This window comes from Vipera berus, assembly GCF_964194415.1.
Source record: "Vipera berus genome assembly, chromosome: 3".
In the NCBI taxonomy this organism is placed as follows: domain Eukaryota; kingdom Metazoa; phylum Chordata; class Lepidosauria; order Squamata; family Viperidae; genus Vipera; species Vipera berus.
This window is the reverse complement of record NC_138204.1, coordinates 43,348,316-43,420,404: the sequence shown is the minus strand read 5'-3', so window position 1 is coordinate 43,420,404 and position 72,089 is coordinate 43,348,316. Positions and strand designations below refer to the sequence as shown.

The following is a 72,089-nucleotide window of genomic DNA, read 5'->3' as shown; positions in this document are numbered from 1 at the left end:
TGCAGAGTCATTCCATGTTTCCAATAAACATTAATATCAAGGCTGAATGCTTTGGGCATGTAGAACTTTTTAAAGTGCAATATTCAATCTAATTCTGTAATTAATAAAACTCAGATCCTTCTTAACACCAGGACAGAGTATTCTAATATGGTAGGGCTACCTTGGTACTCATAATCTGCAATTGGTGAAGAATGCAACTTTTTGTGTGCTAGTAGGTGACACTCATTACAGCTATCTGTATGAAGCACCTATATTATAGGTGGTACCTTGATTCTCAGTAGGTTTCTAGGTAAAATTCAAAGTATTGGTTTTAGTAGCTAAAGCTGAACTCATAGCTGCTAAATACTTGAGGAAGTATGGAGATGCTGATGTCTCCCAGAAATGAGATTGGTGGGAACCCAAAGATGGCTTTCTTTGTGATAGTCCTATCCTTAATAGAATAATCTCTATCCAGAGTTTAGATTGTAATCCTTTTGTCAAGCTGGGAAAGAGAATAGTAAGATTTGGTTTGAGAAATTAATTTCAAGAGGAATAGGTAATGACTCCATGGACACACCTATAGAGTTTCCTTGCAATAATATGGAAGTGGCTTTCTTTATTTTCTTTTTTTTTTAAAAAAAATCTGGTTTACTTTTAATAGCTTTGGTATTTTTTGTTGGTCTCATCCAAATATTAACCAAATCTAACCTGCTTATATTTTTAAGTTCAGCCTAATTAGACAGCAAAATAAGAAGGGCTACTTCAGAATGATAGAGGCAGGGATTAAAGATGTGAGGAGGCAGAAACTAATGATGTCAGAGAAGAAACAAGGAAGAGAAACTTGCACAGAGAGATTTGATATAATTTCACCCCTGTAACAAGCTGTGGCTCTAGTTTCAGAATCAAGAGGTGATTCGAAGCCTAATTCTAAGCTTAATGACTAGAAGCCTTCTAAGAAGGAATCTTATAACAACCATTCAAAGGCAATGCACAACCTGGGTGACTTCTTGGATTCATAACTCCTGCTTGAAGAGAAGGTGGCAACTGTGACCAGGAAAGCCTTTGTACTACTTCATCTAGGATGCCACATGTCCTTTCCTAGATTGGAGGTTCAGACTGGTCACATTGCAGCTTGACTACTGCAACACATTGTACAGTGAAATGCCCTTAAAGACCATCCAGAAACTTTAACTGCTCCAGTACACAGCAGTGTATGTAATGTAATAGCTTTGCTTCACAAGCTGAACAGGTTGTCCGTTTGATTCTGGGTACAATTCAATGTGTCGGTCATTACTGTACCTATAAAACCTTACATGGCAAAGGGCCTGGTTAATTGAAGTACTGCTTAACTTGCACAGTATTTACCTCCCCTTTTGATCTGGCAGAGTTGGCATGCCCCAGACACCTTCAGTTAAACAATCAGGATCCAGAAATGTATCTTCTCTGTGGAAATGCTTTTATGTATTACTTTAAAAATGATTTAGATTGCTCAGATGCTTGATTAGAAAAAAAAAGAGAAAACCTCAGTTTTCTCTACCACTAATTTAGGAATAAACCTCATATTCAATGGATTTGTTTCTTAAGAACTACTGTATATGAAGACTTATATTAGCCAGACACCATTTGTGGCTCATATGAAGTTTAAACCTTTACAAAACACTCACACTTAGATTATGATTATGTATGTATGTCATGACAAACTTGCCTGTCTTTTTGCCTGTGCCATTGTCAAAAAACTCTTGATACCACAATGGTGATGCAAACAAGGACAAACCTATTCCTATTATAAAGAAGCATGTGAAGGAAGGAAAATGTAAAAAAACCCAACAACAATATTTCTTTCCTTCTCCATCTCTGTCAGTAACTTGGGCTGCTAGAAAAGATTACCTAACATGCCAGCAGCAAAATGTTTCTTCGGTTTGCATCACTATTTTTGAAATGACATGCCCCTGCTAGAAAGATGTCTAATTCAAAACGGAAGAATCATCTAGTAGTATAAACTCTTACCGGGAAAAATCAGTGCTTCTCACTAAGCAAGCTTGTATTTCCCATAGGACGTGTTTCCTGCTCCTCCTTCTAAACATCACTACCCGGATGTGAGGTTGTGAAAATAGTATGACAGCAAGAAAGGAAATCAAGACATATGTGAGGGCTTGTCAATGCCAATCTGCAAAGACTATGCTCACTCCTGTACTGGAAAATACTAAGCTGGCAATTCTACTTGGGGTGGGGACTCCTTGTTGTTGTTGTTGTTATTAGTTGCGAAGTCGTGTCTGACCCATTGCGACCCTATGGACAATGTTCCTCCAGGCCTTCCTGTCCTCTACCATCTTCTGGAGTCCATCTAGGCTCACGCCTACTGCTTCAGTGACTCCATCCAGCCACCTCATTCTCTGTCGTCCCCTTCTTCTATTGCCCTCAATCTTTCCCAGCATTAGGCTCTTCTCCAGTGAGTCCTTCCTTCTCATTAGGTGGCCAAAGTATTTGAGTTTTAGCTTCAGGATCTGGCCTTCTAAAGAGCACTCAGGGTTGATCTCCTCTAGGACTGACCGGTTTGATCGCCTTGCAGTCCAAGGGACTTGCAGGAGTCTTCTCCTACAACTCCTAATAAAGGAGACACTTTGACTGAAGGGCAGATCCAGATCTGAATTGGTTTTGCTAGGCTTCCCCTCCATAAGTCTTATCAGTGAAGGGTGGCAACCACAATACTTCAGTGGCTATTGAAAAAGAGTCTTGATACACATTATTCTCAGTCCTCCCAATGTTACAAGACTCTTAAGCTACCACTATTGCACTACTCACACGGATACTATAATAATGGGAGGAGACATAGGGATGTCTAGAAATTTCAACCTAAGCACCAAAAGGCAAGACAAGAAACAAGGGATGGAAACCAATCAACGAAAGAAGCAGCTTGGAATCAAGGAGAAACTTCCTAACAGTGAGGACAATTAACCAGTGGAACAGCTTGCCTTCAGAAGTTGTGGGTGCTTCATCACTGAAGGTTTTAAGAAAGAACTGGACAGCCACCTATCTGAAACAGTATAGGGTCTCCTGCTTGGGCAGGGGGTTGGACTAGAAGAACTCCAAGGTCCCTTCCAGCTCGATTCTGATTGAATTGAATCCTGGCATTTCCTATAGTTCTCCAGAGCAATGTCTTGTTGAGAAAATAAAATGGTGGCTTGATGACAGGCAACAGCAGAAGGCCTTGTCAGGTCACTTGCTGAAATGAGTCTTCTTTTGACACGGTCAGAGGTTTCAATGGTGGGAGGCACTTAAATGGCAAAATGATGAAAGCAGTATCACGCTCATATGACATAAACTCTGGCCCTTTTGAAAAAGTGGCATGAGACTGCTTGCATGTATGAAAGGGATATTGCTTGTTTCCTGAGTAGTTAACTTCAAGATCAATCAGGTGGGGGAAAATTAAAAAAAAACATTTGTTTGTTTGTTTGTTTCCTGCCTTTATTATTTTTACAAATAACTCCAGGTGTCAAAACATATTCATCACCTCCCTCCTCCTCCTATTTTCCCCACAACACAAACCCTGTGAAGTGAGTTGGGCTGAGACAGAGTGACTGGCCCAAGGTCAGTCTTGGCTTTCAAGACTAAGGCAGGACTTGAACTCACAGTCTCTTGCTTTCTAGCCTGGCGCCTCAATCACTAGACCAGGAATTCCTCAGGAATTCTGGTAGTTGAAGTCCACAAGTCATAAAAGAGCCAAGGTTCCCCACCCCTGCACTAGACCCAAGTACTGTATATAGAGACTGGGAGCACTTTTTCCAACTAACAGATTTTACTGAGAGGCATATGCTTTTATGAGCTCCTGCTCATGTCTCATTGGATGCGCAGAGTGGCCAGAGTGACATAGGCTTTATACTGGGGTGAAACCAGGAGGAAGGGAAGGAAGGACAGGTTGATGATGTAGACCAGAGGTCTTCAAACTTGGCCCTTTTATGACTTGTGGACTTCAACTCCCAGAATTCCTCAGCCAAGCAAGCATCTAATGACATGAGCTGCTACTCAGATTTGTTAGATGGGAAAGGTGCTATCTGACTCCTGATATCTTTTTTTAATCAACAAAGATTAACACAGCTATTATTTTTCATTTTTTAAAACAGAAATTAAACTAAACCTTTTGCAAAGCAACTGATTTTGAATGCCAAGGTTCGCCACTTATATTTAACATTTATTAAAAAGGGAAAGATATTCCAGTACTGTACATTTATTGTTTCTGGACATAAATAGGTGGCATTTACAGCCAAACTTGTCCTTTCTTTTGCAATAAAGTTGCCAATTTTCAGCCGGACTTGGAAGACTTTGTGTAGTGAGATTCTTTGCTGTTCTGGGATTTCAAAAAAAATGTTAATCTTTTTTTTAATTAATAAGCCATTTATGTGAGTGGTGTTAAAAGCTGACACTAGCTTGGAATAGAACAGAACAGAATAGACCTGGAAGGGACCCTGGGGGCCTTCTAGTCCAGCCCCCCACTTAAGCAGGAGAACCTACACTATCTTGGACAGGAGATTGTCTAGCCTTTTCTTTAAAATCTCCAGTGATGGAGTGCCCACGATTTCTGGAGGTAAGCTGTACCACTGGTTAATTGTCCTCACTGTCAGGAAGTTTCTCCTTAATTCCAGGTTGCTTCTCTCCTTGATCAGTTTCCAACCATTGTTTCTCATCCTTTCATCTGGTGCTTTGGTAGACAACCTGCCCCCTCTGCCTTGTGGAAGCCCCTCAGTTACTGGAATACTGCTATCATATCTTCCCTATTTCTTCTTTTCTTTAGACTAGCCAAACTCAAGTCCCGCAGCCGCTCTTTGTATGTTTTACCCTCCAGGCTAAAGAACATCTTAGTTGCTCCTCTTTGAATTTTTTCCAAACTCTTAATTGAATTCTGGGGAAAGAGAAAACATTTCAGAGATGGTGCTGGGTAAGAAAGTTGCCTCTAGACAAGATGGGACGGAATGGGACAACTTTCCATGGCCAACTTCCTGTGGCCAACTCATGGCTGCCAATTCTCCATGGCCAATTCGCTGTGAGAAACTCACCAAAGGACAATTCAACAATCTTATTTAATTATTTAAAATAATGTTAAAAATATTTTAATGTTTGACATTCATGTTTCATTTTGTTCCTCCTTTGGCATCTTTTCTTTAATGATTCCATTTCACAATTTCTTCAGCATTATGTAACTTTTATCCCATGGAAAATTGTCCTGTGGTGAGTTGGCATAAGTAAGTAAGTAAGTAAGAAAGTAAGTAAACAATCAACAAACAAACAACTAAATAAGTAAATAAAGTAAATAAGTATGTTGCCAAATTGCATAAGAGACAATGTGTAGTTTGGCACTGTGATTAACCAGAATGAAGAATTTCCTACCATTTAATAATAATATATTTTGTAATTATAATCTCATACTTGTACCACAACTATGGTTTTGGTTTCTTCAATCCAAAGATTGTAGTTTTAATGTGATTTGATAAGTTCAATAAACTTCATAGCAGAGACAATTTTTAAAATCTAGGTTTCCAATTTAAAATGTGAGTGATACTAGTTATAACGATTACAGTCATTGTTACATAATAATCTAATTTAAACACTAATTTATCTTTGCAGTGAAAGCAGCTTTTAAATTGGTTAAAGATATTCCAATGTGCAGGTTTATTTTAATGTTTTTGATTTTTTTTAAAGCTATCTTTAAAATAAAGTTGTCATTCTCATTTCAATCTATTTCCTTTATTTTCTAGGTGGTTTTTTTCTTGTACTTGTAATACATGTACAAACATGCACATGCATACATGTGTGCGTGCACACACACACACAGAAACAAAGTGTCTATACTGCTTGTGAATAACATATGTTATAGAATTATTTACTTATTTATCCATTTATTTACCAAATGTGTATGATTTACCCATCTTGCCAAAGGAGACTGTGACACATAATGTATTCTACAATATACTTATTAAGAGTAAAATAAAATAAAAATCTTTGTGTCTATTGTGTCTCACACAGAAGTGGAGCTGGATAAAAAGAAAAAAATATCACTTGTATGGCATGTTGCACATACATAAAAAACAAAGAGATCCACACAATATACAGACAATAGAAGTGTTTAATAATGTATTTAATGTGTATATTTATGTTCCCGAAAATAATTTAGAACTACAGGGTGGAAAATATTGTGGGCAGCAAAGTGTTTTTCGAATCTCTTTGTTGCTATTCACTGGTTCTCAGGTTTTTGCACCCCAAATCTAGAATAGAATAGAATAGAATAGAATAGAATAGAATAGAATAGAATAGAATAGAATAGAATAGAATAGAATAGAATAGAATAGAATAGAATAGAATCTGGAAGGGACCTTGGAGGTCTTCTAGTGCAGCCCCTTGCACAAGCAGGAGAACCTATACCATTTCAGACAAGTAACTGTCTTCTCTCTCTCTCTCTCTCTCTCTCTCTCTCTCTCTCTCTCTCTCTCTCTCTCTCTCTCTCTCTCTCTCTCTCTCTCTCTCTCTCTCTCTGTGTGTGTGTATATATATATATATATACACACACACACACATGCATATATATAATTCATATGTGTATATATAATATATAATGCATAAGTGTATGTGTATATGTGTGTGTGTGTGAGTATACACACACACACATACATACCCACACACAGGGCTTTTTTTCTCATAGAACGCTCAGAACGGAGTTCCGGCACCTTTTTTGGATGGAACCTTGTAGGGTAGGCAAGGCGGGTTGTATAACATGTGTGAGTTCCGGCACCTTTTTCTTTTACAAAAAAAGCACTGCCCACACACATATGCATTACATTCTTATATGCATATATCTAATATGCGTATAGGTGAGCTTTAACAGAAATGTACATGGATTGGATTAATGCACTGTCATAAATCATTGTTTAACCATGATTGCTTAGATTCATATAGCACAAGAATGCATAGTTTGGAAACTCAAAGGTTGGTTTCACAGAATGTATTAAGTTAAACCAAGAAATCATATTATGCTTTAGCACAGTGATGGCAAACCTTTTAGAGACCAAGGTCCCAAACTGCAACCCCAAACCCACTTATGTAACATCAGGTGTCAGATGGGCATGGCCCTTTGGGTGGGTGTGGCCCATTGGGTGGGCATGGCCCATTGGGTGGCCATGGCTGCAGTGGTAACGGCAGACTGGGTGGGACTAAAAAGTTCAATCAATTCCAACTTTGCGAGAACTTTTTTTCCCGTGAGAAGTTGAAATTGATTGATTGATTGAACCTTTTTTTTTTGCACATGGTGGCGGAGGCCTAAAGCTGAAGGCCTAGGACTGGGGCAACAGCGCGCATGCCAACACAGAGGGCTCTGCATGCCACCTGTGGCACCCGTGCCATAGGTTCGCCACCACGGCTTTAGCATGTGGAATGAACCTAGTCATATAAGTGCATTATTAATAATCCAAAGAGACCCATGTTCATATTCAAAGTTTGAGACAGAATGTTAATGTTAAAGAAAACAACCCAAAACCTAATTATAGTGAATATGCAAAAAGTAACTTTCCATCCAATTGGGTAAATATGAATATTCATGTTACTCCTGGCTTGTGTTTTTATGTGTCATTTCCTAACTACAGCCAAATCCCTGATATTAATATTTGAATTAAGATTTGTTTCTCTGCAGAAACAGATTTTATTGTAACTGGTCAACGGGTGAAATATGATTTTCCTTTGCAATTCAGGGGACATTGGTCCCAATGCAAACAGCAAAGTTATTGTTGATGTACAAAAAAAGGCACTGAAAAATAAGAATTAGTCAATGATGGTTTTTTTGCTGAAAAAAATCATCTGACTTTGCTAGTATTTGGAATTTGCTAGTGTTAGGAATCAATGACTTTAGCTCAGAAGCTGCTTACTGCTCAGCCCCGTGATTACTAGAGGAAAAGGAACTATTTGTGAGTTCCCAAGCTCTCTGGATGCCGGGGAAAAAAGATGCTAAATTAGTTGGAGTTTACATCTGATTCAGCAGAACTCTAGTCATGTTCTTCACTTCCTGTGAGTCTAGAAATCACCTCTCATGCAGGAGTTAGATATGATTGCACAACCATAAACTTTTGTTCACTGTTGGGGTGTGCGTGTGTGTCAAGCAAGTTGCATTCTGTCATAATTGGCTTTTGCCTTAAGGTTGCTACATTTGGTGCAGAAGGATTGATGTCTTCTTTTCAAAACATGTGTGGATGACCTTTGCTCCAGAAAGACTGAAGACTGTCATCATCACTACTAGCCTCCTTCTTTCAAAATAGTAGCAGAACTTTCTGCTACAGCTGCACCTGTACCATTTCTACCAACTGAAGTAGGGTTGCAGAAGGGGAGCTTTATTTCATTTTAGAGTAGAATAGAGCTGGAAGGGATCTTGGAGGTCTTCTAGTCCAGCCCCTGCTCGAGCAGGAGAACCTATACCATCTCAGACAAGTGGTTGTCCAGTCTGTTCTTAAAATCTCTAGTGATGGAGCACCGATTTCTGAAGGCAAGCTGTTCCACTGGTTAACTGTCTTTTGCATATTTGCTTCCCCATCTTTCATGAGTTGATATCATACCATAGCACCAATTACATATTTCTTAACTAGTGCAATTTTTGCCTTCATTTTGCTACTCTGTTGTTTCATACATTGGTTGCACTAATACATAAACCTGAGATGTTGTAGGAAATATAACACTATAACATTGTTCTATGATTTCCATACTCAATGCACCTTCAGTTATCTAAGAATTTTTGTGTTTGTAAATAGAAAAAAATGTTTCTTCTTTTAAGTTTATGTCTGTGCATAACATCTCAAGTTTTCTCTAATTGTGATAGACTTACATCAATGATGTAATTACTTATTAAGAATGCAAATATATAACCTATACAAAAGAATTCTTAGTAACCACAGGAAATAATGTTTCCTCTCTACAATCCAAGGGCATCTGACTCTTCCTGGTCTTTCAGACTTGTTTGGGAAATCCCAGCCTTGAAAAACCTCCAGACGGTGAACATGTCAGGTGGAAATTAAAACTTGCTAGGTGTTTTACATGATCACAAAACTGGCAAAAATTCAGAGGAGAAAGGGGATAAGACTGCAAATATTTGAAACAAAGCTTTAGTAGATTCAGTACGTTGTATTGAATTCTATTCTTGTGAATCAGTTTGGAATTCAATAGATTTCTGCACATAACTCTCATAACTATAGGGGGCTGCCCTTTAAAAGCATTCAGAAGCTTCAACTGGTGCAGAATGTGGCTGCTTGGGTAGTAAATTGTTTCAGATAGTTGACATCACTGCTATGTGAACTGGTTGCAGTTCAGATGCTGGTTGTTATTTTTAAAGCCTTTCATAGCTTAGGACCAGCCTACCTAAGGGATCCACTTTTCTGTTGTTTCTTACCCATCAAATTTGGTCTGGCAGGCTGGATATGTTACAAGTCCCATCAGCGAAAGAATATCAACTGGCAGGAACAAGGAGACATGCTTTCTCTTGCTGTAACCCTTGCCCTCTGGAACATTTTCTCTTGAGAGATTGAGATGACCCTCAATCCTATTAGCCTTTTATAAAACTGTGAAGACCTGTTTATGTGCCCAGGCTTGGGGTCCGGACTGTCAAGCATGTCTCCTTGTCCCTGCCAGTTGACATTCTTTGGCTGCTGGGATTCATAACATGCCCAACCTGCCAGATCAAATTGGAGATGTGTTAATTTCTTGGCTATCCCAACATCTACGGCAATAGTTTTATTTGGCAACGTGCACGTAAAAATGCAAGTAGAAAAATAGGGATCACTACGGTGGGAAGGTAACAGCATTCCATGCGCCTTAGGCGTCTAGTCATGCTGGCCACATGACCACGGAGACATCCTCAGACAAACGCTGGCTCTTTGGCTTTGAAACGGAGATGAGCACCGGCCCCTAGAGTCGGAAACGACTAGCACGCATGTGCGGGGGAACCTTTACCTTTACCTTATATTTACATTGTATTTTTAAAATTGTTTTCAACTGTTTTGTTTTTATGATGTACATAACTGAGTGTCACTTGTTGAGATGGGCAGCTGTAGAAATCAAATAAGCAAAAAATAATATTTTTATTAAATTTGACCAATTATTTGAATTGACTCAATTCAAAGCAAGGAGCCTCAGAAAAATACAGGATCTCATCTCATTTCTGCTCATCTGCCAGCAATTAAAGAAGTAACTGGGATACACAGAGTAGTCCAAAATTGGAGATTTGGGGGATAAACTAGATTATTTTATAAAGACTGCTGAGTTCTCAAAAGACAAGGAAGATGGGATGAATATCCATTTATGCTTGTATTGTCATCTAAAGTAGAAATTAAATATGCTAGAATCAAATATAGTTTTAATCCTCAAAATTTGCCTGAAAAATTATTTAGTGATCACTTTTATGCTTTAAAAATAAAATAGAATATTTATATTTATAACAATTTCAGTCAGTGGACAATGAGGATGAAAGATAGTGTGTCAACTTTGAAAATGAGCATGGCTGCAGCCATTTTCCCTACTCATTATCGGTTGACACATAGCACAGAGGGAGGAGGGTTTACCAGGTGCTTCGCTACACTAAACATTAAACCCTCAACCCAGGAGTATGCCAGTTGCTGCCACAAAACCATGAAGAGCTCCCAGAGGGGGAAGAAAAACACACAACTGGGTGCGTCAAGGCCAGGGCATTGAAGCCTCCCCTCCCACCAAGCTTGAAGCCAAGCCCCAAGCAGAAGTGCAGCAAATGCCGGCACCATATGACAGTGATGAGGAAGGCAAGGAGGACCCCATGGTGAGTCGGTTCATTCTCCCTTTTGCCATTCCTGCCAAACTGAGTGCCCAAAACAGGCTCACATGAATCTGTGCGTCCTAATTGACTTGGGGTGCTCTTGGTGCATAATTAATTTACCCACTGTACTGAAACTGGGCATCTGAGCCAAGCTATTGCCTCATCCCATGGGGTTTGAGCAGGCTCAAACAGATGTGCCCCTGCCATGCACCAAACCGTACCTATATGTTTAGAAATGGGTCGGCATTGGGAAATCATCCATTTTGTGGTGGTTCTGAAGGTGACTGAAGCAGTAAGCTTGGGGCTAGTGTGGTTTGACAAATGGCATTCTCACATCTGGTAGGTGGAGGTAGTGTGCAAATTAAGATTGGGAACAGTATCCCTGCCTGATACTGATGATAAAACAAAGACACTGGCCATTTGTGAAACTCATGGGAAGTCCCATGAAATCCTAAAAACTGTAGCCGAAATGCTGCTGGGGATTCAACTTGTCCCTGTTGAGTACAGAGATTTGGCAGAAGACTTTAGTGAGAAGGAATGTGACATCCTCCCCCCACACCAAGTTACAGACTGTGCTATTGAATTTCTGCCCAGTGCCAAGGTCCCCAAACCTAGGATGTGCTCTATGACATCCAAAGAGTGAAAGAACTAAGAGAGTACATTGATAAAAACTTAGCTAGAGGATTTATTTAGCCAGCCAAATCATCCATCACCGCTCCCGTACTTTTCAAGGAAAAGAAAGATGGCTCTCTTAGATTATGCATTAATTTCAGGTCTCTCAATGCTGTCAGTATGGAAAATACATACCCTCTTCCCCTGATGAAGGATGAAGGGAACCAAGGTCATTGGCTGCTCCCAGGACTGCAGACTGAGCATTTCATGAAAAGCCTGCCAAGAAGATGTATTGGGGAATGTGGTAACCTGCATAGCTTTATGGGTGAAATTTCTTAACTTTGTATTGGGGATTGTTACATACAGTATCTATTCAGACTTTGTATCAATAAACATGTTCTTTGAGGAACTTGCAAGCCTCGGAGTTCTGTTTTGTCTCTGTCTGTTGGAACCATGACACAGTGGTTGGATGATTTTGGGCTAATCATTGTCTCTCTGCCAAACCTGCTTCATAGGCTGGTTGTTGCAGAGAAAGTAGGAGACAGGAACACTATGCATGTTGCTTTGAGTTCCACAGAATCAATAGCATTAATCAAATAGTGATACAACCACCAGTGCTGAAGAGGATGAAATTGACCGGTTCTATGAAGCCCTACAGCACCTTATAGAACTAACACCCAAAAATGATGTCCTTATCATCATGGGGGATTGGAATGCTAAAGTAGGAAGCCAAAAGATAACGGGAATAACAGGCAAGTTTGGCCTTGGAGTACAAAATGAAGCAGGGCACAGGCTGATAGAATTTTGTCAAGAGAATACGATGGTCATAGCAAACACTCTTTTCCAACAACCCAAGAGACGGCTCTACACATGGACATCACCAGACGGTCAACACAGAAATCAGATTGACTATATGCTCTGCAGCCAAAGATGGAGAAGCTCTATACAGTCAGTAAAAACAAGACCAGGAGCTGACTGTGGCTCAGACCATGAGCTTCTTGTTGCAAAGTTTAGGCTTAAATTAAAGAAAGTAGGGAAAAGCGCTAGGCCAGTCAGGTATGAATTAAATCATATCCCTGTTGAATATACAGTAGAGGTGACAAATAGATTTAAGGAATTAGATCTGATAGACAGAGTGCCTGAAGAACTATGGACAGAGGTTCGCAACATTGTACAACAGGTAGCAACCAAAACCATCCCAAAGAAAAAGAAATGCAAGAAAGCAAAATGGCTGTCTGAGGAAGCTTTGCAAATAGCTGAGGAAAGGAGGGAAGCGAAAGGCAAGGGAGAAAAAGAAAGTTATGCCCAATTAAATGCAGAATTCCAAAGAATAGCTAGAAGAGATAAGAATGCCTTCTTAAATGAACAATGCAAAGAAATAGAAGAAAACAATAGAATAGGGAGGACCAGAGATCTTTTCAAGAAAATTGGAGAGATGAAAGGAATGTTTCATGCAAAAATGGGCATGATAAAGGACCAAAATGGCAGGGACCTAACAGAGGCAGAAGAGATTAAGAAGAGGTGGCAAAATTACACAGAAGAACTATACAAGAATGAGCTTAACGTCCCTGATAATCACAATGAGGTGGTCACTGACCTCGAGCCAGACATCCTAGAATGTGAAGTGAAGTGGGCCTTAGAAAAGCTGAGCAACAACAAAGCTAGTGGAGGTGACAGTATTCCAGCTGAGCTATTCAAAATCTTAAAAGACGATGCAGTAAAAGTGCTACACTCAATTTGCCAGCAAATTTGGAAAACTCAACAGTGGCCACAGGATTGGAAAAGATCAGTTTACATTCCAATTCCAAAGAAAGGCAGTGCCAAAGAATGTTCAAACTATCGCACCATTGCACTCATTTCTCATGCTAGTAAAGTTATGCTTAAAATTCTACAAGCTAGACTCCAGCAGTATGTGGATCGAGAACTACCAGAAGTACAGGCAGGATTTCGAAGAGGCAGAGGAACTAGAGATCAAATTGCTAACATACGCTGGATCATGGAGAAAGCTAGAGAGTTCCAGAAAAACATCTACTTCTGCTTCATTGACTATGCTAAAGCCTTTGATTGTGTGGATCATAACAAACTCTGGCAAGTCCTTAAAGAGATGGGCATACCAGACCATCTTATTTGTCTCTTGAGAAATCTATATGCGGGCCAAGAAGCAACAGTGAGAACTGGACACGGAACCACTGATTGGTTCAAAATTGGGAAAGGAGTCCGGCAAGGCTGTATACTGTCGCCTTGCCTATTTAACTTATATGCAGAGCACATCATGAGAAAGGCAGGGCTAGATGAATCAAAAGTTGGAATTAAGATTGCCGGAAGAAACATCAACAACCTAAGATATGCAGATGATACCACTCTAATGGCAGAAAGTGAAGAAGAACTAAAGAGCCTCTTGTTGCAGGTGAAGAAGGAGAGTGCAAAACTTGGGTTGAAACTAAACATTAAGAAAACCAAGATCATGGCATCCGGCCCTCTCAACTCCTGGCAAATAGATGGGGAAGAAATGGAGGTAGTGACAGATTTTATTTTCCTGGGCTCCAAGATCACTGCAGATGGGGACTGTAGCCAAGAAATTAAAAGACGCTTGCTCCTCGGGAGGAAAGCCATGGCAAATCTAGACAGCACACTAAAAAGCAGAGACATCACCCTGCCAACAAAAGTGCGTATAGTCAAGGCTATGGTCTTCCCAGTTGCAATGTATGGCAGTGAAAGTTGGACCATCAGAAAGGCTGAGCGCCAAAGAATTGAGGCCTTTGAACTATGGTGCTGGAGAAGACTCCTGCGAGTCCCTTGGACTGCAAGGCGATCAAACCGGTCAGTCCTAGAGGAGATCAACCCTGAGTGCTCTTTAGAAGGCCAGATCCTGAAGCTAAAACTCAAATACTTTGGCCACCTAATGAGAAGGAAGGACTCACTGGAGAAGAGCCTAATGCTGGGAAAGATTGAGGGCAATAGAAGAAGGGGACGACAGAGAATGAGGTGGCTGGATGGAGTCACTGAAGCAGTAGGTGTGAGCCTAGATGGACTCCAGAAGATGGTAGAGGACAGGAAGGCCTGGAGGAACATTGTCCATAGGGTCGCGATGGGTCGGACACGACTTCGCAACTAACAACAAAAGATTGCCAATGACACCAAGATTTTTATGACTTCTTCTCTTGTTTATCAAATGAACAATATAGTATTCTGACACATCTTATTGGATAGAGGCATTCAAAGTCCACAAGATCAAAACAGGTCATTAACACAATAACACAAATAGTAAGCCAGTCAAATATAATTCATTAGATATGTATGGTGGCTTATTTTTGCTGCCTGTCTTTATTGAAACTTTAAATGAAGCAATACTGGAGAGGAACAGAGAGATCTCCACACCTGTTGGGAAACTTTCCATCCAAGACGATGGATCTGTTCTTCTCAGGCCTCTGGCAGATCAGGTAGTAGAGAATAACACTAATTACCTTTGACAGATGTATTTAAGTGAATGAAAAGGCTAAAGATTAGGGAAGGTAGAAAGTCCTTAAAGTACTTCTAATTATAAACCTTCTACACAGTTCACCCACGCAATTTTTCTCTGATAGAGTGAATCTCAGGAAGTGACTTCACCTGTAATTTTAAACTGTGGGTGGGGATTTTGGTGTTTTTTTTTAACTTCTTGGCCTCCTAAATCTCCTCTTATTGTTCTTCAGGCTCTACAGGGCTGACTCATTTTCCATATGTTTCTACATATGGAAACTATTTAAATTTGTGAAATCAAATCATAACAGAGAAAATGTTTTAGGGAGCTGTATAATTGATTTTATTGAACACTTTCCCTTTCTCCAAATTTGGAGAAATTTGAAAATTTGAGAAATTCTAAACTTAATTTAGAATTATTGGATTTCATTACAGAATTGAAGGGACAAGTCAAATGTCTGCCAGAAGGACAGGTCACTACTAACCAACTAACGCAGACATGTCAAACACAAGGCCCGGGGGCCGGATCCGGCCCGCGAAGTGGTTTCATGTGGCCCGCGAAGCCATCCTGGAAACAGTGAGGGAACGGCCCCCACTGCCTTGGTCCTGGCCCAGAGACCCTCCTACTGCCAGAGACCCTCAGATCTCTCCCACTCCTGCCCAGGCCCCCACAGGCTCCCTTGATATGAACAATGTAGAGCTGGTCACGCCCACCCAGTAGGCCATACGCACTCAGGCCACACCCACCCAGTAGGCCACGCCCACCCTGACCATACCCACCTGGCCCCCTGAGGGCAACCGCAATGCTGATGCGGCCCTCAATGAAATTGAGTTTGACACCCCTGAACTAACCTGTAATGAGAGCCTGAATCTAGATTGCTGGCAAGGAAAATGGTCCAGATTAAGATCTTGATCTTTGGCTAATGAATGCTTTAGGAGTTAGCTAATAAATATTCTATTTGCTTCAGGCCATCTCTATTCCTAACTTCTAGCTGGGCTATACAAAATGCCTAACTCTTTGTTACAGTTTATCAGCTGTCTAACCACCCAGAATTGTTACAAGCTTTACATGTGCATATTTTCTGTAAATAAACATTTTTTTGTTTTTGCCAGACAGACTCCACAGTTACATATACCTTGCTTTGTTTTAGCAGCCAGTGCATGAACTGGACTAGAAAATCTTCAAAATCTCTTTCAAGCCTATAAATCTATCAACCAGTTTATCGGGATGATCTATTATTTTCACTTCTATTTGCAGTTTGTAGATACAATTATATAATTTAATTCTAGCTCATTTGTAAACAAATGTTACAGAAGGAAAGAGATTTGGACAGTTTGGACAGATTTTACAAGTTCTGAATTGTGTACAGCCTAATGTAACAACTAAAACTATGAAGAGTATAGTTAATTGTATTGCAAGTTGCCACAAGAAAATCTGGTTTTGAAGGGTGACTCACAAATTTCAGAAAAAAATAACATAAATATGTGTGGTTTACAAAATATGGTACATTCTACAATATATTTCAATTTGTATCTTCTTACATCCCCATGACACAAATATGGTTTCCCTTTATTGCCATTTTAGCACTTACCAAAGTTGGTAACATGATTAAAAATCAATTCAGTTGTATAATTTTAAGTTGCTTTTTAAAGGACACTAAGTTTGCAAAAAGGGACGCGGTGGCTCAGTGGATTAGGATGCTGAGCTTGTCGATCAGAAGGTCGGCAGTTTGGCGGGTCGAATCCCGAGTGCCGCGTAACAGAGTGAGCGCCTGTTACTCGTCCCAGCTTCTGCCAACCTAGCAGTTCGAAAGGGACCACTACGGTGGGAAGGTAACAGCATTCCGTGCGCCTTTGACGTCTAGTCATGCCGGCCACATGACCACGGAGACGTCCTCGGACAAGCGCTGGCTCTTTGGCTTTGAAACGGAGATGAGCACCGGCCCCTAGAGTCGGAAATGACTAGCATGCATGTGCGGGGGAACCTTTACCTTTTTAAGTTTGCAAATTTCTTTTCCTAAACATATTTGGAAATTGTTTGTTAACTTCTGTTAAACTATTGGAGACCTTTAGATTTATAAGTCTGAAGACACTGGGTGAATGTTCTTTCAATCCTTCATGAAATAAATTTTTAATCATAAGCTTAAGAATTTAAAAAGTTTAAAATAAATAGCAAAAAGCTAAATAAAACTTTGATCACAGAAAGTTATAAATGGATTAAGGCTCCAGATAAATTTATAATAAGATTTTGGAAGAAATTATAAAGAATCCTTCCCATATAGGCGATAGAGTTGGTTGGACTTTTACAAGACAAAATAAAGTTAAGCAGTTTTGAAAACTGGATACTAGAGGGAACTAAAGATTTTAGTTAAAGGGAAAAATACATAAGCCTGATTAACCACTACTTAATTGGGATGTATAAAACATGTTAACATTGAAAATATTGGAGAACATTTTGGAAAAATGGAATTAGAAGTTAATGTCAACAGTGTCAATAGAAATATTTGCTTTTATAGATAGACTGTGTCCAAAATATGTTTTGGAAAAAATAGCAGGCAAGGAACAAGTTCCATTTGACATGGCAGAGATGTCATGGAAAGTAGATATACAAATGACAGTTTATGAGAATGACATGGAAAAGGTTGTCACACTAGACATACAAAAGAAACCAGTTGATATTTTACTTTTTACTTTTCCTTTGCATCTTTCAGTCTTGCATCTTTCACTCTTTTTTCCATTCTTACTTTCTTTTAGTTTGTATTAGATTTTATTATTGTAGTTAAAATCCTTAATAAACATTAGAAAATTAATCATGACAACACTTAGGTCTTTGTTGTTAGCTGCGAAGTTGTGTCCAACCCATCGCGACCCTATGGACAACATTCCTCCAGGCCTTCCTATCCTCTGCCATCTTCTGGAGTCCATTTAAGCTCACGCCTACTGCTTCAGTGACTCCATCCAGCCACCTCATTCTCTGCCATCCCCTTCTTCTATTGACCTCAATCTTTCCCAGCATGAGGCTCTTCTCCAGTGAGTCCTTACTTCTCATTAGGTGGCCAACGTATTTGAGTTTTAGCTTCAGGATCTGGCCTTCTAAAGAGCAGTCAGGGTTGATTTCCTCTAGGACTGACAAGTTTGATCGCCTTGCAGTCCAAGGGATTCGCAGGAGTCTTCTCCAACACCATAGTTCAAAGGCCTCAATTCTTTAGCGCTCAGCCTTTCTTATGGTCCAACTTTCACTGCCATACATTGCAGCTGGGAAGACCACAGCCTTGACTATACGCACTTTTGTTAACAGGGTGATGTCTCTGCTTTTTAGTGTGCTGTCTAGATTTGCCATGGCTTTCCTCCCCAGGAGCAAGCATCTTTTAATTTCTTGGCTACAGTCCCCATCTGCAGTGATCTTGGAGCCCAAGAAAATAAAATCTGTCACTACCTCCATTTCTTCCCCATCTATTTGCCAGGAATTGAGAGGGCCGGATGCCATGATCTTGGTTTTCTTAATGTTAAGTTTCAACCCAACTTTTGCACTCTCCTTCTTCACCCGCAACAAGAGGCTCTTTAGTTCTTCACTTTCTGCCATTAGAGAGGTATCATCTGCATATCTTAGGTTTCTCCCAGCAATCTTAATTCCAACTTTTGATTCATCTAGCCCTGTCTTTCTCATGATGTGCTCTGCATATAAGTTAAATAGGCAGGGCGACAGTATACAGCCTTGCCGGACTCCTTTTCCAATTTTGAACCAATCAGTGGTTCCGTGTCCAGTTCTCACTGTTGCTTTTTGGCTCACATATAGGTTTCTCAAGAGACAAATAAGATGGTCTGGTACTCCCATCTCTTTAAGAACTTGCCACAGTTTGTTGTGATCCACACAATCAAAAGCTTTAGCATAGTCAATGAAGCAGAAGTAGATGTTTTTCTTGAACTCTCTAGCTTTCTCCATGATCCAGCGTATGTTGGCAATTTGATCTCTAGTTCCTCTGCCTCTTCGAAATCCTGCCTGTACTTCTGGTAGTTCTCGATCCACATACTGCTGGAGTCTAGCTTGTAGGATTTTAAGCATAACTTTACTAGCGTGAGAAATGAGTGCAATGGTGCGATAGTTTGAACATTCTTTGGCACTGCCTTTCTTTGGAATTGGAATGTAAACTGATCTCTTCCGATCCTGTGGCCACTGTTGAGTTTTCCAAATTTGCTGGCAAATTGAGTGTAGCACTTTTACTGCATCGTCTTTTAAGATTTTGAATAGCTCAGCTGGAATACTGTCACCTCCACTAGCTTTGTTGTTGCTCAGCTTTTCTAAGGCCCACTTCACTTCACATTCTAGGATGTCTGGCTCGAGGTCAGTGACCACCTCATTGTGATTATCAGGGACGTTAAGCTCATTCTTGTATAGTTCTTCTGTGTAATTTCGCCACCTCTTCTTAAGGTCTTTACAATTGTACAAAAAATGCATTACAGTTTTCATTCAAGATTGTCTCAATGTTGTTCAGGAGAAAAAAACTGAACTAACAGTAATTATATATACTGTATCTCCAAGATCTGAAGTATATTGGTTAGTAATGATATCAAAAATTGAGGATTTTTAATTACTACAACTCTACAAACTAAAGAAAACTAAAGGTGTCCAGATTCTTTACAATTCTAAACACCCCTTTCTCTTCCTGATGTGAGAAACACGAAGAGGTATTTGTAAGCATGTGTGGCATTTAAGCATGCTTCAAAGCCAGAAATAAAGATAATTCCAACTGTCACACTCAAATTCTTAATCAAATATTTATTCATGAAAACATACCATAATAAACATTGTGTCTTCAAATCTTTGATTCCATAATGATCAGATAAAATCATTAGCTTTACAAAAGATGGTTAATTTTTTTAAAAAATATATTTTTCAAAAGCAGATCAATAGCTAAACTCAGCAGAGGATCATTTAGAACTCAGGGATCCTAATTAGCATCAAATGCTTTTGCCTTCAGTTTTGACTTTAAAATATTTGTGTATGAGGATGGTGATTCTACATGGTTTTAATCAGATTAACTCCTGCATTGTAGTGAATGCAGAACGTTTTAGTACACTCAGTTAACAATTTATTAAGCCACTTGGCTGATGGGGACCGTTGCAAAACAGTTGAGGGTCTGCAGACTACCCAACTGACATCCTGCAGTTATCATGGAAACACTCAGGCTATGAAACACACAAACAAAAATATTTTAAAATTTATTCTTATTGCGTTTTTGTGCTTGGGCTTTTTCTGTTTTTCAGATGTAGCAGTGAGTGCATAATGTTTAATTTATTCAATTCTAGGGATTTAGTTTAAAGTAAGAAATTTAACCTTGCCTGCTGCTAAGAGTTTTTTCTGGGTTATCCCATTCTTAAATATATTTACATTTAAAGCATTCTAACATTTGGTATCAATGGAGTTTCTAAGTGTATTTGTAAAATTGTAAAAGGCCCAAGGAGAGGGCATTCATTGGATACCCCTATATAATCATATTCTTATTGTATTATAGGTGTAATTGTTGCTGTGATTATTGTTATCAATGGTTCAAAAGAAAAGAAATATATATTGTGAAACCCAAAATATGTAACTAATTTGGGGTTAAATTTTAGTTGATCAATTTTATTGCCTTGAATCAGAAGACCAATGCTTTAGATGGGCCCCCCTTCTTATGTGGACCCCAGAGCCATTGTTTTCATATCTTTCTTTCTCCCAGATGAAGTCCAGGGTGCACCAGAGCTAGGGTCAGGAAGTGAAAATCCCTGGTCAGGCTTAAATGTACTTAGACTAGCCATTAATCCTCAGCTTAAAGACATCAGAACAAGTCTGTCAAAATGAAAAAAAAATATGTGTTGCATGTTCCCTGAGTTCTCCAGAGAGAATACAATATGCTTAAACTTGGGTTAGTCTAATGGGGAAAAAAATCCTTCCATGCCCCTTTATTGAGTAACCCAGTGTTTTATGAAAATTCACTGCCATTAGGATCTGTAGAATTTCTGCCTTTTATAGGAAGACAATCAAATGACACATGCAAAATTTCTGAACATCATTTCAAAACACAGTTGGTTATATTATAAGATTAAGAAGTTTATGGTTTAATTTGAATAAAGCTGTTTAACTCTTAAACCAATATATCAGACTCAGAAGTGTATAATTGGATAAGCTGTGATGAAACTGAAACAATCTGGGAAATTATCAAAATGAGTATAAGAATGTGTTTGTTGATTCCAGTCACGATCTGCCTTCAATCATTAAGGCATAATTAGTTTTCACTGATCTTCAGAGCTGTCCCAAATGAGACTATTCAGCTGGTTGGTCTGAGGAGGATACTTTAGAAGCAATGTTGTCTGACTGAAGCAGGAATGTCGTGTAAGCCATTTCAGCTTCCTCTTTAGAGCCCTAAAATGAATAGAAATCCTGGCATTATTTTAATGGAGCCTGAGGATAATAATAAATAATAATAATAAACCTTTATTGTCAAAGTACAACATGTGTACATTGAGATTAGCTGAGCCTCCCCCCATGCTCTCTCCCCCCAACACACAGTGACAACAAACCCTCCATCCCACCACACTATGTGAACCAACTACACCACACACCGGCCTCCCAAGTCAATTCTGCATAAGATTATGTCCCATTTAAAAGCCTAACAGCCTACGGATAAAAGCTATTTTTCAGCCTGTTGGTACGGCTGGCTATATTCCTATATCTCCTACCGGATGGTAGGAGAGTAAAGAGATACCGTCCAGGGTGTGAGTCATCCCTGAGAATCTTCCTCACTCTTCCAAGGCAACGAGCCCTGGCGATGTCATCCAGTGGTGTCAGGGAACAGCCCACAATGTCTTGTGCTGTGCTCACCACCCTCTGTAATCCTTTCCTGTCCGCGGCTGTCAGACCAGCATACCAAACCACAATACCATACGAGAGGACACTCTCTATAGTAGACCGGTAAAAGAGGGTCATTAGCTGTTGTTCTACCCTGTTCTTCTGCAAGACCCTAAGAAAGTGAAGCCTCTGTTGGGCCTTTCTAGCCACCTGGGTTGTGTTAACTTTCCAGGTCAGATCTTCACAGAGGTAGACTCCCAGAAATTTAAAGGAGGAAACTCTCTCTACACAGTTCTCTCCAATGTAAAGTGGGGCAGGTTCCTCCTTTTTTCTCCGGAAGTCTAACACCATCTCTTTCGTCTTGCCGATGTTTAGGTGCAAGTTGTTGTTACTACACCATATGGATAGTTTTTGTACCTCCGCCCTATATGCTGTCTCATCCCCACCTGTAATAAGACCCACCACAGTTGTAACATCTGCGAACTTGATTATCGCAGATGACGAATCTAACAAAATAGTCACATGCATTTTAAAACAGTCATTCCCAAACTTGATATTCTCCAGGTATGTGATCTCAGTTCCACAAAGTTTCCAGGCAGTATGGCTGCCTTAAATACTAATAAATGTATTACAGCATAAACTTTAATGCTATAATTTCATGCTAACATTCATCATACTTCATCCCATATGCAATTAATTCCTACAATATTAGCTATCTAGACTGCATGAGATCATTGGTTTATTTAATCCATTATTGACACTAATTAGAAACAAATTTCAGAAAGGTTTTTTCAAGTTTTTTTTCCAGCCCAACTAGCAAAAAAACAGAACTGAACTGTTGCAGGATTCTAAGCTATGTATCTTCCAGACTATAGTACTTTGTACAATATTTCAAACAATATGGCTTACAAAAGGTTTTGGGAGAAGGTTTTAGAATATCAAGTAAAATAAGATGCTAATTTTAAATTATAATGTAAAATTACATATGAAAAGAAAATAACATGACAATCTTTTTTAAATGGTCCACCATCCATTGATTCTTGTATGCTGCTCAGAGTCGCTTCTGATGAGATGGTAGCTATGTAAATTTGATTAATAAATGAATAAATAAATCCAACTTCCAAAATTATCACTATGATGTGATAGAAAAGCACTGTGAAACAAAAAGACATTTATTTCCCTCAAAATTGAGGGAAAAAATAGCTAAAGTACTCCAAAGTACAGAAGATTCTGTAATTATGGATGAACATGAGAAAGTTTATTCTTGACAAAGTATTGCTAAAAGAGACTAAGATATGAAAGAAGTTGATAGAGAAAAGTCCCAGCATAACAGCCTAATCTCTAAAAATAAATAAATAAATCACAAAATAACATAAAATAATAAATAAATAAATACAAATACAAATAATAAATCATATTAATCCATTATAGTCATGTCAAAATAACATAATTTGCCCTTACCCTCTTTGTTTTCTTTGATTTTTCATCCTCCTTAGGACTGCCAGAAGTACTTGAATACTCTGAGAAGAAAGTAAGATATTATGAGATTGAATATGAAAAAAGAGAACTTCATGTATTCATCCATTCTATAAATGGCAAAATAATGTAACTTCATTGCTGAAAAAGTGACAATTGTATCTGGTTGATAAGCATCAAGCCACAATTAGAATACATTTTGAATAGCATTACCATTCCTTTTTCCCATTTGGGTCTCATGAAACTCTTCCACATGTGCATTCTCCTTTGCCCCATACTGTCTCACATTCTCAAAATCTGTCATGCTGATATTTGTCCTGTAGCTTCCAACTGATACAAGATCTATAAAAAGAAAAAGAACATTTCACTATAATTCATTCCACCTTAGATTCTACATACATAATGTATTAATTCTAGGAGAGAAAAGCTGATGTAGATTGTAGACTTATTGCTGAAGACTTATTGTGTACAGCAGAAGTATTATTTGAAAGAGGTACCACAGTTCCAGCTTGGGATGAAAAGCTCACAACAGCATACTTGCATTGTTCCATTAATTATAAAGCCATAATCCACATTAATTATAAAGCCATAATCCAACACATCTCCCTTGACAAAATAACCAAGCAATGTTTTGGATGAGAGCAGTTGTTTTGCCACAGACTTTTCTCAATATTATCACTGTTGGATTCAGGAATTTTAAACCTATCTACGTTGAAACAGTCTTTTGACTGAGTTTTGACTAATCAAAATTGTAAATGTTTCCGCAAAACAGTTACTTCATTCTTTCTGTTCTCTCTTTCTACCCACTCACAATTTCTGAAATAAAAGATTTCTTTTAATTTTTCAGTCATGGTACATTTATAAATCAGACTCTAAAGTTTTTAATTTTTATCTTGTAATTTTATTTCTATGTTTAAAAACATTTTTTTGTTCTATTCGATGCTCAAAAATATGCAGTGGTGGGATTCAAATATGTGAACAACCAGGTCTCTGTGTGGATGTCGCTTTTGGAAGTCCATTCTGGGCCTGGGCAACAAAAAATTAGCTACCGATTCTGCTGAAGTGGTGGGAACTGGCTGAATCCCACCAGTGAAAATGTGCTAATGCAATCAGTATGAAAAATTGAAATGGTTTCTAAGGAGGTTATATTTAGCATACACTCACCAGAATTCCCAAATAATCTGAACTTCTTTATGGTAAAGACTGTGATGAGAAGCAGAAACACAATTCCAAAGGGGATCAAAGTGGCAAGAAGAACAACAGAGTTCTTATTTTCAGTTTGGCTGGAAAAGAAGCAGAATTGGCATAGCCAATATATAGTATTAGTACAGTCTTAATAATATTTTTTTAGAAAGACAGTGAAGTAGTTCCAAAACTTAATGCTTAGGGAATGAACTTCATTCCATCAAGGTTCTCTTATTTTAATATTCCACCTTGATTATCAGGAAAATATGGGAAACATTAGCTTTTAATTTCTTTTAATTTCTGATTGATTTCATCATTATTTTTCATTATTCTCAGTAGTAATCAAGTAAACTAGAGAATTCTGGATGAATATGGCCACCTGCCTGGAGAATGTCCTGTTGAGCAACGTAGTGTCTTTAAATATCTGATTAAGACTGAGATTGCCTGAAACTACTTATGTTTCTCTTCTAGAAATGAGATGAATTCCTGAACTGTGTTTTTGTGCAATTGCAACAACCCAGTATTTATTTAAAGGACACCAACCTGCCACTCCTTACATCTTCTTTGCCTCTCCAGAATTGCAAATTAATTTTGCTATTAATATTATTTAAGCTAACAATTATGATATGCCCCTCACCTTAAATACTTTTGCTTCTCCATATGCATGCATTTATAAATCAATCTTATCTCGCAGCGATAAGGGCGGTGAGGTCTAATCACTTCGCTACCCTTATCGCGTCCGCAGATAACCGCCTGGCTGCCCTGTTTAGGGTGACCCGCTCCCTCCTTAATCAGGAGGTGAGGGAGGAACCCTTGCAGGGTCGTGCCAAGGAGTTTAGTCAACATCTGTCGGACAAAATCGCTTGGATTCGGACTGGTCTGGACTCTGACTGGGCAGAGTCTGACGATCAGGACGTGGGCGGTCTTGTCGATATTACCTGGGAGGAGTTTGATTCTGTGACTCTGGAGGAAGTGGACAGGATTATGGGGAGGCTGAGCTCCACCACATGTTTATTGGACCCGTGCCCTTCCTGGCTGGTTTATGCGGCTCGGGAGGGGACACGAGGCTGGTTCCAGGCGGTTATATCTGCCTCTTTGAGTGAGGGTAGTTTCCCCGCCGCCTTGAAGGAGGCGGTGGTGAGACCTCTTCTCAAGAAGCCTGCCTTGGACCCAGCTGTGTTAAATAACTTTCGTCCGGTCTCCAACTTTCGCTTTCTTTCGAAGGTTGTTGAGAGTGTGGTGGCGCATCAGCTCCCTCTGGTCCTGGATGAAGTGGATTATCTAGACCCGTACCAATCGGGTTTCAGGCCCGGGTACAGCACGGAGACGGCATTGGTCGCTCTGGTGAATGATCTCTGGAGGGCCCGGGACAGGGGACATTCCTCTGTCCTAGTCCTATTAGACCTCTCAGAGGCGTTCGATATCATCGACCATGGTATCCTGCTGCGGCGTCTCAGGGGATTGGGAGTGGGAGGCACAGTTTTTCAGTGGTTCTCCTCCTATCTCCTGGGACGTTCACAGTCGGTGTTGGCAGGGGGGCAGAGGTCGACTTCGAGGCCTCTCATTTGTGGAGTTCCTCAGGGGTTGGTCCTCTCACCTCTCCTGTTCAACATCTACATGAAACCGCTGGGTGAGATCATTCGTGGTTTTGGAGTTGGGTATCATCAGTATGCTGATGATACCCAGCTTTTTATTTCAACCCCAAACCACCCCAGTGATGCCCTCGAAGTGATGTCCCGTTGCCTGGAAGTGGTTCGGGTCTGGATGGGGAGGAACAGACTTCAGCTCAACCCCGACAAGACTGAGTGGCTGTGCATACCGGCATCCCGGGATATTCAGAATATTCCATCTCTTTCTATGGGGGGTGAGCTATTACTCCCTGTAGATAGGGCTCGCAACTTGGGAGTCCTCCTAGATTCACGGCTTACTTTGGAAGATCACATGGTGGCCGTGACTAGGGGGGCCTTCGCCCAGGTTCGCCTGGTGCGCCAGTTGCGGCCCTATCTAGACTGGGATGCCCTGTGTACGGTCACTCATGCGCTCGTGACCTCTTGTTTGGACTACTGCAACGCTCTCTACATGGGGCTGCCCTTGAGGACCACTCGGAGGCTCCAACTGGTACAGAATGCAGCCGCAAGAGTTATATTGGGAGTCTCCCGATACTCCCATGTTACACCTCTGCTCCGTGAGCTGCATTGGCTCTTAGTTGTCTTCCGGGTGAGATTCAAGGTACTGGTAATGGTGTTCAAGGCCCTACATGGCATGGGTCCAGAGTACCTTAGGGAGCACCTGCTGCCAGCATCAACTTCCCTCCGCCCTGTGCGCTCCCACAGAGAGGGCCTCCTCAGGGTGCCACCGATCAGAGAATGTCGTTTGGTGGCCCCCCAGGGGGAGATCCTTCTCTGTGGGCGCCCCGGATTTATGGAATCGGTTGCCAGTTGAGCTCCAGATGGCGCCCGACCTTCGCTCCTTCCGACGCGATCTGAAGACGCATTTATTCGAACAAGCCGGCTTGGCCTGATGGGGGATGGGTTGGGTTTTTTACTGTTGTTTTTTTAATATATGTATTTACTGTTTTAGCTTGGGCATTGTATTTAATTCTTTTTTAACTTTTGTATTTTTATATGTTTGCCCTGTTCACCGCCCTGAGTCCTTCAGGAGAAGGGCGGTATATAAATATAATAATAATAATAATAATAATAATAATAATAATAATAATAATAATAATAATAATAATAATAATAATAATAATCATTTATTTATTTTCAAAGTACTTACCTGTCTGATGAAGTTTCACTTTCAGCTGCCTGATTGGCTTTGTCTAAAGGAGAATTCCTATTAATAGGATTTATTCCAGGAACGGCAATCTCACTGAGATCTTCATTGATTTTGGGTGCTTCTTCCAAGTTTAGAAGTACTATTTAGGAGTATTTGGGGAGTTGGTAACCCAGAAGCAAATGAGAATATAAAAGGCAAGAAAAAAAATCAGCAAAAAATTGGTGAGATCATACTTAAGTTATATTCTTCTACATAAGCCAGTTAATGAATGAAGACAATTATACCATACCCAAGTACCATAGTTTCTGGCGTATAAGACTACTTTTTAACCCATGAAAATCTTCTCAAAAGTCAGGGGTCGTCTTATACGCCAGGTGCTGAAAATTTAGGGACAGGGCTGGCTGGAAAACCTGGAGCGGATCTCCCATTTAGTCTGCGCAGGGAAAGCGGGACCAATTGGAGAAGAAGCTGCAGTCTGTGATTTTTTACAGGCTGGGGTCTGGGCGTCTTTTCTTCTAAAGTTGAAGAGCAGCTATAGTATATCCCAACTTGAAAGGCAGGTGGGGAAGGCAGCAGCCAGAGCAGCGGCTTAGCTCTAAGGACACATTTGACTCAGGAACTGGGCGGGCTGGCTGGAAAACCTGGAGCGGATCTCCCATTTGGTCTTTTTTTTTTAAATCCCATTTATATCCTGCCCTTCTCCGAAGACTCAGGGTGGCTTACAATTTAAAGCACAAATCAATGTGCTTAGCAATAGCCTTCATTCTGTGTATATGCCTGTTTATTAGGGCTTTCACCCCCCCCCAAGCAGCATTATTACAAAGTCAGCTTATTGCCCCCAGCAATCTGGGTCCTCATTTTACCTACCTTGGAAGGATGGAAAGCTGAGTCAACCTTGAGCCTGGTGGGATGAGAACCTGCACTAATTGCAGGCAGCTTGTGTTACTTAAGGCTCTGCGCAGGGAAAGCTTTAGAGTGAATTAGGACAAGTGAAAAAGTGAATTAGGAAAATAGGGAATGGTTGCTGGAATCAGGGGCTGCCACAAAGAAGAGGGAGTCAAGCTATTCTCCAAAGCACCTGAAAGCAGGACAAGAAGCAATGGATGGAAACTAATCAAGGAGAGAAGCAACCTAGAACTAAGGAGAAACTTCCTGACAGTTAGAACAATTAACCAGTGGAACAACCTGCCTCCAGAAGTGGTGAATGCTCCAACACTGGAAGTTTTTAAGAAGAGACTGGACAGCCATTTTTCTGAAATGGTATAGGGTTTCCTGCCTTAGCAGGGGGTTGGACTAGATGACCTCCAAGGTCCCCTCCAACTACTTCTTCTTCTTCTTCTTCTTCTTCTTCTTCTTCTTCTTCTTCTTCTTCTTCTTCTTCTTCTTCTTCTTCTTCTTCTTCTTCTTCTTCTTCTTCTTCTTCTTCTTCTTCTTCTTCTTCTTCTTCTTATTATTATTATTATTATTATTATTATTATTATTATTATTATTATTATTATTATTATTGTTTAATCCACTTGCACTGTTTTATGTTTACATGTTTGATGACAAACAGCCTTATGTTTATAAGTGACAGTTTTCCTACTAAGCACCTGCATGTCATAAGCATTTGAATTAAAATTACCATATTAAAATCAAATTGATGTTTTTTAATTTTTATTTGGTGTGCGTTGGAAGAGGGGTAGTCTTATACAGCGAGTATAGCCCAAACCCTATAATTTAACAGGAAATGTAGGGGGTCGTCTTATACGCCCAGTCGTCTTATACGCCGGAAAATACGGTATACAAATTCAATCAGTGATGAAATATTCTTTTTTTCTTTTTTAATCATGATTTCCTATTTGCATTTCTTTTTCTTTGCAAAAATTAATGCATCCCACTAACTTTACTAAAGGCCCCATAAGGAAAACTGTCTTGTCCTGCAATATGGAAAGTAATTTGTAGTGAATGTTCAGGAACCAAAACCTTTTGTAAGAAGAGCCTAAGCATAGTATGTTAGACATTAAGTTGATTTCATATGATTAAAATAGTAATAAATTACTGTGTCTGCTTAAAGCCTAAAGGGAATACATGGTATACATTTTCATGGATGAGAGACCACTTCATTACATGCATCTGAATGGATGGCAAACTGAGAAATCTTACATTAAATGATGGGTACTATAAGACTTTTTGCAGCAGTGTATCACTCTCTGAATTCACTGCTCTCTACTATTACTGTTTTTGCTCTGTTTTGCTGTACTGTTGGTTTACTACTGTGATAAACCTGTACAACTGTGTATTGACTTCTGGATCGGTAAGAAGACTTTGTATTTGGATTGCTACTTGGACTGTTACTATTGTGTATGACCTGGACTGTTTATTTTTGACTGTGCATTTTTGTTTTTACACCACCTCAAAAGTAAACTACTTTTTGCTTTTACAACTCAGTGTACTCTTGTGGTTACTGTGTGACTTTTACTGCTCTCAATACCCTTCCTTGTCTGTGCAATTGCTTGGTAGCACAAGGAGACCACTGCACAACAATTCTTATCACTGATGTCTGATGTCACTTTTTTTCCAGGCCGATGCCTCATTCTGAGAAAGTTTCCAGAAGCCTATCTCTCTCTGGGCCCTCTTTTCAGCAATTCATGAAAAGAAAGCTGGCTGAATTCATGAGATGTCTTCATCCTGGCTTCCTCAGACAAGTCCCTCATGTAGCCATTCTGGGCAACTGACTGGGAGATCCATTGCTAATAACTGTGCAGGCAGAGGTAAGAGGCTGATGTGTATGAACTAGATCAAACCCTTGTTCCACTACCTGAGAGATCCAATGCACTGATCTAATGGCTTTTGCTGATTTAACACATCTAGCTCTTGCGAAAACATTTTCTATAATAACTCCCTTTATTTCAGTGTAAGAAAAATAAAGATTTTTTAAATGCAAAAATTGAACTATGCTTGAAACATCTAGTATTTTTCTTATATCCACACAGAAAGTCAAGTTCAGAGACTAATCGTGGTCATACCTTGTACTAATCTTTTCTGTAATACTTTAGCTAATTCAGTAATTGCCTGGGGAATCATCAGGGATTGTAGCATCATAATATGACTAATAGATAATCTATTTAAACCTGCCCAGCTAGGTGGCAGCACCAGACAACCTTGGCCAATCTTAAAAAATTAAGTAGATTTGGCCTTGGTTAATACTTAGATGGACACCACTAGGAAATACCAGTGCTACAGTTAGATTGGGAAGCTGAGAAAATAATTCTGAAAGAAGGAAGTGTTCTATGTTGATGGCCAAGAAATGACTTCCAAGACATGAGTTTAACTAAGTATAGTGAAAATTGGAATGGGTATAATCCAATTTGGTTCCCTACTGATTAGACTCACCTCCTTGTATTTGCAAATGCAATGCAACTGTTTCACCATATTGCTGCCCACGTTTGACACCACACCAATACCATCCTTGGTCTATGGGTGTCACCTGGTCAAAGTTCAAAGATAAAATTCCATTATCTTTGTCACAACTAACTACCACGCCGGTCTGGTTTTGTTCAGATGAGATGAGAAGTTTACATTCAGTGTTCTTCCATTTGCACCAATATTTCTTGTATGTAAAATATTTGCATGGATAAGAGCATGATATAGTTAGAGGGGAGCCCGCAACAGCGCGGACTTCTTTCTTTGTCAGTAATGTAGGTTGCCCTGTGTCAAAAGAAAGAAAAAATGGATAATAATTCTCCTCACACACACTTGAAAACAGAGTGCTTGATTTTTAGCATCACCAAAATGTTTGACTATGTGGTCTATATAATACAGATTCCTTCCCTATTAGATCTACCTAGCTATAATGCAAGCAGAAATCTAGTTGGCCTTTCCTTGGCACACAATTAAATGGGTAACTGTCATACTTGAATTAGGCAATTAACTAATTTAACAGTGCTAGTTCCCATGAATCTTTCATAGGACAACCTTAGCTATTAATGTAGACAACTACATACATGATAAGTTTTGCACAATGCATTTTGATATAGTAAAGTGTTGTGAAATCTTGATTTAAATCTCCAGTTAGCCAGTTAATTGTCTTCTTCAAAAAGTTTGTTCCCAAGTGAAGATGTTACAGAACAAGATATGCAACAATTTACTTGAGGAAAATAGGAATGATATTCTGATCAAAAATTTGTCACCAGATATAAAGAGAAAACAGAATGAAGTTTTAAAAATTAAAAAGAAATAAAAATAATAATCCCAGAAGACTGGATTAATTTCCCTTTGTTGGATTTACAAATGACACTGTTTAAAGTGGTAAAGAAATTTGTAACAAGAATCAACAATCATCTAAATGGATTAGAAAGATGGTGCATTATAGAAGGAAGAAGATCCATTAAGTCAGTTAATTTTATCAGGGATAAAATGGAATATGTTGTTACTTTGGGTGGTTCTTTTTGGATTTACTGATACCTTAATTAGAAAATGTGGATTTGCTTACATTTGACATGAAGTGAAAGTCTTTTTCCTTTTTCCTTTATGTAGTCCTTTTCGTAATAATTTTATTAAGATTTTTAGAAAGAACAACAAAAGATAATATGAAGTCAAAGAAAAAGCTGCACATTTCTGAAATGCTGAAATGTGGATATGGGTTAGAGTAGATCCATGAAATATATATTTGAACAGAATAAGCTGGTATTTGAAAAGTTGTATATTAGAGCTTGAGTTTTGGAGAAATCTTTCTTTGTCATGTTAAATTAGAGTAATTTTTTTTAGAATATTCAGACACTATGCCTTTTAAATAGGATTTTGTTATACTTAAGAGTTGAGCTCAGTATTGTGTAGTATTATATATGTTAATTATGTTAAAATCTTAGAACTTTATTTGGATCTTGTGCTGGTAATTGAATTGAAGAATAGCATTACTTATTTGATTTGCTTATTGTTAATATAGGGGTTATGAGATAAAAAGTTTTACATTTGTTAGCTAAATGGAAGTGAAGAGATTGTGGAATTATTTGTGCTTGCCATGAGGTCGCTTGGGAGGTCACTTTCTGGGGGAGGGGAGGAAAGCAGGGGTGCTCTTTTTATACTTTTCTTCTTGATTTTTTTTTAAAAAATAAAAATAAATGGGAAAAATATTTGGGTTATGGATGCATCCTGATCAAACATGTAGAAATTTAGAGTTGGAAATTATTGTGCTGACACTGAGGTATGCTGGGTAAGACTTTGTCTACTGTTCTTCAGACTAACATAGTAACTTAGAGACATATTTATGGACATCTATGATTCCAAAAAAATATATTCCCAACCCACCTGAAAGGTACCCAGTGGACGAATGGCGATATAGATTTAAGGACTGCTGTCTTTTGGTACCCAGTATGTCCACAGCAAAATTAAATTTCTGTTTCTATCTCCCTCTCCTACCAAAATTAATCAGAATTTAAAGGTACTGCAAGCTAGTTATAAATATTATACATGAATTTTATTTATATAGAATATTTAATAAATTTATTTTTTATTTTTAATTTTTAATTTTAATTTTTAATTTTTAACTTATTGTAATTGGGTTTTAATTAGAGTTACAGGGGTTTTATATTTTACTCAAGGATAATTTAATTATTTTAATTGTTATTAACTTTTTTGTATTGTAGTGTTATTTTTAATTGCCTTGTGAACCGCCCTGAGTCCTATGGGAGAAGGGCGGTATATAAGTTCAATAAATAAATAAATAAATAAATAAATAAATAAATAAATAAATAAATAAATAATAAAAATCTTGAAATGCTGAGTTTGAAATGAATCAAAATCATGAACAGTGGGGAATCAAACAGCAATCAAACAGCAGCTAATAGAATTTTTTGGTTTGGATAGCAGCAAGGTGGACAAGAGTTACTTCTTCTTACCCATCCTCCTGCTTACCATTTCCATATTATTTCTACTAGTTTGTTCTGTTCTATCTATTCTGACATTCCGTCTGGGTCTCCCCAGAGATTCAGATGGCCCAAGCTAGCCTGCCTTTCAAAAGGCTTTAAGGACATGGCTCTTCCCTTAAACCAGGGGTAGGCAACCTTGGCTCTTTTATAACTCGTGGACTTCAATTCCCAGAATTCTGGGAGTTGAAGTCCACAAAGTCATAAAAGAGCCATGGTTGCCTACCCCTGGTACCCCCTAAACTTACGTGAGCCCATTTTTATTGTCCGAATGTGTGAACTGGTTTTGGTGCAATATGATTTAATTTTCTGGGTTTTTTTAATTAGCTGTCTAAGCAGGTGGCCGTATATACTGGATATTAATCGTGTGGAATAGCATTTCTCTGTAAATATACCTTATTTAAAACCAAGAGAAGGACTGAGATGGCTTAGGTTCATTTTTGCCAGATGCATCAAATAAGGGAAAAGACATCCCTAAGATAATTACATCAGGGCAGTACCTTCTACAATCTTCACCTCTACTGAGGACTTCCTTTCCATTTTTCCATCAGTCATACACCAGTAGTAACCTATGTCATCCATCTGCAGTTGGTTCAGTATGATAGTGAATGTGCCATTTTCTGGATCATCATGCATCACAATTCTCCCCTCATAGGAATCCTGCACATATCCATAACTGGTTATTAAATCAGTACATCCACGTTGTTTCCACTTGCACCAATATTTCAATGTATTATTTTCTTTTGGATCATAATGACATGCAACAGTCACAGAACCACCCTGGACTCCATTTACCACTGACTGTTGTTTAGGTGCCAATCCATCTACAGATAGAAATATAGTACATAACATTATAACATGTTATTATAATTGTTTTCTTGATTAGTTATGTATTTGTAGAGACAGCTTTGGAATCCAAGAGCTCGTTCACTTACTTTCATAGACATGTAGATCTAGTTGTTTGGATTCTCCCTCTGCTCCATAATTCCCTACTCCACAAAGATATAAACCTGAATCTTTTTTCTTTAACTGACTCATAATGATACTGAAAGATCCACTTGTAGCAAGATTGGTCAACAGAACTCTTCCTATGTAGGATGATTCCACATTTCCATATGTATCAATCACATTGTAACAGTTGGTCTTTGCCATCTTGCATAGATACTTCCTGTAACTTGCATACTGAGCACCAAAGTCACAGGTCATGATCACTGTTTTTTGCTGCTCAGCATAATAAAGTTGAGCTTCCTCAGGTAGTACTGGATCTGCAGTAAAGTAATGACAAGTCATTAGATGCATTTATTCTGCCTTCCCTTATGCTGTCTCAAGTTGTCTTGCAGTATCACACAATGGTTTAGATTAGCATTTTGACTACTAGTTATTTATTTTATATTAGCATTTTAGCTACAACTCCTCCTCTAACAAATAAGTGGTATCAAAAGTAGCTTAATAAACCATCAACCATCAATTGGTCAAAATTCTGATGACCCTGATAAACTGTGTCTAGCTTGGTACCCTAAAAGTTGAGCTCATTTTCTTAACATGAGGGATATGCTTCTGGATCTTGTGCTGTTCCAAAAGCAAAGAATTTGCCCACTTTTCTCCCTGGCCAGCTGACCATGGACTCTTGTCTTCCTGCTGTAATTAATAACAGGAAACAAAACAAACATGGGTCCTTGTTGCTAGAAATAGAAGCACACTATGACTAATTGTTAGGGGTGGGAGAGAAAGAATGATGCTTTCATTAGTACAATGTTTATATCAGGGGTCTTCAAGCTGGCCCTTGAATTCTTCAGTGTGCCTGGCTGAGGAATTCTGGGAGTTGAAGTCCATGAGTCATAAAAGGACCGAGTTTGAAGACCCCTGGTTTACATGGATATGGTATGGCATGCATGTAAATGTGCATATGAAGGAACAGATATATGTGTGCAATTCTTGATCCTGGTTTGGCACTGTGTGCTGATGTCATATCCCATGTCGTATAATGTCATTATGCTATCTTATAGCGCAGTAATAAATAAAATACACTCGTGGAGGAATAAACAAATTATTTTTCATCTGCAACTATATATTAACATTGTATCTCAGACTACAATAACATTTTGTGGTGTTCCCCCCCCCCTAGTGCCCAGTTGTGGTATGGAAACAAATCACTGAAAGACTTCAAATTTCAATGTCTTTTTTTTTTGGCATAACAAAACGTAGCAAGCAACTGTAAACCTGAAGGCATTTGTACTCTCTACCCACTATAGTTTATACTGAGCTGCAATTCTTTCCACATCCACCAATTTTGTCATGCAGCTCTTTCAGAGAATGTCTTCTTAGAATTAAACTGTAAATATGTACATTTTTATTAAAGGAGGAAACATTTACATTCAGATAATTATATTCACAAAGTCCATTTATTTTAAGAAATTTTAAGATGTGCATTTATTTTTAAAAGGTTAATATATGCGCATTTCAATCTATAGTATAATTCAAAGTAACATGAAACGTTAAATAACAATGCAATGAAACTGAACAATACAACAGTGAACTAGATAAAAATACAATTATTTAAAATGCTTTGGAAAATAAAGTTGGGATGAGACCACAGAAAAGATCTTTTCATTTATACAAATCTGATATATTTCTCTTAGAAATGGGATAAATAAGCCTAATATATTTCTCCTAGGGAAGGCCCACATTTAGCAATCTTCATACATTACCTAAAGAAAATCTAGAGGATTAGAAAAAAAGTACCTTGAGTAACCTCTAGCTTGACTTGAAAGGATAATCCATAGTCATTTAAACCAACTCCACATCTGTATAGACCCATGTCTTTGAACTTCAGGCCTGATATTTCTATGATGAACATGCCATTCTCTGGAAAGTCAGTTATGGAGGCTCTGTCTTTGTAATCTTTGACAACAAAACCATTAGATGAAATAAAGGTATAACAATGTCTTGTTGATTCCTTACACCAGTACTTCCTGGAATGAATATTCACACTATTGGAAGGATAGAAGCATTTGATACTCACGGAACCGTCCACCAATCCTGTTATCTGTTTTGGCCCAAAGAGGACATTTGAGGCTGAAACTGAGAAAAGGAAATAATATGGGAATATGTAAGTGTATTATATAATACTGCGTAACAACGGCAGCTACTGACTGGCTCTCCAAACTCGACATTAAACTCTGAAATGTTATTTCTGTTTTCCTCTTAGGTTTTATAATTGCTTCTTTTTTTAAAAAAAATTGTTTTAACTGTTCTAACTTGTAAATATGAAGTGCTTTTAATTCTGTGTGTGACCAGCCATATGCTAAATAAATAAATAAATATATAATACTGTGCATCGCTGCCTATCGCTTACTGTAGAAGTGATCAAGTATAATGGTAATGGCCATCAAATCGCAGATTTTATTAAAGGCTGAATTCCAACCCAGGAGATTCTGTAAAAATATATTTATTTATTTAGCCTTAAACTGTTTCAATCACCAAAGCAACTGAAGCATGAGCAAAGATTAAAAACAGAAATACCATGACATATGCCACAGCAGAACAGAGAGGAAGAAAACCATAAAAATATTAATTAAGAAGAAAGGGGATTAATTGTCTCAATTTTCTAGGACAATGGAAGCGTTCAGCATTATGGGACCATGTACAGTTAGTCTTACTTTCTTACTTATAATTGTTCATTTAACGATAGTTCAAAAGTTCAAAGGCCTTGGAAAAAGTGACTTATGACATCCTTAGATTACAGAACATAGAATCATAAGTTGGGACATGACCTCAGAGGACTTCTAGTCTAACCTACGGCTTGAAGTTACGGCTGTCACACCACCTCTGTAGTCAAGTGATTGTAATTTGGGTGTTTGGCAACTGGCTCACATTTACAACAGTTGCTGTGTCTTGTGGTCATAATTGTGATTTGCAGACTTCTCAGCCAGCTTTCAACAAGCAAAGACAATTGGGAAAATCAGATTTGTTTAACCACCGCATATCAACACTCCAAGGTAAACCAGGCAAGAAACTCAACTATATGACCTAAATCTATTTTATTGTAAGGCTGCATTAGCAGAATCTTATTAAGCCTGAAAGTTCAAACTTCCTGCTACCACTTTTTCTACTTGATTCTTGAGGGTGAGTCCTTTCTAAGATTCTTTCTTTGACTGTAAGCCACTGGGGGCTTCTGTCCCCCTTATCTGATCATTTCCTAGGCAGCATTTCTTCCCTCATTTCAACCAAGGTCGTTACAACAATCCATTACTGTAGTGTATGCCTTTAAAGCATACACGGAAATGTCAGCACAGCAGGGGGCTGGACAGCTCCAGGCTATAACCGCTTTTGGCGGGAAAGCCTGAACAGAGCAAGTCGTTGACAGCCCCAGGGCATGGTCAGCTCTGGCAGGAAGCCAGGGTTTAAATCCATTGGCCACCTGCACTGGCAGGAAGCCCAGGTTTAAATCTATTGGTCGCCATTCACCTGGACAGGTATAAAGAGATGCCAGGTAACCCCTTTGCTCCAGCTTCATTTCTGACTCAATAAAGAAATACTACCCAGCTCAAGTGTCCGTCTCTCCGTGCAACCACGTGACTTTGCAATTACACTGCACAATTCACTTAACTTATGCAGTGATGTGCTTAATTTTGGTTTTTGGAAGGCATAACAAAGGTAAGAAATATTATAGATAAAAGTGGGATACAGGATGAAGACTTTTACAATAAGACTTTGGAATTAATTGTAGAAATAAGACAGCTTCTTGTGGGCAATAGATTTTATTTTGGTTTTTATAAGACATATTAAACATAATATTATAGATGACAGGATATGGAATCAAGAAGAAATGGAATTGTAACCTTAGGGGGAAAGGAGAGCCACTAAATTTGTTTATACTTGTGATGAAGGTTGAACATTATATATATTCTGTTTTTCCTTTAAGTTTAGTTTGTATTGGATTTTACTATTATAGTAATTTTTTTAAATAAATACACATACATGGAAAGAACCAAAGCTCAACTATTTAAACTCAAATGTTTTAAATTATTCTGGCCTATGACTAAAATATTTATTTGATTTGATTAAATGTGTTTTAATCATGATATATGAAATATGCATGTAGTAAGTCTGTCTTGCTCATTAGTTGTGTATTTGCTCTGTCATGGGTGTCTGTGGGTTGAAAGCCCGCAATGTGTGCTAAAGGGTCAAACTATGCCTACTTTTTGTTTAACGTAGTTAATTTTTCTAATGCTTATTTAAATACTCACCGCTTTCAAATTCAGCCTGGATAAAACTTAAGACCAAGACAAAGAACAGGAGAGCCATTTCAAATGATAATCCAGAGATCCAAAGTTCCTTGAAAAAAATAGAATTTGTAAAATAAATCAAATAGCTTTGTAAGTATAATGTATCCTAGGTGATGTGTAGCTTCAATCAGGTAATTAGTTCAGAAGAAACATGAGTATTGAGCAGTGCTTTTTTTTGTAAAAGAAAAAGGTGCCGGAACTCACACATGTCATACAACCTGCCTTGCCTACCCTACAAGGTTCCATCCAAAAAAGGTGCCAGAACTCCGTTCTGAGCGTTCTATGAGAAAAAAAGCCCTGTGTGTGGGTATGTATGTGTGTGTGTGTATACTCACATGTTAAACATCATGAGAATCTACACCACTGATATGAAGACTGTATAGACTGGAGCTTTCTTCAAGATACAAGCAGGACCAGGTAGGATTAAAGGGAGAGGGTATTTTATTTTCCATTTCTATCCAGATTTCAGCATCCATGTGGTTGCATTTCAAGATTATCAGTATTTCCCAGATCACTAATTTCGTACTATTTCAGTCCTGCATTCTCTTACTTGAAAGAGAAGCTCTGTGAAAATAATGAGATGTCTCTCAGAATATGTCTCTCAGAGTACAGAGAAGAGTAACAAAGACGATCAGGGGACTGGAGGCTAAAACATATAAGGAACAGTTGCTGGAATTGGGTAGGTCTACTTTAATGAAGAGAAGGACTAAGGGAGACATGATAGCAGTGTTCCAATATCTCAGGGGCTACCACAAAGAAGAGGGAGGCAAGCTATTCTCCAAAGCACCTGAAAGCAGGACAAGAAGCAATGGATGGAAACTAGTCAAGGGGAGAAGCAACCTAGAACTGAGGAGAAATTTCCTGACAGTTAGAACAACTAACCAGTGGAACAACCTGCCTCCAGAAGTGGTGAATGCTCCAACACTGGAAGTTTTTAAGAAGAGACTGGACAGCTATTTGTCTCTTTCCTGCCTGAGCAGGGGGTGACCTCCAAGGTCCCTTCCAACATTATATTATTATTATTATTATTATTATTATTATTATTATTATTATTATTATTATTATTATTATTATTATTATTATTATTATTATTATTATTATTATTATACTGTGCTGCTATAAATCACTATCTCCATAAACATATAGACAAACCTGGTACCTATGTACAATAGAAGCACACAGCCCTGATTCCAAACTAATGTGTATTATGTGCTAACAATATTGTCGTAGGCATTGTGTTACTTTAAAAAAAAGAAAGCAACTGTGCAACCTCGCTTTGCATTGATCAAAGAGCCATTATGAGTTTTGAACTTTGTCACCATGCAAATAAAAGGCTTATCTTTGGTCAGCAGAAGCAAATAAATATCCCAGGTGTATGTTTCTGGATGAAATGGAAATCAATTTAGTTGATTGGGAGCCACCCAAAGTTTGATATGAGGGACTATAATAATTGTTTTAAATAAACAAATAAATTGCACTGTTCTTAGGAACAAAGAAAACTGATGGGAGAGCATTTGTACCTAGAACAGTCACCCCACCAGATAAAGATTACATGAAAGAAATTTGTTATAACTACTACAGTAGCCACAGTGACTGGTTTGCACAACATGCTATGATTAAAGTGTAGAATCTGGGGTTCCAGATTGCACTAATCTTCAACCCACAAACGCAACCTCCTTCCAAATTGTAATATAGAAGGGGAAAATTATTATGGGAATGAATGATACAAACTGTAAATTAAGTAGTAAATGTAATCACGTGTATTCTCTGGTCCTGGCCAAGGATATCTTCGGGGGGGGGGGGTTTAGAAAAGTCAAGAGGGGAGGTATGTGTGTATGTGCTACACATATAAAAAAATAGCTGGACCTTAAATCATGCAGCCAACAAAATGACTTTGTTTTAATAGCTCCATCCAACACACAAATAATAAAGCACTAAAACCATATCACATTTGGTAATGATGAGTATCAGGGTTCACATAACATGTGCATGCCATATTACACATAGAAGTAGCCCATTTTCATGATTACGTTGTAGAAGACATGGTTCCAAGCATACAGTATAGCCCTAAATCATATCTTATGCGCTTGTCATAATTTGACTCATATACTTTTCCTAATTGGGCAATACATTTTTATTTATTTTTTACAAATAACTCAAGGCAGCAAACATATCCAACGCATCTTCCTCCTCATATTTGAAATTTAATTTAATCTGAAGTTATGTTGTTAATTAATTAACTGTTTAATTTGAGGTTGATTCTTCAAAACTAGTATGATACAAAATAAATAGTTTTCAGTACTAAACATTCACAAAACAATTTAGCATTTAATACTATATTCATACTTTGTTAGCTAATCAGTTTTAATTGGTTAAAAAAGATGACTTTTAATAGTTTTATTTTTTCAACAGCCACTAGAGGGCAGAGTTGTCTTCACATAACTTTTTCCTTCCTTCCTTGGATAATCAATCACTTTATTGCAATACAGAGAAGAAAAAAATAAATGTAAATAAAGACTTCTTCCACTGTGTGTCCTTTGTGCCATGCTCATTTGGTTGGCTAATGGAATATATTATCAGCTTTCTCAGCCTCACAACTTTCAAAACACAGAGGTAGGTGGGGGAAAATACTCCCATTAAAAATCAAAACTCGACTTTCTTCTTCAGAGAGCCTGAACTATAACTTTAAGTTCAATGCAGGGGAGGGTTTTTAGTGAGATTCTTAAATTCTAAAAAGAGAGGATAGATAGATAAATAAATGAAAGGAAGGAAGGAAGAAAGGAAGAAAGAAAGAAAGAAAGAAAGAAAGAAAGAAAGAAAGAAAGAAAGAAAGAAAGAAAGAAAGAAAGAAAGAAAGAAAGAAAGAAAGAAAAAGAAACTGCAGTTTTGCAGGTTGAAAGTGGCTATGCCTCACTGGTTAATCTCAGGGATACCTCTGTTCTTTGTCTTTACTGATGTGGTCTAGGAATATCATTCCAATGATATACATTTCCAATATGAAAATTTATTCTAATATCAAAGATCACGTGATTCTTAAATTGTCTACAATTTTAACTTTTTTCATATTCATTACACCCTCTTCCCTCTGTTCCTCATGGTTTCGCTTCTGGTATTTACCATCATTGGATCAGCATCATTTATGGAACTCCTATTAAGTTTCCTTAATAAGAAATGAAACTTTTCAAAAATTCCACCGTGTGATTCTGAGATATTACATTTGGAATAGATATTTCTAGCATGCTTGTTGGGTCTGAACATTGGAGACCTACCTTTTTGCAGATTTTTTTTTTCTCCTAGCAGTTGCTTGTTCCTAACTGACTGTGACTGGAGCATTTACGGTTCCCCTTGTATGTTTATGAGAAGATCTTGTTTCATCAAACCTCATTTGTGGTCTTCTTACAGAAGATTTCCTAACCAGTCCATTTCTTCAGTCCTTTTAATGTTTCTCCTTAGTAAAAATCAACCATACTCAGAAAGTTGCAGACAAGCCTTTTTTTTCTTCAGCCTCTAGCTTTTCACATTAACCTTTATTATCACTCTAAATGTACTAATATTCAGTCAGAATTTTTTTTTAAAAAAAAGTAGGTTTAGATAATTATTTTATAGAATCAGGGTCCAAACCAAGACAAGCTGAAGAATAAGGCAGATATCACCTGATTTTATAATGGACAGAATAAAAGTCAGTTTTCATTTTCTAAATGGTAAGGTTCTTAAAAGGTTATTTGGAATCCAGATCCATGCCAAGCAACTTTCATTAATCTCCAATTTAGGAATCAACCCCACAGATGCTTTCTCTACCTTTCCTCCTTCAGGAATTATACCAAAGTGAAATTTGATGTCTCTGCCCACTGTCTGGTATATTTTGATAAGATGCTACAAATCAAAACTCTCTAGAATCTTACCCCATTACTGTGCTTCGCTACCTACCTCTTTTCTCCCCCTATTTTTTCCTGGCATTCTCCTTGCAGTCTTTTACACAAGTACTCATCAGAAGAAGAAGAAGAAAAGTCTTAGGCTCCTGAAGAGTTGGCAAAACCACTCCTTAAAATTCTAAGTTTACATCAGATTTGATCTTTGTTCCTTGTCCATTCTGAAGGAGAAAAATAAAGTTTACAAGAGAAATGTTTGTGTTTTCAGTCATAGTTTACTCTGGGCAAACCAAATCAAAATCCTCATAGGTGCTTAATAACTTAAATGATGTTAAGCCACCTGCTGAATTAGGGCTACCGGTACTTAGGCTGGTTTACAAAATGCCAATAGGGTGGGGACCATTGGGACCTTGGTGAGGAGATGGAGTTGATAGAATGGAGGATGCACCTGGAAAGGCCTATTACTTGGTCCACACTCCTTAAAGGGTTGGTGGGAGAGACATACAAATGGTCATTCCTAGATTAGAGACTTACTGGGTTAGACATGCCATGGAACAGGGCCCATATCTCTTGCTGCTTTAGGAAAGTCGCATTTACATTTTTTTATAAATACACATGCAATTATTTTTGTACTTAACACTTGTTTTTGTGTAGTGGACTTAAGAAAATTATTATTTGTTTTTAAAACTATCTGAAAACCATAGAAATCATTCCAAGTAAATGGTATACAGGGGTCTGGTAGAAACTATGATAATGTCACAATGATATTGCATTACAACATCTGTGGCATTTGCAGAATGTGAAGAGCCATGCAATGTCATTTCCCTCCACAATGGTCACTTGTGCCTGAAGAATAGAATAGAATGGTGGGTATGATTCTTATCAAAGTGCAATTTTGTTCCAACTTCCTTATTTGTTAACAAGAACAAATGGGTATTAGTGTGAACGCACAGGGAGTGATGTTTTCATCCTGGACTGTTTTAAGTTACCCAAAGGATTTATTTTCTGGCCTTCGAGTATGGACTTTGTTGTCAAGGGTATTTCCCAGCAACAAAAATCTTTTATTTCCTCCTTTGGTTAAATAGTCTTTTACTGAGATTTCTTCCTCTTGCTAAGATATTGCCCAATGACTAAATGCTTCAGGCTGTTGATTAACTGCTAAGCAGGGAAACAAAAATAGACTTAGAAAATTTAGAACCCAAAGTAAACTTTCAATACACAGCCTTGATACTGGCTTCATTAAAATAAACAAATGTGAACCCAAGGGCACTTATCTGAGGTGGAATTTAATGTTCTCTTTCTGGTGACTAACTTTTTTCTTTTATTGTAAGCCCTACAAGGGGTTACAGTTCTCCTGTATGGAGAACTAGTGCAGGGAAAGCGCCCCAGAGGGAGACCAGAGTTGCGATATAAGGATATCTGCAAGAGGGAACTAAAGGCCTTGGGAATGGACGTTAACAGCTGGGAAATCTTGACCTCTGATTGCTCAGCTTGGAGGCTAAAGACACAGCATGGCCTTCTCCAATTTGAAGAGACACTTGTGCGGCAGGCTGAGGCAAAGAGGCAGTCCCGGAACCAGCAAAATCTGGGGGCTGGACAGGGGACAGATTGTATCTGCCCTCAGTGTGGAAGGGACTGCCACTCTCAAATTGGCATTTTTAGCGACACCAGATGCTGCTTTAGGACCTCTTTCCAGAGCACGATACCATAGTCTCTCGAGACTGAAGGATGCCAGTGACAAGTGGTTAAACTTTGCTCCAGAAGTTTGGAGAAATTTTCCAGAACAGAATTCTTCATTAGCTTCAGGATGGGAGGACCATTTCTCTTATAATCTAATTAACTTATCTTGGTGGCACCATCCAATATTATATTCTTCTGGAATATCCTTCATTAGTTAGCTGCTGGGCAACTCACTCTGGAATGAGGTCTCATTCAATATGCTGAGGATACTCATTTATACACTGCTACCCCAGGCTGGTCTGGAGATGCTAAGGAAATTTTGAACCTAATTCCTGGAGGTTATAGGAGATTGGATGGGGAGAACCAAGCCCAGAATAAAGCCAAGCCAGGCAGAATTTCTGTGCACCTATAAACATAATAGCTATGTGATAACTTCAGCCTGGTCATTGCTCTTGATATGGTCATACTCCTCCTAAAAAGCTGGTGTATCACCTGGTAATTCTGCACTCAATGTTGCTGCTTGAACAGAAGATGGAGACTGTAGTCTTGATGATTGGAGTGTACATACTATAGTTTTGCCCGACTTTGGCTGGTGTGCCAGTTATGGTCCTACTTGTCAGGCCCAGCCCAAGAACAACATAGGACATTCCAGACAAAGTTCAGTTCTTTAATTGCTCACATCATATAGACAGAATCTTGCCACACTAAACCTATATTACTCTAATCCTAATAGATATACCCTGAAAGATCCTAGGGAGTGGTTATCCTAAATCTTTTCCTCTTTCTTCAATTGGACTCCAAACTGTGCTGTCCCTTGTCTTGCCTTGCTTGGAATATGCTCCCTTCTTCCTGGGAAACTCTGCTTTACTACAGTCCATTGCACCACCTCCCCCTTTGTAGACACAATCCATCATATTACCTTATGTTGGATTATTTCAATGCACTCTACATGATTAAAAATGATTTGGAAGATGCAATTGGTTTAGATTGTGGTAACCAAAGTGCTAACTAGGAAATCTATTACTGCAGAGCTCTGCCAATCTTAAGGTTACCACATTGATTTCCAGTAGACCTCTGGACCCATTAAAAGTGCTGATTATGGGAACGGCAAGGATAACCTCACCATACATGATTTTCCACTCCAGTCCAAGTATTAAAAAAGCTCAACTTAGGTTACCTCTTTCACAAAAGCCAAAAAGAGCATAGACCTAAGATAGGCCTTATCCATGGTAGCCCCCATATTATGGAATATTCTCCCCCCAAATGTAAGCTTGGCTTCAACTATATTTTCATTTAGAACATTTCTTTTTTCAATGCATCTTTGTCCCTTTAGCTTTTGCTAAAACCTTCTCTACTGCTTTTAGAGGCTTTCCCATAATATAGGATGTAACAACTATCATATTCCTAGAAAAAACAGAGTTAGTGCTTCCAAATCTCCAGAATATGCAGCTTTTTTGTTTGGTACACATATACCTTATCTGTTTATTATCTATATGTATGTATGTATGTATGTATGTATGTATGTACTCTATCTATCTATCTATCTATCTATCTGTCTATCTATCTATCTATCTATCTATCTATCTATCTATCCATCCATCCATCCATCCATCCATCCATCCATCCATCCATCCATCCATCTATTGGAGTGTGTGTGTCTGTGTATCTATGTTTGTGTGCAATATGTAAATCTATCTTAGAATTTAGCCCATATGAAATTAAAGCTTTGACATGAGATTCCATGGTCTGAAATATTCAACAGGTAACCATGAAAGAAAACTAAAGTTAGCATCTCAGCATTGCTATTCTTTGCCTTTTGCAACAGGGAAAAAGTGAGTTGTCCAGTAAAAAGAGAAATTTGACTAACTAATATAAATCACGGTTGTGTATCAACCTACAGGAACTTGTGGTATAGGCAGACTTAATCTGAGCAAGTAAATTTGCATGTTTGCTCTCTTACCACCTGGCTAGTCAGTGGTTTAGAGTATTTTTAAAAGTCTTATTATTCATGTAATAATTTATGAGAAAAACATGTAATGCTGTTCCCAGCCTTACTTCTGCTATTACTAAACATTTAACAGATTTGATGGAGTTTTAAACCTATTTGAAACTGGTAATGTAACCAATTTCTTCATAGCTGATCTTAATTTCTGCAAAAGGAGATCTTTTTGGTAGTATCTCATTTGCCATTCAGACACAAGGACTATGCAAAGCTCTGTGTTTACATCTAAAAAAAGTAATTTTGAGATGTGTGCACATGTGAGTGTAACTTTCTTAAAAATCAAATCTTTAAAGTTGCAGAGCCCTATCCCTTTAGGAAATGTCATTATAAACACCCTAAAACATGTAAATTTGAACTTCACACTAATTTTTAGTAGAACTTTGGAAGAAAGCTCATAGCTTTCTAAAAAAAATTTCTTTGTGTAACTATTAATTCTAATACTGAAAATTATCAAATTGCATTGTAGGTTAAAGATTTATTCCAACTTCTATGATATCAAAAAACAGCACAATACTTTCTATTGTTGCTATCAGTTACTATCAGTAACCTCTGGTTACTAATAAAACCAGAGGTTTAATCAAACCGAGAGGAATTTTGATAATTTATTCTACGCATCACAACCTTTGCCTATTGTAATTTTTTTAGCAATCCATACGAGCTTCCTTGGCTCTTGAAATCAACTGCATAATTATTTGTGTTCTGGTTAATGGAAGTTCACTCTGGAGTGTCTGTTTGTGTTTTCACAATGTTAATGCATGTTTCCAGGGTGCATTTTCCAAGCGTCTCCTTGGAAACTGAGGCAGACTCTAACAATTCTGTACACAATAACTGTTGACTTTTATTAGACTAAGACTAAAATTAAGTTTTTTTATTATATTGAAAAGGAATTAAAATTGAACATATAAATTAAACATATATAACTGCCAAGGAAAGGAGGATTTATTGGACACAAAATTCTTATGCTGTAAAATTCACTTTTTCATCCTAAATTATATTTTAATCCTAGATTACATTAAGTCTTATTGCCAGAAAATGAATCCCCAATTTTTCATTATACTTGAACATCACAAAAGACCCAGATATGACATCAGTGGATTTGCAATTTTCAGCCTTTTTATATATTTATTTGAAAAATCCATATATATTTTCAAATATATGTTGGACTTTGAAAGCTATTAAAAACAAACAAGATACCGGTAGATGTTTTAAGCATAATGAAGGTTTAATGTATCCATTTTCCTTGTGATTTTTTAATTAAAATTTTAAATTCTTGTGTTTTGCAGCTGAATATCAATGTGCTGGCTGGTGAGATAACTACCTTAAACCATAGTTTAATGCCACTGTTCATAAATTGAAGCTTACCTGTAAATTATTATTCTATATCAGGAACCTCTCTTAGTTGACCAACAAATCAATATTATGGGTTATCATGTCATTTATAAGCAGGAAGTATGGGTTAAGTCACACTGTATGAGTATACAGGTAGCCCTTGACTTACAACAGTTCACTTAGTGACCATTCAAAGTTACAACAGACTGAAAAAAGTGACTTATGATCATTTTTCACACTTATGATCATAACAACATCTCCATAGTCACATGGTTTGCATTCAGATGCTTGACAACAGAGTCACATTTATGATGGTTGCAGGGCCCTGGGGTCATGTGATCCCCTTTTGCAACCTTTTCACAAGCAAAGGCAATGAGGAAGTCAGATTCACTTAACAACCTTGTTACTAATTTAACAACTGCACTTAACAAATGTGGCAAGAAAAGTCATAAAATGGGCCAAAACTCACTTAACAAATGTCTCACTTAGCAACAGATATTTTGGGTTCAATTGTGGTCGTAAATTGAGGACTACCTGTTTTTAACCGAAAAAATCTCACTCATATGTATGGGCGTTGAACCTAGCTGGAATATTTTTTTTTCTTATTTAAGTGTGTCTGTGCTCTTGGGGAAAAGGTAGGTATCTTTCCAGTGATCCAGACAAAGAACTCTAGAAAAGTGGTATTTGCAATTCGGGTCAGATCTTGTACTGGTATCATCATTAATTATTTGCATCAATTTCAAATAATTTTGGAAAACAACTCTTTGTGTCAACATTCACATATAAAAAAGGAGAGATCGAAAAATATGCTCATTGTGTTCTAGAAATTAATGCCTTCTGTCCTTTGCCCCAAGCCTTGACATATACGCTTTCTAATTTGATAATAGCATTTTAAATACTGACATTCTGATTGTAATTTAATGGATGAAAAATATTTTGGTTGACTTATAGCAGTGTTCTGCAATCTGGTGACCTCTAAATGTGTTACATTATAATTATAATTTGGGGTACATTCCCAATGGCCCTGCTATATGGGAATGACAGAATCTGTAATGCAATGTATGTGAATAGAGAAAACTGAAAAGGCTAAATTAATTTTGATAAACAATTTTTTGAAATTAGGAAATGCTGAGTCCACATAAGTACTCCTTGTTCCTGCTTCAACTGTATTCAGGAAACATTTCCTGAAGTGATTAAAGAACGAAAAGATAAGAGAGCTGAAACTTTTTTAATCAGTCAGCCTATTTTATTAATTATTTTATTACAAAGCTTAAGAAAAATCAGATAATAGAACTGCAATGTATACAGTAGTTGATTAGTTAAATCCAGCTATAAGGCTGAGAGTCAAATATGGATGTTCAGTATGATTTAACATTATAAGCAGAAGCACTTCTATCACTCCCATGGCTCCTTGCAGTTCTGTAACTAGATTTCCGGACAGAATGTCCAATTTTTTGGTGGCCAGTGATGGCACAAGAACTTAATCAAAAGGTGGAGAAGTGAGACATTTTCCTGTATTTCAGTTGTAGGGCTACTGATGTCATGCAAGCTGATGGGCCCGCTGTTTTGCATTATATTTTAATGAGGTGGATTCTTAGGGTTTGAGGAATGTTTTGAAAAGCTTAGTAGATCTTATGTCTTCATTTTTCCACTAGAAATTAGCAGGAAAACATATTACCAATATTTAGTGATTTACCTTGAAAGGGATGGTAAAAATGTTTTGATGCTTCATCTGTGACAAATGTCTGAGGCCGATAAATTTCAGTGCACTTTTTCTGATAAGATCTATTATTGTTGGAAAACAGGACATCTAGTTTTTCTGTGAAATATGTTGTACACATAGTGTGGTTTGCAAAATTTATTTATTTATGCTCTACCACAATGTGTGACTGTCAGTTAAATCTGTACGGCTCACACCAGAATTAATTAGACTGGAAGCCAGAGCACTGTTTCAAAATCAATAAGCCATTCACATTGAGATGCGGACAAAAAAAGTTAAGATGGTGGCAACAAGGCACATGTTAAAAGATGTAGGGCTTCAACTGCCTAGATGCAGCTTCTGTCTTGACATTTTTAATCCTGCCTCTGTCACTTATGTACACTGTTTGTCATAAAATCAAAAGTCTATATCATAGGTTGTCAAAGCATGGCTAAGTCAACACAGATGTTACGCTGACAATATGAATGGCTTATTTACTCATTATAAATCACCTTTCTTTGCTCTAAGGTTCTTTCAACAGCTTAAACCACAGGTAGTTAGCTTCTCAGTCTTTTCAGACACTTTTGAAACATAGACATTTGATTTTATTTCTGTGTTTTCCAAAGAATTAATTTCCCCCCCACCTTGTTTAATATACCAGGCTAGAGACCAAGAGACAGTTAGTTCTAGTTCAGCCTTAGCCATGAAAGTGGCTGAATAGCTTTGGGCCAGTCACTTTCTCTCAGCCCAACCCATCTTGCAGAGTTGTAGTTGTGGGGAAAATAAGAGGAAAGAAGAAATATTAGGCATGAATTACTTGTAAAAAATAATGGATTTGAGATAAATAAAATAAAATAAGAATTGTAAAATAAAATCCCAATAATAAATGAATTTTAAATGGCATCATTTTTTTAAAACATTCACTTTTTGCATTTTGTTTTTATTCACAGCTTCTAAGTCTAAATTTAAAGAAAAGGTGCTCCTGAGAGTGAAATAAATGGGCCTGATGCTGTTTGCCACTGGAAAAGTAGTCCTTTTCTAGCACGGCACTATGAAATACACTTAAATGATTTGTGTGAGGTAAACAGTATTTTAGGATCTCCAAAGCCCAAAGAAAGAAATACATCCAAATAATGAAAGAATTAACTAAATCTAAAGAAGTGTTTGCTATTCCTTAAATGCCAGACTCAGAACATCGTGTTTTCGAAAATTATAGAACATATTCGTGTATTTGGGTGATTCAGGGGGAAGGATTTTTTTCTTTCTTGGATAGCTGAGGTTCTCATATGTCTATAACAATATTACTCTGAGGAGAACTAAATATTCCTATTTTTTTTAAGTTCTAAAGCCTTATACATGGAACTGGAATTAGAATGTTTATTCTCTCAGAATTACTGTTTGCCCTTGACTTATGACCATTTGTTTAACCACTGTTCAAAGTTTCAGTGGCACTAAAAAGGTGATTTATGACTGATCTTTGCATTTATGACCGTTGCAGTATTCCTATGATCACATCATCACAAATTGGGTGCTTGGCAAACAGCATGTATTTATGAGGGTTGCAGGGTCCCAGGGACCATGTGATTGCATTTTCAGTCTTCTTAGCCACGTCAGATAAGCAAATGTAAAATTGGGTGTGGTCACAGGATGACTCACTTAATGACCACATTGCTTAGTAACAATGAGTCCAGTTGCAATTATGGCCTTAAGTCAAGGACTACCTGTATGGTTCCTGGAAGTAAATCTACAGTCTTTGATATCACTCTTCTAGGTAGTTACATTGACAAGTTCAGCCTAAATGAATACAAAACTTTTGTGAAAACTAAGTTGCCTTAAAAGGCTAGTAGTGATTTTAACAGAATATTAATGCATTTAGTATTTATTACTTTGTCACAAATTTGAAACCTGGTATCTAGAGAGGTGTTAAACATCAATCACTCATTTGCTCTGATGACTTGCAGAGGGGAAGTTGAAGGGATGCCTGCTATAGTCATAATGCAGGGGTCAACAATGATATTGGACTGTAGTTCTAGTTATATATTACTTCTGATACTATTCACTAAATATGGTGAGAGCTGGGAATCAGTGTATTTGGAGGGTCATAAATCAACTTCTAAGTGCATATTTTGCAGCCCAGGTTAGCATTTGGCTATACTCCTAACATTTCCCCAAGTTCTGGTTATGAAATGTATGCAAATAAAGTACTTCCATCAAAATTCCTCTACAACTGATAACTTTGCTACTCTGCCATAAATGTTGTTTGCTGAAAAATGGTTATATACAAAATACTGAAAGTAATTACAAAGAACAGCTCTGGAACAATCATAAATAATTCATTATACTGTATGTACAGGCTGATCCTTTCTAGGAATTTTTTGAATGTGATCTCCAAAGCTCTAGCCACTTGGAAATAATTTCTATAAATCTGTTTTGTTTGGGGCAAGCTTAGGGGGATTTTGATGCTGGTTTTTAAAGACCATATTGTTATGTATGCAGGCACCTGCATAGCAACAGCCACCAGGGGGCATTGGCCTGAACGGTTTTGGCGGGAAACCCAGTTTCGGCGGGAAACCTAGGGCCAACCCCATTGGCTGTCCGCTTACCTGGCTAGGTATTTAAGGAGGCCAGGTAACCCTCATTCCTCAGTTCGCTCCCCCCCTTCAATAAAGAGCTGAACTCTTCAGTGGGATTATAAATCTTGTATTTTGATGGGAGACTGGAATGGTGTTTTGGACGTACAAATGGACAAGGGTGTTTTTTTTAAAACCACCCCAAGTCATGCTAAACTGCCTAAATCTTTTTTTGAGATGAAGGATGACCTGGAATTGCGAGACATTTGGAGAGAAAGGAATTTACAAGAAAAGGACTATACTTTTTTCACTGACAGGCATCAATCTTTCTCCAGGATTGACTTTGTATTAATTACTAATGATTTCTTCTCTAGGATTAAGAAGATCAAGATTTGTCCGAGAACTATGTCTGATCATAGTCCAGTATGGTTAGAGATAGAAAAAGATAATAGGGATAGACGGTCCTGGCGCTTAAATGAAAATTTGTTTAGATATCAGGAAAATGTGGAAGAGTGTAAAAAACAGATGAAGGAATTTTTTAAAATTAATATGGATAAAGGTACTTCTATTGAGATGGTTTGGGATGCTAGTAAAGCTTACATGAGAGGTGTATTAATATATTTGAACAATAAATATAGACGTAACTTGGAATTTAGGAGGAAAGAATTAGAGGATGAAATTAAGGAAAAAGAAAAGGCTTTAATTTTGAATCCATCTGATGGGAAGATTAAAGAGGTAATTACTTTATTAAGGGGTCAGTTTGATAAGTTAATGGCAGATCAAGTGGCAACTAATTTACGGTATGCTAGACATAATATTATTTGTAATGCTAATAAACCAGGTAGATGGTTAGCTTATTTGTTAAGGAAGAAGCAAAGAAGCTTCTAATATAGATAGAATAGAGCATAAGGGTAAGGTAGTATACCAGCAGAGTCTCATCAAAAAGACTTTTGTTGATTTTTACTCTAAGTTGTATGCTAGAGATAAGATTAGAGATGCAGATATAGATAATTATTTGGAAAGAGCTAATATTCCTGTTCTTACGCAAGAACAAAAGGAAGGGATGAATCAATTGATAACTGATGAAGAAATTTTTTTAGCAATCAAACAACTGAAAGTGGGCAAAGCGCCGGGTATGGATGGATTGACTGCTGTGTATTATAAAAAATTACAGTTAGAGATGGTGAAGCCTTTAAGGGAATTGTTCCAGACAATTCAAATGGGAGGAGGGGTACCTCCGTCTTGGAAGACTGCTTTTATTTCTTTGATCCCGAAGGAAGATCAGGATCTCACCCAAGCAAAAAATTATAGGCCAATATCACTTTTGAATACGGACTACAAGATATTTGCCAAAGTTCTAGCTAACAGATTAATGAGGGTAATACAACAAGTAATTCATGGTGATCAAACTGGGTTTATAAGTGGTAGACAAATGAAGAACAATGTGAGACATATAGTAGATTTGTTGGAATTTTTGGAAAGAAACAGTCAGATCCCTGCAGCGTTGATCTTCTTGGATGCTGAAAAAGCCTTTGATCAATTGGATTGGCAATTTCTGATGAAAGTATTAGAGAAAATGGAATTTGCGGATAAATTTTTACAACCAATCAGGGCAATATATCAAAAGCAAACAGCCCGCATAATAGTTAATAATAGTCTGACTGAAGTATGTAATATTGAAAAAGGTACAAGGCAGGGGTGCCCGTTGTCACCTCTATTATTTGTTTTAACATTGGAAATTTTACTGATTAAAATACGTGATTCGCATAAAATTAAGGGAATTCAAATTAGAGACCAGGATTATAGATTGAGGGTGTTCGCAGATGATCTGGTTGTTACAGTGACTCAGCCTGATTATTCAGTTGTAGAATTGATGGAGATAATAACGCAATATGGGAAAGTTTCTGGATTTAAGGTCAACATACAAAAAACTAAAATGTTGTCTAAAAACATGACAGTATCACAAAAGGCTGTTTTAGAAGAGCTAACGGGATTTGAAATAGTTAAAAGGGTTAAATATTTGGGGATATATTTGTCACCCTCAAATGTGAAGTTATATAAAAATAATTATGAAAAGTTATGGGGAAAAGTACAAAAAGAATTAGATAGTTGGAAAAAAAATACAATTATCTTTATTGGGAAGAATTGCAGCAGTGAAAATGAATGTTTTGCCAAAATTTTTATTTTTATTTCAAATGATACCTATACTTAAAAAGGATCTAAATTTGGAGGAATGGCTCAAAGTAATTAATAAATTTGTATGGGCAGGGAAAAAGCCACGAGTTAAATTTAAGATAATGCAAGATACGCGTGAAAGAGGTGGTCTTAAAATGCCCAATTTTAAATTATATTATGAAGCTGCTGCTTTGTCAGCGATAAGTGACTGGTTTAATTTAACACAAGTGAGATTATTAAATCTTGAGGGTCATGATTTGTTATTTGGTTGGCATGCATATTTATTGTATGATAAGAAGGTGGATAATGTGTTTAAGATACATATTTTAAGGTATGCTCTGTTGCGAGTTTGGAAAAAGTACAGACACAAGTTAAATTATAAGATACCTATTTGGGCAATACCTAAACATGCAATAGAAAATATATTTATTTTTTATTTATTTATTTTAATTCCATTTATATCCCGCCCTTCTCCGAAGACTCAGGGCGGCTTACAAGCTTAGCAGTAGCCTTCATTCTATGTATATGTTGGATTTAAACATGATGTGACTACATATAAGGAAATTTTAAGTCTTGAGAAGAATGTATGGCAATTGAAGTCATATAACATTTTAAAAGAAGAAAAGATTGTACAAACCTGGTTCCAGTATGGGCAATTACAAGCTAGGTGGAAAGAGGACCAGAAAACTGGTTTTTCAATGATTGATGAAAATTTGGTAAAGCAAATTAGAGATCAAGGTCAAGCACATATAAAAAGGATATATCTTGCATTGATAGAAATTGATTCAGAGACGGAACTTGTTAAAGATTGTATGATAAAGTGGGCTCAGAATTTTCAAGAAGTTATTACAATGGATACTTGGGAAAACATCTGGGTGAGAAATGTAAAATTTACACAGGCCCAAAATTTAAGAGAGAACTTTTATAAAATGTTTTATAGGTGGCACTTAGATCCTAAAAAATTAGCAAGTATGTATCCGAATTGCCAGACCAAATGTTGGAGGTGTGGTTGTGAGGATGCAACGTATTTTCATATATGGTGGACTTGTAAAAGGGTTAAAGCTTTTTGGATTAAAATCTGGTGGAATATGCAAAAATATTCAAGAAAAGGATAAAGTTTTGTCCGCAACTGTTTTATTGGGTATTATCACAGATGCTACTGTTGTGGACACTAAGCTGATGTTGAATTTAATTACGGCAGCGAGACTTTTAGTAGCGCAATATTGGAAGAAGGAAGAACTGCCGACTATAGAAGAATGGACTTTAAAAGTTTCCAATCTGGCGGAAATGGCAAAGATTTCAGTGTATTTGAAAGAGCAATCGCAACAGAGATATATTGTGGAGTGGAGAAGATGGATTGATTATATCCAGAATAAATATGGGACTAAAAAGTTTCACTTAGCATTTGAATAAGTAGTGGATTTATATGATGTATAACTAGCTTGTAGTTATTTTATTAAGAGTTAAAGTGCGATAGAATTTAATATTTTATTGTCGTTTGCATATTTTAGATTATGTTTGTTTGTATTTTATACTCTGGGAAGTCGGGGAGGGGGGGAGAGGAGGGGAGAGTTGGGGAGGTTTGGGGAGAGGGGAGGGGGATGGGAGGGGTTTTGTATTTAAAAATGTACTGTAAAACTTTTCAATAAAAAAAATAAAGAGCTGAACTCACACACCGGCTGGCATCTCTTCCTTGCGTCAGACCCACTACACAATACATATTACAAGCATCAATGTAATTTCAGCTATGAAATACTGAAGAAGCATTACTCACTATCAAGGCTTAGCTGAGCAGAGTAAGTTACTGATCCAAATCCTCTTTTTTCAATCTTCCTATTTTTTTAAAAAAAGAAATCTTGAAGCACTTCTCTCTTTGTGTTTCTCAACTCATTAACAACAGTTGGTGCAATACTGAATTTCTTAATAAATGAATGTTTAAAGACCTCCCCTTAGCTTCAGCTCTGTACATCTGTTGAGATTCTTTAAGAAATTATCAACCTCCCAAATGCACACAGCAATAGAGCTATTGTGCACATAATTGTGCAGACACCTATATGTAGAAGATATGATTTGTAGTTTGCACAATGTTATTGTCCTATATTTTGTAGCCTGCATAGTGCTGTTATGCTGTGATCTATAGCCTGCACAATGTTATTGCACTACCAATGGCTTCATAATGGCAGTGAGGAATAGTAATGAATAAAGAGAGAAAGAAAGTACAACTTCTCTGGATAATATTTGCCAATTTTGTACAACAAATGTGGATACCAGAATCAAGGCAGGACAAGATTCTAGGGTTTTCTTAATCAGCGGAATTATTAGGAGGCACCCTATTTTTGAACTGGGTTGATATTTCATCAGATGAAATTTGTACTGCAATTCCAACGCTTCTTAAACCAAAACTTTTTGCTGCTCTTGTTTTGCTATTACATGAGAATGTGAATCAAGAAATCATAAATCAGGAGCTTAAATCAGAACGTCAAGCTGATATTTAATGCCAGTTATGGCCCTATACTCTAGTTGTCCTCCAGAAATAAAATTAAGTTTAGGAAGACCACAGCTCTGATTTTCTACAGGAAGAGGCATTGGGTCTGCTTATGTATGTATGTATTATTTATTTATTTATTTATTTAATATAGCAAATTTAGATGGCTGCCTATTTCAGAAAAAGTGACTCTGAAGAGCATATAATAATTAATGAACAATAAACATATAAATACAGTTACTATTAACAAATGTAAACAACTGCAAGACACAAAAGAGAAAATAGGGGGTAGTTCTAGGCAGGCTAATAGGAAACTAGATATGTTTAGCCCAGGGGTCTTCAGACCTGGCCCTTTTATGACTTGTGGACTTTAACTCCCAGAATTCTGGGAGTTGAAGTCCACAAGTCATAAAAGGGACAAGTTTGAAGACCCCTGGTTTAGCCTAATGAAGAGAAGACAGGGAGTCACATGATAGCAGTTTTCCAATATTTGAAGGGATGTCACAGAGGGGATCAATTTATTCTCCAAAGCAGGACAATAAGCAATGGGTGAAAGCTCATCAGAGGGAGATCCACCTGGACATGAGCAGGAATTTTCGGAGAGTAAGAATGATTAATTAATGTAACAGCTTGCCTCCTGGAGTTGTGGGTGCTCCATTTCTGGAAGCTTTCAAGAAAAGATTGGACAACCATTTTTCTGAGATGGTATAAAGACTCCTGCTTTGGGCAGGGGGTTAGAGTAGAAGACCTCCAAGGTATTTGCAACCATTACAATTCTATATCCAGAAGGGATGATCAAGAGTCATCAAGAGGCAACACACAGAAAAATGCTAGATTTTAGAGAAGAGCTCCTCAAATGTCATTTCCAAGTCTCATAGCCGAGGTGCAGTGAGACTGCAGCAGTCTAGGACTAAAGTGCGATTTGTTGTTTATAATTTCTCTCCCTGCCTGTTCAGCTTTGGTTCTTAGGACTACCATAGTTCTGCATTGGGATTCATGTCCTCTAATTATGGTTTGTGTTCTGACTTGGTTAAGTTGATTTTTATAAAGTGTGAACAATTAGGCTTGACTTTAGGATTGCTTTTGAATCTAGTTTTAGATTTTAGTTTTGGCACAATGTGATAGGAAGTTTAACAAAAAATATAAAAATAAAAATGTGTAGAATTTGGTAAATTTCCTGCAGCTGTACATTTCTATTGCATTCCACTTATATCAAAAATTTAATGGGATTTGGAATTTCCAGCTTGACCAAAATTCCTTTAGATGGTTTCCAATAAATCTTCAGCCTAAGCAGCCTAAGGCTTCTTCTTTCCAAGTGATAAATTACTACAGAAATTAGTTAATGAAAGATTCACAGTGTTTGCTGCTGAAGGTCTTGACAACATTTGAATGGCATACTGGGCATACATTTGAATGTTATCACTGTAAGAGGGACAGGACAAAAATGAAAGTACTGAATTGATTTTAACCCACTAGATCCCATTGCAGTACAACTGAAACATAACTTTAATCCACATTAAGAAACATATGAGTAAAACCAAATAATCTCTCATGTACGCTCAGAATTTGAGCAAATATCCAAACCCTTTGTTAGCCGTGTGCTGACCTAAACTGCAAAATGTGCACTTAGGAATTGATTTATGATCCCCCAAATACATTGATCCCCAGTTCTCAACAGATCTAATGAACAGCATCAGAAATAAAATATTACAGGATCTGCAGTCCAATAACATTTGGAAAGTTACTTGCTGACTCCTGTATTACAGCTATAGCAGGGACCACTTCAACCTCGCCACTGCAAGTCATCAGAACAAATGAGTGATATTTTAAGCCTTCCCAGACTCAGATTGTGACAGAACAATAAATACTAAACACATTAAGATTCTATAAGTATCTCTATTGGCCCTAGAAGGCAACTATTGTTTGAACACAAGTTTTTTATTCACTTAGGCTAAAGTGGAGCTACTAGGAAGCATAATTGAAATGCATGCTTCCTCAAGGAAGCATAATTGAAATGTATGCAAATACTTGCATGAAAAGTCCTCTGCAACTGGTGAGTTGTTACTCTCTCATAATTATTTCTGATGCAGACAGAGTATATACAAAAAATTGAAAATAATTAGATTGATAATTGAATAATCTTAAATATTCTAATATACCTACAGGCTGATTGTTTCTAGAAATTAATTATGAGCTCTAAGCCTTTAGCACTTTTTCAAATTCTTTTTTGTTTTCTAATTTGGGATTTTGTTGTTGCTTTTAAGAACCATATTGCAGGCATCTATATAATTTCAGGAATGCAATAGTAAAGAAGCATTACTCACTGTCCGGGATTAGCTGAGCAGAGAAAGTTACTGATCCATATATATGTATATATATATTGAAACACTTCTCTCCTTGTAGCTCTTTGTCCCTGGACTAACTAAGTAGGCTGGTGCAATACTGAATTTCTTAAGAACTGAAAGTATTTAAAGACCTCCTCTTAACTCCAGCCCTGTGCATCCATCCACCTGTTGAGGTTCTTAAAGGAATATTAGCCTCCCATATGCACACAGCAATAGAGGTGTCATACAATTGTGCTAGAATGTGTATGTAAAAATATGATTTGTGGCCTGCACAGTGTTATTGCTTTTCCAATGGTTTCATACTGGCAGTAAGGCATATTAGCAAACGTTGGAAAAAAGGAAACACTAATTTTATGGATAATATTTGCCAATCCCATAGCAGAAATTTGGACACCAGAATATAGAGTCAACCCACATGAACTCTACTATTTTTGATATATTTATTTTAGTTATATATCAAATGTACATGGTTGCCATCTCACAAAAAGTGATGCTGGACAGTGTACAGCAATTAATAAAACAATAAACATATACAAAGAGTCATTATTAAAAATGCAAGAAATCACAAGGCAAGAAGAAAGAATATGTGTTAAGTTGCAGCCAGTTTGATATCCAGAGATATTATGCTAAGAAATGCAGATTCCTTAGAGCAGGGGTCAGCAACCTGAAACAGTGAAAGAGCCACTCGGAACCGGTTCCCTCACAAAAGGAAAAACTGGGAGCCGCAAAAAATGTGTGCACATGTGCGTACATGCGCGCATACGCAGAACAGGGTTTGACTGAAGAGTGGAGCCAAGGTGAGATATGCACCTACCCTGCATATTTGAATTGATTGGTTGAACTTTTTTAGTCCCACTTTTTTTTTTTTGGACTGCACATGGCAGTGGACTGGGAGCCGCAGGAGACGGCTGAAAGAGTCGCATGCAGCTCCTGAGCCGCGGGTTGCAGACCTGTGCCTTAGAGTCATCAAGGGGGAATAGACACAGAAATTCTAGATTTTAGAGAAGGGTTCCTCAAATGTAACTTCCAAACCTCATAGCTGAGGCCTAGCAAGACTGCACCAGTCCAGTACTAAAGCATGATTTATTGCTCATAATTTGGCTCCCTGCCAGTTAGCTCTGGATCTCAGGATTACCATAATTCTGTATTGTGATTCATGTCGCCCAACTATGCCTTGGGTTCTGACTTGATTAATTTGCTTTTTATACAATACAAACAATTGTGCTTGACTTTTGGATTGCTTTTTGAGCACATTTCCCTGAACTACTTTGTCTTTCAAAGCAAGACAGGGCCAAGATGACAAAAATAGCTTGAATGGATACATGGAGAAGCAAAGGATACAGAAATGGGAAAGTGCTATCTCAAAGAATGTATCTATATTGTAAAGGTACCCATACAGGTGTGTACCTTAGTTTGAGACTTCAGTGCCAAAACAAATATCATATCAATAAATTGGAAATACTGTTATCAATCATTTCTCCATACAATTGTTTTCTTTTTTTATTAGAAATATATAAAAGTAATGATTTTGTTATTGCAGATAAATGAAGTATGAAATAAAAACACTAACAGTTTTTTAAAAATTGATGTTCATTTTTTTAAAAGCTTTCCACATTAAATCCACGATTCTCTGAATCTTATTATGGGAAGGAGGGATATAGTTATTCACACACACACACACACACACACACACAGAGAGAGAGAGAGAGAGAGAGAGAGAGAGAGAGAGAGAGAGAGAGAGAGAACGTAAATTCATTGCTGGAGGGCTATTTTGAATTTTCAGAGAATTGGATACTGAACCACAAAGCCACATTACATTATAAAAATTACTGAAATGTTAACATCCTATGAAAGCGCAACCATCAATCATACAATGAATGCTACCACCAAAAAACAAAGCTAAAGAAATGTCCAGTGCTTTTTAACCAGAGATGTCAGCAGGGGATGGCTTTAAAAAAATCAATATGGCTGCGGTTGAAGCCCTCTCCTTTTTTTAATATGTGTTCTGACTTGCACAAAAAAGGGGTGAGGCTTCAATTATGTGATTGGCTGCCATCTTTAACTTTTTTTTATCTCCTTCCTACTTTTGTCTCTAAAGCTATTTTTCAGGTTGGGAAATGAAATGTGGACAAATGATGGTCTAACATAACATATTACAACAAAAACAATTTATAATATATAATAGTAGATTATTAAGAGCTCTCTGTCTAGGATGGCTGAGACATGGACTTCAGACTCTTCTGTCATTTGGCTTTACAAGAAAGAAAAAGAACCGGATTGGCAAGGATTTTTCTGAAACAGAAACTTCTCATTTGTTTCCCGTCACAAGAATGAACAAGAGAAAAATAGTTTCACTTTACCATAAATCACATGTCCTGTACCTTAAGCTTAAGAAGGAGCTATAATAACAATATAACAGATTTTATGTTTGGCTTGAAGATATACCTTCCACAATTTCATCATTAAATATGTGAAAGATTGTCATACATACAGACTGAAATAGAAGATATTTTAGTTTTAAATATCCTTTAAATATCCAGCTGATCTTATGTAGGCATGCATTTATTTTTTTATAACTCTCAAAACTATAAAATAAAGATAGGTAAGCAAAATCCAAACTTACAATTATTATTCTATTTAATAGCTTTTGTGCACAAATTATTTATGTCATGAAAATGAGCACTGCAGTTAAAAGAAGGTAAGTTTTAATTCCAAAGCAACATTTATTGCTTATTAACAGCATTCTGGCTTAATGCTCATTCTGTGGCTGACAATAAGATCTTTTTTCTCTTTTTCTATAACTTGGAGAACTTGAGTTTTTAACTTATATAACTTTTATAGAAGGAGTAGCACATTATCAGTTTGCCCTGCTATTCTTTATAATTATAGGTAATCCTCCACTTATGACCAGAATTTCCAAGTGTATCACATCCTATTTTACAAACTTCATTGTGATACTTGTTAAGTTAATCACTGCAGTTAATTGAATCATGCAGCCATTAGGCAAATCTGGCTTCCTCCATTGACTCTGCTTGTTGGAAGCCAGCTGGGGACATCGCAAATAGTGATCACATTATCCACCCGGGACACTTCAACTGTCTTAAACACTGTACATACTATTTGTCAAGTGCCCAAATTTTGATCATGTGACTTTGGGACTGCTGCAATGGATGTAAGTATGAAACTGACTGTAAGTTGCTTTTTAAAATGCCATTGTAAGTTCAAATGGTCGCTAAGTCAATGATTGTAAGTCGAGGACTACCTGTATTGCATAATTTATCATGAAATGGCTGGCAAAGATGTTAAACAAATTGTTACCCTATCCAGGAGTCTTCAAAACTATTTGCAGTAAGGGTATTTCCCTTATAAAGATTCACATATTTATGTTCAATTGATCTTGAAAATATGTCATTCAGAAAAAGAATTAAACAATTATAGTTTAAAAAAACTGAATGGGAGGAAACAGATTGCTTAATTGCTATTTACAGTTTTTTCCCCATCAAAATGTTATCACAAGACAATATTACATACAATATTGATTTTATTTATTAAGAACTGATATTTTCCATCTCAGACTACATTTTTCTTCAGCCAGTCCTCATCATTTGTTTTTTTTAACAAAATTTGCATTTGATGAACACTTCAAACAGATGTGGTCATCTCCCCCGCCTTTTAAAAACAGTTTACTATATAAAAAGATATATTAGGTGTAATGGTTAAGGTGCTGGCCTAGAAAGCAGGGGATTTAATTTGAGGCCTCCCTTAAATATGAAAGCCAGCTGGGTCACTGGGTTATCGCTCTCTCTCAGCCCAACTGAGTTCCGAGAGTTGTTGTTGGAAAATAGTAGGCAGGAGTAGGTATGTTTGCTGCCTTGAGTTATAGATATACAAGTGTGGAATAAAAAAAGATGGGATAAAAAAAATCCTCTAGTGAAGCACATGGTCATGGACCTTGCATGCTCTGAAGAAGGTGAGAGCTATCCCAGAGGTTCAACCATACTGAACAGGTCTCATCTGAGGATCCTGATGAAGTATATCTCTCCTGTAAACAGTATGGGGACATATAACTTACAGAAAATTAGACTGTATCGGTCCTTGCTTGGGTCAACTAGGACTGTGGTCAATGTTGGAGATCTTGGACATCAGGTGACAAGTGGGCTATAGGACTCAGAACTGAGCAATCAGGAGCAGGAGCAGCAGCAGCAGGACTATTGCAAATATACAGACTGAACGCAAAAAAAACCCCACAACGATTTGCTATTACAAATCAAGACCAGTGTGAAGAGGCTATTTGAAAATAATGTAGAAAGAACTACATCCAGAATCAATAATAGTAGGGCAGAGGCTAGCAGATCAATATCAGTTTATAATATGAAATAAAGTATTTACAGAAATAGAATAAGAACTGCAAAGGTCTGCCCAATGTAATTATCCCTGAAGTCTTGCTAGAAGTAGCTCAGACAGAAGGGAAAAATGAGGAGTTGGTAATAGAGAAAGCCAGCATTGCTAATGAACCATTCTCATTCCCAAACAAAGCACCTTCTCCTCTACCTTCTCCTCAGAAAGAACAAAGTCCTGCAATTGAAAAATAAGAACTGAAATGAAGAATAACTGAGCATCTAGAACAGCACAAAAATAACAAAATTAAGTAGTCTGCTTTAAACAAAAACAAACAAAAAATGCACCTAGCCAAAGTATTACAAGATGCCAATTTTGTAATATCAAATATAAGCACTAGCTCACCGCAGGAAATGTGATGTACAAGTGATGTACAACACAGCTACAGTATAACTGAAAATCTTGGATACAAAAGCAATCAATAACAAGAAAAACAACAACCCTAAACTATGCACCAAGTAAGTCCTGGAAATAGTAAAGCAGGAAATAACAGCCGTACCTAAGAAAATAGGCAGGTACAAAGCTTGAATTGCACCTTTCAGCCAGAGTCTCCCATTTTAGTCTAATCAGAAAGGTTTATACCAATTCATCAATGGAGTGAGTGCAATGAACCATCCAACATCTGACAAAAAAAAAACAGTGCAGTTCTGGGCACAACTATAGAACAATACAGAGAAATACAACAAGAATGCAGCTTGGATAAAGGAAGTGGAGAAGGTAAAAAAGTTGAAATGAAAGAACTTCTAACAACAGCAGAAATGGTGGAGAAAAGGGCAAGGAAGATCAAGAACTGGTCAGTACCACATGAAGATGAACTGCATAATATTTGGTTGAATCATCTGGCCAGTCTGCACTCATTCATTTCCAAGCACTTTAACAATATATAGCAAGGAACTGAAATTGAAGATTGATTAACATCTGGCAAAACCTACCTGATAATGAAAGATCCAACAAAGGGGGAAGCACCAAGTAGCTACTGGCCAATTACCTGATTACCAACATTAAAATTGCTAACTGGTATGGTAGTAGATGCAGTCCAACAGCATCCAGTTGAAAACAAGTTATTTCCACAGAAGCAGAAAGAAATAGCAGAGGAACAAAAGATCAGTTCTTAATTGACAAGATGATTTTGGAAAACTGTAAGAAAAGAAGAAAACTTGAATGTAGCTTGATTGATTACAAGGAGGTATCTGACTCCCTGCCACAGGACTAGATAATCAAGAACCTAAAAATAATAGGAGTCAGTAAAAACATCTGAAGCTTTGTGAAAAGACCAATGGCATAATAGAAGGCACAATTGCTAGTCAATATATCTGACATATATATTGGGAGAGGTTAATATCAAGGAAATTTAATTAATTTCAAGGAAATTCACTATCACCACTGCTGTTTGTCATGGCATTGATTCCTCTGTCAATGATACAGAAGAAGTCAGATATGGCTATCAAACATAAAAAAACAACTGCCAGCCCCTTTACACTGATGATTTGAAATGGAATCACTACTTAACACTGTCCAAATATATAGCCAGGATTTTGCACTGGAGTTTGGACTGGCAAGCAAGAACTGGTGGGACCACAAATAGACAAAATAATAGAAAATAAAGAAGCTAATGTGTTCTAGGACTTTAGAATTCAAACAGACAAGCATCTGCCATACAACACTGTAGACAAAATCACGTTGATAAGGAAAAAAAAGTCTGGATAATGGATATTGTAATACCTGGAAATAGCAAAAAGAATAGAAGAGAAAGAACTGGGGAAAAATCACAAAATACAAAGACCTGTTAATAAAACTAGAACAACTGTAGCAAAAGAAAGCAAAGATAGAACCCATAGTAATAGGTACCTTGGAGCATCTGGAGCATCATTTGAATACCACTGGCATTGACAAAATCACCATGAGTCAATTGCAAAAGGCAGCTTTACTTAGAACAGGTTACATCCTGCAACAATACCGTTAATATTACAATATCTGCTTATTCCAGATCCTTGGGAAGGACTTGATAGATGGATAAAAATGACAATCCAGTTTAGTTTGATTCTGCAACCAACCATAGTAAGGGATCAGTAATATAGCAATTTATATAAAAATACTAGGAGACAAAAAAAGTTAAAGAGGGGAGAACTATCTGGTTTCATGTCTGAGGAGTTCTGGGAATTGAAGTCCACAAGTCATAAAAGGGCCAAGTTTAAAGACCCCTGGCCTATACTATTTATTACACACAGAAGACCAAAGTCCCCTGGAGTGCACAACCACAGTTGCAGAATTATGTGACTCTTTGCCATTAAATATTATCAGAAGAATTGTGCCCAAGGCTGAATTTTACTAAAGTGCCACTGTAATCTTCCTGAACTATTTAGTTTAGCTCTTTAGATTGGACACTTCATTTATGCGGCAACTTGAAGTGAAAAATGTTGACTTATTGCTTGGCAGCTGATTTATGGTGAGTTGTAAACTAATTATGAGTTTTTATCATGAGGGCTAGGACTTCAAGCTACAAATTCAGATTTCAATAACTGCTATTACTCTTTGAAACTGACTTGCCAGGAAACAACTATTAATATGCCAGCAATTTGAAAAATTAGGAGACTGTAACAAGTTGCAATCATTGTTGTTAGTTGCGAAGTCATGTCTGACCCATTGTGACCCTATGGACAAAGTTCCTCCAGGCCTTCCTGTCGTCTACCATCTTCTGGAGTCCATTTAAGCTCACGCCTACTGCTTCAGTGACTCCATCCAGCCACCTCATTCTCTGTTGTCCCCTTCTTCTCTTGCCCTCAACCTTTCCCAGCATTAGGCTCTTCTCCAGTGAGTCCTTCCTTCTCATTAGGTGGCCAAAGTATTTGAGTTTCAACTTCAGGATCTGACCTTTTAAAGAGAAGTCAGGGTTGATCTCCTCTAGGACTGACCGGTTTGATTGCCTTGCAGTCCAAGGGACTCACAGGAGTCTTCTCCAGCACCATAGTTCAAAGGCTTCAATTCTTTGGCCCTCAGCCTTTCTTATGGTCCAACTTTCACTGCCATACATTGCAACTGGGAAGACCATAGCCTTGACTATACACACTTTTGTTGGCAGGGTGATGTTTCTGCTTTTTAGTGTGCTGTCTAGCTTTGCCATGGCTTTCCTCCCAAGGAGCAAGTGTCTTTTAATTTCTTGGCTGCAGTCCCCATCTATGGTGATCTTGGAGCCCAGGAAAATAAAATCTGTCACTACCTTCATTTCTTCCTCATCTATTTGCCAGGAATTGAGAGGGCTGGATGCCATGATCTTGGTTTCTTAATGTTTAATTTCAACCCAACTTTTGCACTCTCCTTCTTCACCCGCAACAAGAGGCTCTTTAGTTCCTCTTCACTTTTTGCCATTAGAGTGGTATCATCTGCATATCTTAGGTTGTTGATATTTCTTCCGGCAATTTTAATTCCAACTTTTGATTCATCAAGCCCTGCCTTTCTCATGATGTGCTCTGCATATAAGTTAAATAGGCAGGGTGACAGTATACAGCCTTGCTGGACTCCTTTCCCAATTTTGAACCAATCAGTGGTTCCGTGTCCAGTTCTCACTGTTGCTTCTTGGCCCACATATAGGTTTCTCAAGAGACAAATAAGATGGTCTGGTACTCCCATCTCTTTAAGAACTTGCCACAGTTTGTTGTGATCCACACAATCAAATGCTTTAGCATGGTCAATGAAGCAGAAGTAGATGTTTTTCTTGAACTCCCTACCTTTCTCCATGATCCAGCGTATGTTGGCAATTTGATCCCTAGTTTCTCTGCCTTTTCAAAATCCTGCCTGTACTTCTGGTAGTACTCAATCCACATACTGCTGGAGTCTAGCTTGTAGGATTTTAAGTAATCCCCTTCATGGATTGCTGCCTTGTCATGGTGAAGGGGCTTGTGTAATTCAATGAAGCTATGAGCTATGCCGTGCAGGGCCACCCAAGATGGACAGGTCATAGCAGAGGGTTCCGACAAAACGTGATCCACTGGAGAAGGAAATGGCAACCCACTCCAGTATCTTTGCCATGAAAACCCCATGGAGACTACCAAAAGTTGCAATCAGGAACTGTCTATCTTTCTTTCAAAAAAAATTTGGCTTAATTTAGCATAGTAAACCTCTGGTGTGTAATTGTGTGTGTGTGTGTGTGTGTGTGTGTGTGTGTGTGTGTGTGTGTGTGTGTGTGTGAGAGAGAGAGAGAGAGAGAGAGAGAGAGAGAGAGAGAGAGAGAGAGAGAGAGAGAGAGAGATGCATACAGTGTTAGACATCTCTTAGAAGCCTCAAAGCATTATTTTAAAAAAAACAATTATTGTTTTTATTGTTACTATTATTTAACATGGTTACCATCATTACTAAATTCCAGATCAGCTTAAGCTAGGTAGCTGTTACACATTTCTACAGGAGCACATGTTACATCTATATATGTGTATTTATAATTTTAAGTACACACATGGACATAGGCAAATATATTATAGCAGAGCTTGATAGCTACACCTGCTTTCTATCATGTAGATAAATGTATTATTTCTAATTATACTACAAGATGGAGTTTAGGTAAATGGTAATTTTGGTTATGAATCTAAAATGTACTAAAAGCCTCAAGCTGATCAAGAACATAAAATGACACTGTTGTATAAAATAGCTACTGGATGTTATATCCAAAAGAGCTTCTAGCACAGCAAGTTCTCATAGTGAAAATTAAACTGAAGGTCAATTAAGCCCTTCTTTTTGAATGAGCAAGATAAATGGATCATATTACTCATGAGACAACACGATAATTTAAGAAAAGAAAATGAGTAACTTTAGGAACTGGGAACACTGGGGTATTTATAACCAGCAGCTCCTATACTGCCAGCTGCTGCACTGGAACAGTGCCCTTTAATAAAACTAAGATGGTGTCCAGTAAATGCTAATCTGCAATCACTGTAATTTGTGGGACTGAATTTGTACCTCCTGGTGATTATTTGAACCTTTAGTGATGCAAGCTGGTTGTCTGTCTAGTTGCCTGTTTTCAAGGGGAGGTCTCAGTGCATCATGACATTGTCACACGAATAGTATGATTATGTAATTAGCATCATTCACATTTTGAAGATTGTTGCCATTAAGAAAGTCACATCATTTGCACAATGACATTGTGACATGGTTGTTATTCATTCTGCCATTACTCCCAGATTCCTAAGCTTACTGCTATATCTTAGCAAATTTCATTCCAGTAAAATGGACATGGGAAGAGATTACATTACATTACAAAATAGGGTAGAGAAAGAAGCTAATACAAAGTGGTAACTGTATCTGCATAATCTAACAGGTATCTCCATAGGTTCTCTATATAATATGAGCAAAGATATTTTGAAGGCAGTCAGTCATTTTTATTGGAGTCCTCAGGATTGGCCATGCAATAGATAGTAACTATGGCATTTGCTAAAAGAGAATAAAAAAGAGAGGAATTAGTTTGATATCCTATGAAGTATCCTATCATATCCTATAAGTGTTTAGAATAATTGTCTTTACACAAAGTTGGCAGAAAAGAAACCTTGATAATAGAAATTCCTACCCTATGTAATATTTTAGATTTTTTTTAAAAAAAGACTAATTATTTTCTGAAACTTTATATTTTAATTATATAATCTTACTGTCTTAGCTGATAAATATGTGCTTACTAGTTTTGTAAAAACTGTAAACTATACCATCTTAAAGTCTCAAATATTTTTTTTTCACTTTGAACTTTACCTTGGGGGTCCTTGGTGCACTCTGAGCTTGGCTGTTTTCTTGCACTAGCACTGATGGTGTTACCTAGTTTGGGTAATAAAATATCTAAAAGAAAACAATCAAGCTCAGAGAGGACCACTCATTTCAGCCCTGAGCTACAAATATTATTCTTTATTTGAACTTTATATGAACAGAAGATAAGGCAGGCCATGGCTGTGCTATAGGATCCGTTCAGAATAAAAAATTTTGTATTGACAATAACAGAATACTATTATTGTAAGAGTTCATAAAAGGGAGGGTAAATAAAAAACCATAAGAATTATTGAGATGAAAAATATTATCATCTGTTCACAACAATGTGAAGTCACAGCTGGTGTTGGTCTTCATATGCATTGAGGTCTTCTCAAGAACCTACGTACAATTGAAAATGTCTCATTTAAATAATGAATAGACAATTTAATGCCCTTCAGAGGCCTTAACTTTCATTAGTTCCATTAGTTATGGAATGTATTGTCCAGAACAGCCGATAGGCATCAGAGTGCTTGATTCTGATAAGTTGCTGTAGCCTAAATTCACTTGTATCCAAAGACAAGCATACCATATCTTGCAAACTCCAGATGACTTACTAGATAACAAAAAAGGTTTATGTTATCTTTTTGTTTCCAAGTAGGCCAGATTTTGCAACCCAGCTACAATAGATCTATTTGATAAGGAATGAAATTTGAAGGGAATTTAGGAGTCAGAATTATTGCTATTTGTGTGAATCAAATGAAGGACTTTTGAGTCAGAGAGGTAAAATATTGTACCTTCATCAGAATTTAAAGCACACTCATCTTCATTTGCTGAATTTCTATTATCATTTTGGGTATGTTCCTCCAAACACCTTTGACTAGTTGATGGCATTTCTCCTTCAGGACTTTTTGAATGAATGTTAAGTGATGCTTTAAAAAAGAAAACAGATCCTTACATTTTTATCCATTAAGCATTGATATAACATAATAGAATTACTGTATCCTGATTTTTTTTGAAATGTGGGAATAAACCATACATATGCATATATACACATTCACACATGTAACAGCACAGATATGTCTGTGCACAGACATACCATGTATACTCTTTGGAAATATCCATTTTCGCCAAACCTGGCAGCAAAAATATGCAGTACCTAAGTATATATATGCTTGCAAATGTAGTTTTTGTTCTAAAATATCAACTGTCTACAATTAAACAGGACAATCTAGGCTTATATATATGCAGGCTTGTATCTATATAGGCCTGTATATGTGCATTACATTACAGTGTGATCTGAGTAGTCTGGCAAGATAAAGTAGTTCCCTGTTTTTAGCCAGGTCTAAATGATATTCTATCTTTGACTTTGCACTGTATGGCACTTCCCCAAATTGAGTTCGTGCACAACTTGAGGGTTCTTCTGGACTTGTGGCTCCTGCTCAAGGAACAGATGGCAGCCGTGGGTAGGAAGCTTTTGTACAGATTTATCTAGCGTGCCAATTGTGCCCTTTCCTGGACCGGGAGGCCTTGCTCATGGTCACTCATGCCTTGGTCACCTTTACATAATTTAGATTGTGATCCTTTGGTCAGTGAAAAGATTTTTCTATGATTTATGATTGAAATAAAAAACCAAGGTCTGATTTCAGACCTGGAGAACTGTTTGGTCTATCAAATCTGTCTACCACCAATTTCATTAAACTAAACATATAAACTTATAAACAGCTTTCAAATTTCTTTCCTGACTGTTTTAAAAAGATTGACATCTCTGGTAGAAAACAAAAAGAAAAGATTTAAGGAGTAGCATCTGTGGGATTAATTACAACTGTGCCTAAAATACAAAATTCCATAAATGTAAGAGGTTTAAAGAGTCCCTTCTGTTATTTTTAGTAGCAGAAAAATTGGCCTCAGTCACATAGTCTGAGCCTAGCCAAGTTATTGTTTGTTCAAGACATCACATGCTATATATCTCCACGTAGGATGGTAACATCATGAGATTAGTGCTTCATTATTACTTAGAAGAAATGAAATAAATATGACATACCGAAAAGAAACTTTTGAACCCTGCTTGTCAAATCAAAAGCACCTAGAGCTTATTAAATGTAATGAAACTATACATAAAAGAGAAGAAATACTTCACATGAGCTTGACTTTGAGTATTTAACAGTGAAAATTAATTCAAAATATTTCTCTCCCTCTTATAGAAAGCTTCACAATGATTTAAAACTCTTCTAAATTAAGGACAATATTTACTCTGGTCTTGTGTTATTGATTTGACAAACACGGATGTAGTTGCTCTGCCTATTCAACTTAGAACTTGGTTTGCCTAGAATATTGAATGGGTGCAGTTAGTAAGAATACTTAAATGTATCATAATTTTATGCAATTTGGAGGATCACATCTATGAATGCCATGACTCCAAAATCTCTTCTCTCCCCTCCTTCTCCTCCTCTCTTCTGTCCTCCTCATTCTTCACCTCTTCTCTGTTCCCTTTCTTTGACTAAGAGGCCTGCTGTTTGAGGATTTTAGAATTATTATCTATAATTTGGTAACTTCTAAATTAGAATTCTGTAATGCTAGGTGAAGGACTGTTATTGAAGATAGTTCAGAAACTCCATTGATCAGAAATGTGATTGTAAGTCACTTACTGTTACTAACTGCCCAGAACATATTGTGCAATTACTGGAAAAAAAATGCATCAATCACCAGATCTTTTTGAGCTTAAAATCAAGCTATTGTTGTAATACTGATTGTGAAAGTCCCATGTGGTCCCATCCATAATATTATGGTAATACCTTCACCACTGAAACCAGTCTCAGGGACAGAGATTTTGGATTATTGATGCTGTGGATGAAGTGAGAATGATGCCCACAAAGAACAGAGCCTTTGTCAATTCTGCATTCTAGTGAGGGAACATATTCCCTTATATAGTCCATGTTATTCTTTCTGCCAGTGAAAATTCTTGTTTTTCAAGAATAAAGTCCATCTTATTCTACCAAATATTTGGAAAATTATTTTCTGGTCTGTTGTTGCCTATGCCTCATAGACAATATCTTTTTGATATGTATTATTGTGGGACTTTTCTTATTTCAGCAATATATTTGTTGACCTTATTATTTAACTTACATTTAACCTACATTAAATGTTAAATAATTGGCTGATCTGCAACATTATGGTGTTACTGTAAATAAGCACGGGAGTCTACAAGGACCAAGGAAGACAAATGATAAAACGTGCATAACGGCATTGTCATATAAATGCTGCAGCTTTTGTATTTTCATTAAGCTGAAAGTATAAAATGGTGGCATTTCCATGAAAACAACACAGTATATATTCACATTTTAAAATAATTATGGTTTGCTGCAGATGGTGCTATGTTTTGTCCTTCATTTAAAAATTTAGTTCTGAAGGACCCAACAATAATTTATGATTTTACTTACCAGTCTTCCTTTGTCTTATTTTAACAAGAATCAACATTACTGTGACGGCAAAAAGTAGAAGTA

General features: G+C 37.4%; 1 protein-coding gene across 3 annotated transcripts; it reads right to left on the bottom strand.

Moving 5' to 3' along the window:
• Window positions 1-19,624: 19,624 nt before the first annotated feature.
• PIGR (polymeric immunoglobulin receptor) lies at window positions 19,625-58,569 on the bottom strand. 3 transcript variants are annotated; one of them, XM_081325721.1, is made up of 12 exons: window positions 58,453-58,541; window positions 42,247-42,409; window positions 38,281-38,368; window positions 35,774-36,112; window positions 33,967-34,296; window positions 33,532-33,855; window positions 30,501-30,815; window positions 27,126-27,264; window positions 24,327-24,445; window positions 23,376-23,504; window positions 23,148-23,206; window positions 19,625-21,260 (listed from the first exon to the last, which is right to left on the bottom strand). In XM_081325721.1, the coding sequence occupies exons 2-12, from the start codon at window positions 42,274-42,276 to the stop codon at window positions 21,162-21,164; spliced, it is 1,971 nt and encodes a 656-aa protein (XP_081181847.1). In that variant the 5' UTR covers window positions 42,277-42,409; window positions 58,453-58,541; the 3' UTR covers window positions 19,625-21,161. The 3 variants fall into 3 exon arrangements, with proteins under 3 accessions (XP_081181847.1, XP_081181849.1, XP_081181848.1); XM_081325723.1 differs by lacking the exon at window positions 58,453-58,541 and adding an exon at window positions 41,589-41,767 and having other exon boundaries at window positions 42,247-42,335; XM_081325722.1 differs by lacking the exon at window positions 42,247-42,409 and having other exon boundaries at window positions 58,453-58,569.
• Window positions 58,570-72,089: the final 13,520 nt, after the last annotated feature.

What these genes read in the sequence shown, in the direction of transcription:
- PIGR (XM_081325721.1), bottom strand. Translation starts at nt 42,276, where the DNA reads ATGCCAGGAAAAAATAGGGGGAGAAAAGAG. An exon ending in AGATCTACATGTCTATGAAA is followed by an intron (nt 33,856 to 33,966) that starts GTAAGTGAACGA and finishes TTCTATCTGTAG; the next exon opens with ATGGATTGGCACCTAAACAA. An exon ending in CCAAATGGGAAAAAGGAATG is followed by an intron (nt 23,207 to 23,375) that starts GTAATGCTATTC and finishes CTTTCTTCTCAG; the next exon opens with AGTATTCAAGTACTTCTGGC.